This window comes from Sapajus apella, unplaced genomic scaffold (genome assembly GCF_009761245.1).
Source record: "Sapajus apella isolate SASKATOON/1434 unplaced genomic scaffold, GSC_monkey_1.0 scaffold35, whole genome shotgun sequence".
Classification (NCBI taxonomy): domain Eukaryota; kingdom Metazoa; phylum Chordata; class Mammalia; order Primates; family Cebidae; genus Sapajus; species Sapajus apella.
Genome location: NW_022436975.1, coordinates 16,235,077 through 16,307,165, shown reverse-complemented (window position 1 = coordinate 16,307,165; position 72,089 = coordinate 16,235,077). Strand labels below are relative to the sequence as shown.

General features: G+C 39.3%; 1 pseudogene; it reads right to left on the bottom strand.

Moving 5' to 3' along the window:
* Positions 1-41,538: 41,538 nt before the first annotated feature.
* On the bottom strand, positions 41,539-42,122 carry LOC116563395 (annotated as a pseudogene).
* Positions 42,123-72,089: the final 29,967 nt, after the last annotated feature.

Sequence of the window (72,089 nt, the reverse complement as noted above, 5' to 3'; positions counted from 1 at the left end):
TAAAACCTTTCTCACCTATCCCATTGACAAAAATTCAGAAGTTTGATAAGGCAGTCTATTGTTGAATCTGTGGAGAAATTGGCACTCTTACATGCAGTTGATGTAAATGCAAGATGGGAAAAATGTTTGGGGTAGAATTTGTTAGTATTTTGCAATATTATATGTGCCTTTACCCTCTCACTCAGCAATCCCACTTCTAGGAACTTACTATACCATTATACTAGAAAAAATATGAAAAGATCATTCTGAAGGTTATTAGTAGTACTATTGATGATAGGACAGTGTACTACTAATAGGCTTCAGAATGATCTCACATTTTGATCAACAAAGAACTAGTTGAATAAACTATGGTATATGCACAAACTAGAGTCCTATGCAGATGTAAAACACATGAGAAATGTCTTCATATGACATTATGGGGTAATCTTTAGGATATAGATTTTAGGTGAAAAAAGCAAGGTGAAGAAAAGTGTGTGTCTCATGGTGTCGTTCATTTAAGGGCCCAGGAGATGGGAGTGGGGAGGGTCCATATTAGTTTCCCAGGGGTGCCATAAAAACATACCACAAACTGAGTGCTTAAAACAACACAGATTTATGCTTTCACAGTTCTGGAGGGTAAAGGTCTAAAATCAAAGTGTTGGCAGGGCATGCTGTCTCTGGAAGCTCTAGGGAAGTGTCCTAACTTGCTTCTTCCTACGTTTTGGTGGCTGCTAGTTGTCCTTGGCATTCCTTGGCTTGTAGCTGCCTCACTCCAATACCTGCTTCCTTATTCAAGTGACTATCTTCTCGCTGTTTGTGCCTGTGTCTCTGGATCCAAATCTCCCTCATCTTTTTCTTATAAAGACACTTGTCAGTAGATTAGGGTCCACCCTAATCTGGTATGACCTCATCTTAAATTGATTACATCTGTAAAGATCCTGTTTCCAAATAAGGTCACATTTACAGGTACCTTAGGTTGGGACCTGAGCATATCTTTTTGGGGAACATAATTCAAGCTTCCCACTTTGTATTATAGGGTAAACAAATATGTGTATGTGTTTATGGGTATGTGGGGGAGGTGACAAGAATAGAAGCTTATGTTTCTTTGAATAGATATTATTTTCATTTTGGAATCATGTAAATATTCACATAATTATATAAAATCAGATATAAAATTATAGAAGGTAAAAGTAAAATGAAATAAATTAATATCAGAATTTGCGTTTATGGCACACCATTCAGAAAGAAACTATTTCAAGTGACTTTCAAACACTTGACCATATTTCCCTAGTGGCATATACTTTAAAGAAAAAAAAATTGAAAAAAAATTTCCTTTTTGAGACAGAGTTTCACTGCTGTTGCCTAGGCTGGAGTGCAGTGGCACAACTTCAGTTCACTGCAACCTCCACCTCCGGGGCTCAAGTGATCCTACTGCCTTAGCTGGGACTACAGGCCCATACCACCACACTCAGCTAATTTTTGTATTTCTTTGTAGAGATGGGGTTTTGCCTTGTTGACCAGGCTGGTCTTGTACTCCTGAGCTCAAGCGATCTTCCCACCTCAGCCTCTCAAAGTGCTGGGATTATGGGCAAGAGCCACCATGCCCAGATGAAAAAAAGTTTTTAACAACTGCTTTAGTAATCGCATTGTAGGTGATAGTATGGACATTCTTATTTTAAGACTTTTGAATGTGTATCATGTGGATGAAGTAAATGAGTAGTTATTTTTGTGTGTTTGTCAAAAGACGTAACACAAATGGGGTTAAATTAAAAATTTTGTGCTAAGTTTGAATCAGAAGTATAAATTTTCGTTTATGATGTATACTACCTTAAAGCAACACCAAAATCACAACATATTTATAGATTTTCACTAATACATCCTGAAAATAATGGCTGATCCAGTAGCAATCAGCAAACTTGATGTCAAGATCTTGACCTGGTAAGACCATCTATTTCTTGAAGGAACAGGAATTCCTCAGAGACATGGCAAATCTGGGGCAGAAAATGTTCAACATGCTCCTATAGCATCTCATCATACTACAAAGCACAGAACCTATTAAAGACTATCACGATGCAGCTGAAGGACTCAAGAGTCAACTTTAATAGGATCCCCACTGACAAATAAGGTGACAATTTGATAATCAATGAAAACCACAACTACAGTGAACCAAATAATTTCAAATATGCTCAAATCCACAATTTAAAAATGATTCAAAAGTAGAAATACTGTCAGTGATCACTGTTATGGCTTGAATTTGTCCCCCAAAGTTCACATGTTGGAAACAATCCCCAAGAGAACAGTGTTGAAAGGTGGGATCTTTAAGAGGTGTTTAGTTCATGAGAGCTCTTCTTAATGAATGGATTAATGCTGTTATCACAGTCGTGCGTTTGCTACTGCAAGAGTGAATTTGTCATAAAAGCAAGTTTGGCTTTCTCTGCTCTTGCTCTCTTTTGTCCTTCCACCTTCACATGGGATGATGCAGCAAAATGGCCCTGGCAGATGCCAACACCATACTTTAAATTATCCAGTCTCTGGTATTGTGTTACAGCAGCACAAAACGGACTAAGAAAATGAACCAAGTGAAGGCATTTGAGCGTTGTTTGGATATTTAAACACATGTTTAGATGTGGGAATTATATTGTGGTTATATTTTTCAAAAAGAATACATGCTATAAATTTAAGAATAAAATGACATGAAGTTTGAGATTTGCTTCAAAATATTCTGGGTACAATGTACATGAAATGGTACGATCGTTCATGAGTTGATAATTGTTGAATCTGGGTGATGAATATATATGCTGTTATCTTTGAAATGTTTGGAATTTTTTATAATAAAGAACCTTCCCTCCCTCCCTCACTCCTTCCCTTCCCCTCCCCTCTCCTACCCCTCCCTCTCTCCCTCCCTCCCTCTCTCCCTATCTCCCTTCCTTCCTTCCTTCCTTCCTTCCTTCCTTCCTTCCTTCCTTCCTTCCTTCCTTCCCTTTCTTCCTGACTTCCTTTTTTTTTTTTTTTTTTTTTTTTTTTTAAGTGCTATTTAGAGAAGGCTGAACAGGCTGCTAGGACATGAAAGGCCAAATAAATTCTATATTAAGTAAATTTTATAGGCAAATGCTCCAGAAATCATAGGCAATTTAACTAGTAAGAAATAAATGTAATGATGATATTGAAAACAATAACTAACATTTATTGGGTACCTATTATATTCTTGTTGCTTTACATACATCTTACTTGATACTCACAAAAACCTTGGAGTGGAATGCCATTTTATAATTGGGACCACTGAGACTGTTGCTAAACAGATTTGAATTTTGAAAATTGCCTCCTAAGCTTGCCCCTGTAAAACACCTCTGCTGCAGGCTATGGTTTTTCCTTTGACTTCTTCCATCTTTTTATGATTCCCTCTTCTCTCTTAAATCCTTGTCCATTTTGAAAACCCAGATCAAACCTCCTCAGCAAAACATTATCCCACCACCCCAACCTATCAAGATTTCTTCTTCTGAGCTCTTATTTTACTTTAAATTCATGTAAAAGATAATTGTGTGCTGACCTGTATTCACAATATTGTATTGAGTTGTTATTAAAATATTTAATTGCTTAACTTTGCTTGTTCAAATCTAGTGTCTCCAACTAGATTTTTAAACATCTACAGGGCATAAACAGTGTCTTATATTTTGGAACTCTTACAAATGTTGGCATGATTCCTTGTATGATAAATTTGTACTAATTTATGGAAACTGTTTGGAGACTTGATAAGGAATAGCAAACAGAATAGATTCTTTGATGGTAGTGCCAGCAAGGCTATCTGTATTGTAAGGAGAGAATTGGCAAGTTGTATGAAATTGTTTAAATAAAAGTCCACGTTCAGAGGAAATGCTAGTATGCACTCCCTGTGTTGCCTGGTGAAGTGATACCCTAATGTTCCTTGCCTTTCCCTCTCTCTCTTACTTAGTGTTTCTGGATGGAGGAGGAGTGAGTCGAGCAAGGGAAGTCTGCGAAGCGAGTGAGAGAAAAGGAATAGAGCAGGTTCATTTCTCAACTGCAGTTTCAATTTCTCCAACCTGCAGGGAATGCGTGTACTTATCTGCTCTTGGGTATGTAGTAAATTTGGCCCCACTTGTTCTTCCCAGTGTCTGGGAGTGGAGGAGGCAGGGGCTGCCATAGGGAGTCCTGCCACTGCAGCCCTCCAGCACTTGCTGACACAGTGTGTCCTTTTACTTCTGTAGAGCATCCTATTCAGAGCAACACCATTCAGCCCTCCCATCTGAAACAAATTCTCCCAAAGCTTTATTAAGAACAAAGGTGATATTTTATTTCCATCTTCCTGAGTCTGTGAGTCTTTCAATTCTGAACGTGGTTGGGGAAAAGAAGTGTGTTATTTATAAGCCTTTCAAACCTCAAATATGTAAAGAAAGTGTATTTGAAAAATTAACTTTATTTATAGAAGCAAATAACTTGACAAAAATGCAGGGGCTTCTTAAGAACTAGGCCTGAAGCCGGGCACAGTGGCTCACGCCTGTTATCCCAGCAGTTTGGGAGGCTGAGGCGGTTGGATCACTTGAGGTCAGGAATTCAAGACTAGCCTGGCTGACATGATGAAACTCTTTCCCTTCTTAAAGTACAAAAATTAACTGGGAGTGGTGGCATGTACCTGTTATCCCAGCTACTTGGGAGGCTGAGGCAGGAGAATTGCTTGAATTCTGGAGGCAGAGGTTGCAGTGAGCTGAGATCACGCCACTGAACTCCAACCTGGGCAATAGAGCAAGACGCTGCCAAAAAAAAAAAAAAAAAAAAAAAAAGCTATGCTTGGTAACTAAATTTTATTTAAAAGGGAAAAGCAGACATCTCAGCTTAGGTGATGGATTAGGAAGCCTTCAAAGCCCCTATGCACTGTGAAGTGATCTGATTGAGTGAAGGGTGAGGATGGTGATGGATGGAAAGATAGTAGATTGGAGCTGCCAAGGCATGGCATCCTCTCAAGCCATCCTCCACTAGCGGGAGGAGTGAAAAGCAACTGAAGAAGTCATGTAGGAAGTAAAACCATGTAAAAGGAGTTATGGTAATGAAGAAATGAAGAACAGTATTGACGGAATGAAGAAAGGAGGAAGGATATCAAATATTCACTGTCAAAGGGCAATTAAGAATAACCAAGGTGTACAAAAAAAAGAGAAGTGGACCCTGAAATAAGACCTGGAATGTAGATACCTTACCATGTCCTCTTAAGTCAAGGAGGCAAGTAGACTTGTTAAGTTGGGATCACTCTTTACAGTAGTTTGGGATCAAGACTCTTATAATGCAAACAAGAAGAAAATACCTTGGGTCACAGTTGACTTCAGACTCATTTTATCAAAGATGAGGACTTCTGCCCTCTGGACCAGTTGGGAGAGTCAGAATTAAGGTGGAAAAGGCCATACACACACACACACACACACACACACACACACACACACACACACTTTTAACTTGAAGAATACCACTTTTATTTTCCTTGCAGACTAGATTTCTGAGTAAAATATGTTTCAATGAACAATTCCTTGTACTAAAATAAATTTAAATATAACTGCAGCACTCAGTGCTGTAACCTTTATTTTGATATCTGGTTGATCGCTGATATAAAACTTGACTAATGACATGCTAAGGGCAAAGAAGTGATTTTTCTCTTATCTTGTGAAATCTGACATCTTTATCCTTCCAAGATGTGGCATTTCCAGAAGGGCTGATGAGTTCACGTTGAACAATTAGGGCTTGTTATTTAAAGAGTGTTCCACAGACCAATTTCATCATCATCATCTGAGAGCGTGTTAGAGATGGAGAATCTCAGAACCCATGCCAGTGCCATAGAATGACAATCTGTGTTTTAACAAGTACAGGTTGATGAGCACTGATCGAGGTGATCTCTACAGGCATTCCAATTTCTGAAATTTTATGAATTTTTGACATTTAACTATAACATATTCCCTTTCTCCTTCTATAATCAAGTGAGTAATTACAGTTTTGGAAGTCAACTAGGATTTCTTTACTCATGAATCTATCCATTACACACTGTATGCACACATGAACACAGCAGTTATTATATTATTAGAAGTGCTAACCTGATTTACCCTCAGGAAAATGATCAAGCTTAAAACCTGCCTTCATATTTATTTTTACTTAAAAACAAACCTAGTTTGAAAAAAATATACCTGAACCATGAATGAGAGAAACTAGTCAAGACAGGTCAGTATTGCTCCTCAGTGTGTCGGGATGAACATAAAGTTTGTTTTTTATGGAATAGTGTCATGTGGAGGGCAAAAAAAAAACTACACCGGAGGATCCAAGATGGCAGATTAGACACAATGCCAGTGCCCAACACCCAACGAAACAGACACAGAAACCCAGAGATCTCCTAGCTCCAACCGAGGTACCAGGTGCATTTCAACGGGTCTGGTCTGAGGGTGAGCAAAGCCCACTCAGGGCAGACTGAGGTGGGGAGGAGTGCTGCTTCACCCAGAAAGTGCATCTGACCAGCGAGTCGAAGGCTCTACCTCTGGTGCTCCGGTCCAGATACAGTGCTTCCCCCAAAGCCTCAGCAATACACAGAACAGGGGATCTTTGCCAGTCATGTGCCCGGGAATTACAAGTGCGGAGTTGAATAAGAGTCTGTAGACTGAGCTATCACCCCCTACTCCCGCCTGGAGAGAGAGGGAGCTGTAAGCGGGAGCAGCTGGAAGGCCCCTACCCCATGACTGAAGAGAGAGAAAGCTGAAAGGGGGAGACTGCGGGTTGTGGCTGGGTGGGTCCCTAACCTCCCCCACAAATCCCAGAAGGCTGAAGCTCCGACTCTAGTGGGTTACGTAGCCAGTGCCATAGTCTGAGATGAATCCTGAATGATCCAGCCCAGTGGAGGAAGGGCACAACCCACCACTAGAGGGGTGGGACTGAGCTATGTGTTTTAACAAAAAACACAAGAAGCCTACATAGCAACAGGACGACGTTCTTGACAACCCAGCAGCACCTACAGGTCAGTGGAAGAGGCGGGCCTAATCTCCCAGCATAAGCAAAAAAGACACAGGAAGCTTCCCTAGTAACCTGAAGGAGTCCATAGAAACCCAGTAGCATCCCCACAGGCAGACAAGCGACCATATCAAGCAGCTCTCTGACACCACAGCCAGGTAAATCCACAAAGATGGGAAAAAACCAGCGCAAAAAAGGTGAAACCAGCAAAGACCAGAACATCTCTTCTCCTTCAAGGGATCACAATGCCTCAACAACACAGGATCACGACTTGACCAAGAAGGAGTGCAAAAAATTGACAGAAACAGGATTCAGAAGGTGGATAATAACAAACTTTTCAGAGCTAAAGGAATACATTCTAACTTAATGCAAAGAAACCAAAAACCTTGGAAAAAGGTTAGACGAAATGCTAACTAGAATAACCAGCTTAGAGAAGAACATAAACGACTTGATGGAGTTGAAGAACACAGCACGAGAACTACGTGAAGCAAACACAAGTTTTAATAGCCGAATCGATCAAGCAGAAGAAAGGATATCAGAGATTGAAGATCAACTCAATGAAATAAAAAGAGAAGGAAATACAAGAGAAAAAAGAGTGAAAAGAAATGAACAAAACCTCCAAGAAATATGGGATTATGTGAAAAAACCTAATGTACGCTTGATCGGTGTACCTGAATATGACGGGGAGAATCAATCCAAGCTGGAAAACACACTCCAAAATATTATCCAGGGTATTACCCAGGAGAACTTCCCAAGCCTAGCAAGACAGTCCAAATTTCAAATTCAAGAAATATAGAGAATTCCACAAAGATATTCCTCAAGAAGAGCAACCCCAAGGCACATAATTGTCAGATTCACCAGGGTCAAAATGAAGAAAAAATGCTAAGGGCAGCCAGAGAGAAAGGTCAGGTCACCCACAGAGGGAAGCCAATCAGACTTACAGCAGATCTCTCAGCAGAAACTCTATAAGCCAGAAGAGAGAGGGGGCCAATATTCAACATCCTTAAAGAAAAGACCTTTCAACCCAGAATCTCATATCCAGCCAAACTAAGCTTCATAAGTGAAGGAGAAATAAAATCCTTTACGGACAAGCAATTATTGAGAGATTTTTGTCACCACCAGACCTGCTCTATAAGAGCTCCTGAAAGAAACACTAAGCACGGAAAGGAACAAGTACCAGTCACTGCAAAAGCAAACCAGTTGGCAAAGATCAAAAATGCAATGAAGAAAATGAGTCAACTAATGAGAGAGAAAACCAGCCAGTAACAAAATGCAGGATCAAATTCACACATAACAATATTAACATTGAATGTAAATGGCCTAAACGCCCCAATCAAAAGACACAGACTGGCAAACTGGATTAAAAAGTCAGAACCCATCAGTGTGCTGTATTCAAGTAACCCATCTCACGTACAAAGACACACATAGACTCAAAATAAAGGGATGGAAGAAGATTTACCAAGTAAATGGAGAACGAAAAAAAGCAGGGGTTGCAATCCTAGTCTCTGATAAAATGGACTTCAAACCAACAAAAATCAAAAGAGACAAAGACGGACATTACATAATGGTAAAAGGATCAATCCAACAGGAAGAGCTAACTATCCTAAATATATATGCCCCCAACACAGGAGCACCTAGATACATAAAGAAAGTTCTTAACAACCTAAAACGAGATTTAGACTCCCACACAATAATAGTGGGACACTTCAATACTCCACTATCAATATGAGACAGACCAACGAGACAAAAAATTAACAAGGATATCCAGGACTTGAGTACAGAGCAGGACCAAGCGGATCTAATAGACATATACAGAATGCTCCACCCCAAATCCACAGAATATACATTTTTCTCAGCACCACATTGCACTTACTCTAAAATTGACCACATTGTTGGAAGAAAATCACTCCTCAGCAAATGCAAAAGAATAGAAATCATAACAAACAGTCTATCAGACCACAGCACAATCAGACTAGAACTCAGGAGCAAGAAACACACTCAAACCACTGCACAAGAAACACACTGCACAACCACTTGGAAACTGAACAACGTGCTTCTTTATGTTGACTGGATAAACAATGAAATGAAGGCAGAAATAAAGATGCTCTTTGAAACCAACCAGAATGAAGACACAACTTACCAGAATCTCTGGGACACCTTTAAAGCAGTATCGAGAGGGAAATTTATAGCAATAAATGCCCACCAGAGAAGAGAGGAAAGATCTAAAATCGACACCCTATCATCAAAATTAAAGAGCTAGAGGAGTAAGATCAAAAAAACTCAAAAGCTAGCAGAAGACAAGAGATAACTAACATCAGAGCAGAACTTAAGGAGATAGAGACACAAAAAACCCTTCAAAAAATCAATAAATCCAGGAGCTGGTTTTTTGAAAAGATCAACAAAATAGACAAACCGCTAGCCAGATTAATAAAAAAGAAAAGGGAGAAGAATCAAATAGATGCAATAAAAAACAATAAAGGGAATATCACCACTGATCCCACAGAAATACAAGCTACCATCAGAGATTACTACAAACAGCTCTACTGACATAAACCATTAAACCAGGAAGAAATGGATAAATTCCTAGACACTTGTACTCTACCAAAACTAAACCAGGAGGAAGCTGAAGCCCTGAATAGACTAGTAACAAGGGCTGAAGCAGAGGCAGCAATCAATAGCCTACCAACAAAAAAAAGTCCAGGTCCAGACGGGTTCACAGCTGAATTCTACCAGACGTACAAAGAGGAGCTGGTTCCATTCCTTCTGAAACTGTATCAAACAATACAAAAGGAGGGAATCCTCCCTAACTCATTTTATGAGACCAACATCATCCTGATACCAAAACCAGGCAGAGACTCAACTAAAAAAGAAAACTTCAGGCCAATATCCATGATGAACACAGATGCAAAAATCTTCAATAAAATAATGGCAAACAGATTGCAACAGCACATCAAGAAGCTTATCCATCATGACCAAGTAGGCTTCATCCCAGGGTGCAAGGCTGGTTCAACATATGCAAATGCATAAATGTAATCCATCACATAAACGGAACCAAAGACAAAAACCACATGATTATCTCAATAGATGCAGAGAAGGCCTTCGATAAAATTCAACAGCCCTTCATGCTAAAAACTCGATAAACTAGGTATTGATGAAACGTTTCATAAAATGATAAAAGCTATATATGACAAACCTACAGCCAATATCATACTGAATGGGCAAAAGCTGGAAGAATTCCCTTTGAAATCAGGCACTAGGCAAGGATGCCCTCTCTCACCACTCCTATTCAATATAGTATTGGAAGTTCTAGCCAGAGCAATCAGGCAAGAAAAAGAAATAAAGAGTTATTCAATTAGGAAAGGAGGAAGTCAAACTGTCTCTATTTGCAGATGACATGATTGTATACTTAGAAGACCCCATCATCTCAGCCCAAAATCTTCTCAAACTGATAAGCAACTTCAGCAAAGTCTCAGGATACAAAATCAATGTGCAAAAATCACAAGCATTCCTATATACCAATAACAGACAAACAGAGAGCCAAATCAAGAGTGAACACCCATTCACAATTGCTACAAAGAGAATATAATACCTAGGAATACAACTAACAAAGGATGTAAAGGATGTCTTCAAGGAGAACTACAAACCACTGCTCAACAAAATAAGAGAGGACACAAACAGATGGAGAAACATTCCATGCTCATGATTAGGAAGAATCAATATTATGAAAATGGCCATACTGCCCAAAGTAATCTATAGATTCAATGCTATCCCCATCAAGCTACCAATGACCTTCTTCACAGAACTGGAAAAAACCACTTTAAACTTCATATGGAATCACAAGAGACCCCACATAGCTAAGACAATCCTAAGCAAAAAGAACAAAGCCGGAGGCATCACACTGCCAGAATTCAAACTATACTACAAGGCTACAGTAATCAAAACAGCATGGTACTGGTACCAAAACAGAGACATAGACCAATGGAACAGAACAGAGACCCCAGAAGAAACACCACACATCTACAACCATCTGATCTTTGACAAACCCAGAAAAAACAAGCAATGTGGAAAGGACTCCATGTTTAATAAATGGTGTTGGGAAAACTGGCTAGCCATGTGCAGAAAGCAGAAACTGGACCCCTACGTGTCACCTTACACTAAAATTAACTCCAGATGGATCAAAGATTTGAGCATAAAATCTAACACCATAAAAACCCTAGAAGAAAACGTAGGCAAAACCATCCAGGACATAGGCATAGGCAAGGACTTCATGACTAAAACACCAAAAGCAATGGCAATAAAAGCCAGGATAGACAAATGGGATCTAATTAAATTCCAGAGCTTCTGTACAGCAAAAGAAACCATCATTAGAGTGAATTGACAACCAACAGAATGGGAAAAAAATTTTGCAATCTACCCATCTGACAAAGGGCTAATATCCAGAATCTACAAAGAATTAAAACAGATATACAAGAAAAAAACAAACAACCCCATTCAAAAGTGGGCGAAGGATATGAACAGTTGCTTTTCAAAAGAGAACATATATGAGGCCAACAAACATATGAAAAAATGCTCATCATCACTGGTCATTAGATCAAAACCACACTGAGATATCATCTCATGCCAGTTAGAATGGCGATCTTTAAAAAATCGGGAGACAACAGATGCTGGAGAGGATGTGGAGAAATAGAAACACTCTTACACAGTTGGTGGGAGTGTAAGTGAGTTCAACCATTGTGGAAGACAGTATGGCGATTTCTCAGGGATCTAGAAATAGAAATTCCATTTGACCCAGCAATCCCACTATTGGGTATATACCCAAAGAACTATAAATCATTATACTATAAAGACACATGCACACATATGTTCATTGAAGCCCTGTGTACAACAGCAAAGACCTGGAACCAACCAAAATGCCCATCAATGATAGACTGGACAAAGAAAATGTGGTACATATACATCATGGAATACTATGCAGCCATAAAAAACGATGAGTTCATGTCCTTTGTAGGGACTTGGATGAATCTGGAAACCATCATTCTCAGCAAACTGACCCAAGAACAGAAAGCCAACACTGTATGTTCTCACTCATAGGTGGGTGTTGAACAATGAGAACATGTGGACTCAGTGAGATGAGCATCACACACAGGGGACAGCTGGGGGGTGGGTAGGGGAGAGACAATGGGGGGTGGGGAGGGTGGAGAGGGATAACATGGGGAGAAATGCCAGATATAGTAAGCACCTAAAGTAAAATAAATAAATTATTTAAAAAAAACCACACCAAAAAATCCTTAGTTAACTCATTAGCTCTGATTTTACTTTTTCAGTGCAAACAATCCTTTGCCGAAGTCATAATTACTTATAGATGCTGACTATATTTTAAAATCTAAAAATTGCTGTCATTGGAGTTGTGTCCTGAAACTGTGTTTATCTATCTTAGTGCAAATGCTTTCTAGAATCCTGGAAAGCACTTAAAAATTTTTTTTGAGGCACTTAAGCTTAATAGCTAATGGAAGATCATGTATTTAAATAATTTACGCTTCCATCTGGCTTGAAGAACACCAGGTGGAAGTTGCCGATCAGGATGAGTCTGTTACGTGGAAGGAAATGTTTGCTCAAAATAAATGAAAGGCAAACATTTACATGAGCCCCATCTTCTTGTCTGTGTGGGTAGACTCCTGTTTGCTGCTCTAATCATCTTTGGGCCTGGATTCTACCTTGTACATTCACTTTGTACTGATGAGAGTCCAGCGGAGCGCGATTAGCAGTGACTTTCACTGTTTATATCGCCTTTACAATCTTTTGATCATAAGCAATGATTGTCTCCCTTATTCGTCCTTTCTGCATGCCAACCCAAAATCAAAAGGGGCTGCCCCTTTCTGTAGGAGAGAGGAAGCTGAGCGTCCTGGATGTAGCTCTCCTTGTTGCGGGGCCAGCTGGCAGATTCCGTGTTTCCCACTGAGCATCACAGTGTGTTGTCAAAGGCTTGGTTTTGTGAGTTGACTTCTGATAGGCACTTACTGTATCTTACCTGTCAACTCCACAGTGGACTTCCTCATTTACAGCATGTGGCTTGCAAGCACAGACCAAACCCTTCAAGCCAAGAAGAGTCCTATGGAGCACATGGCTCTACTTTCCATCTCTTTTCTGCTCATTGTGCTTGTCAGACACATTCTCCCATGCTTGGGCTTTCTGGGTGTGTATGAGGGTATGTTTGTCTGTGTCTGGTCTGTCATTTTTGGTAGATACAAGAATCAGAACCATTCCTGCTGTTAATTCTACTAAGGCAAAGAAATGGAACTTTGTGTCCTAGTGTGGTAAGGACAAGTAGCTGGCTACAGAGGGGATTGTTCCCAGGGCTATAAACCAACACACCTAACAATTCCTCAGCTTATGTGCGAGAGCATGAGATACTTACCACAAACTGAATCAGTGCTTAGAAATGCAGCTTTTACAGTCCACACATTTCAGGTATTTCAAGATATCACAGTTTCCATACTCTGCTGGGATTAAGCTGAGGTTTATCTACCCAGTCGCTAAGACTCCCCAGGGAAATAGATCACAAAATCTGCAGCGGCTTCAAACTCATCTTTTCCAGAGCCAAATGAAATACAAATTCCAAATGTTTCAAGTTTTATTCTAGGTTTAGAAATTACACTTTTTTCGATTTAGCTCTAAATTTGACAGCATCCTCCCTTACTTTGCTAGAAACAAGCCTGGGCTGGGGTGGGCTGGGCTGGGGTGAGGAAAACCAGGATGTTTCCCGGAAGGACTAATTCCCCCGCCCTGGCCACTGCAAAGGCATCACCAAAAAAAGGGAACCCTGTAGTTTATTGTAAAAATCATGGGTAATGGGAAGGAAAATTGTTCAATGAAAGTTGCTTTGGGGGCATTTTTAGATATTGATGGCCACTGAATTTGTAATAGGCAATAGTCATTTCTGTCACTCCTTTTCCTTGGCTACACATTTGGGTTTGGGCTGAAAGGGAGGCTTGGTGGAAGATGTGGGTTGAAACGTCACTTCACTGCATCTTGTCTCCCTTCCCAATTGGGTGACCTAGATGTCTCACGGGGCGAGGCTGGTCTGCTTAGAACTGTGGGGCTCCCATGTCCTTGACTTCCCAGCTCCCCTCAGATGGTACCACTCTAAGTGGTCCTGCAGGCAGGTGTATTCCTCACCAGAAGCCTGTGGAAGAACCCATTAAGTAAGCTCAGTGAGGATACTGTTTAATAACATTGTCATCATGTCAAGCCAGCAGGGCTCAAAAATCCCTTCATTCATTTCCCCCACTGCTTGTTTTTCTGTTATCTCCAGGACATGCCTCTTGATTTTCTGGTTAGCTCCCAATAAAAAAATGTCCTCTGATTATTTTTAATGACAAATCAATTTTGGTTTAGCAATTACTATGTATAATCCAGAGTAATACATAAAACACCTCTTTTCATCTAATGATAAACTTTTCCCTTCAGCTTGGGCCTGTTGCAAACAGCACCCTTGCAGGCTTGTAGGTGGGTGGGGTGTGTGGTGCTTTTTTTCCCCATGTGCTCCATACAGTGCTTTACCAGAGCTGGGGATGACTGTCACGAGCGGGGAGAAGGGAGGAAGGGAATACCTGTTGGCATGGGTGCACCCTGGACTTGGAAGATTTGTAAAATGACTTTTATAGGTCTGCTTTGATCTGAGTGTCTGTATCCCCCCACCCCCCAATTCATATGTTGAAATCTCAACCTCTAAGGTGATGGTATGTGGAGGTGGCGTCTTTGGGAGGTGATTAGGTCATGAGAATGGAGCCATCATGAATGAGATTAGTGCCCTTAAAAAAGAGACCCCCAAATGCTCCCTCTCTCCTTCCACCATGCAGGGATGCAGAGAGAAGTCCCCATCTGCGAACTAGGAAGTGAGACCTCCCCACATGCCAAATCTGCTAGTGCCTTGATCTTGGACTTCTAGCCTCCAGATTTATGAGAAGTAAGTTTCTGTTGTTTATAAGCTACCCAATTTATAGCATTTTATTATTAGCAGCCTGAGCTGACAAGACACTTTCACAGATTGCATTCTACCTCTTTCTCTCTCCCTCACTCCATACAGAAGACTTGCTGGGTTTTCCCCACGTGGAAATATGTTTCTAGTGGCTGGTCACGTGCATCTCCTTCCTCAGCCCTGGGAATCAGTTCACACTCTGTCGGGGTCACCTTACTCTCCAGGTAGTCATAAGTTACCTGTATGCTTGTTTTCTCATAGGAGGGGACAAATGCCTGGGAACACTTAGGCACCTTTTGCTCAAACAAACTCTGGGATCATGGGCAGACGCTGGCACAGTCATCTTTATTTCATTGTAAGAGTAGCTGGCCAGTTGTCTTCCTCTGTTTGGAAGTCCCAGAGTCGGACACCAGTTCACATTGTTCTCAGCTGTGAACCATGCATGTCAGGCTCTCAGAGGGATCCCATCAAAGTCCTTTCCTCAAAGGGAGGGGCAGATGCTAGGATATTCCCATCCGCCCCTCAACCTGGTGGTTGAGGTCCCAAGGTTGAGGGGCTGAAGGGAATAACCTAGTGTCTGTTCCTCCCTTTGAGTTACAGCACAGAACAACTCTCCAAAAAGTCCTCTTATAACATCCAACTCTTTTTTCAACCTGCTTGATCCTTTGTAAGCTGAGGGTGGGTAGTTAGCAAAGTGTTAAATATTGATTCTTAAGCAAGTCCCATGCATATTTTGACTGGTGGCCTTGCCTCTCACTTTGAAATGTGATATTTATTGTCTAGGTGACTCTGTTGAAATTAAGATCCAAATAGTTTATTTAACATCTGGTTACATTAAATCAAGGTTTGATTGTAAAAAAAACCCAGCTTTTATGTTCATATGGATGTGTGCATATCTATGCATTCTCAGTTGAAAAACTTGAAATTTAAAGTTTCTCTCTGCTTCCTCTTTAATTACATGTGGAATTGAATAGAGAGTGCTCAGAGGAAACAAGATATTTTTCAAAAGTAGAGTTTTTGTTTTGTTTTTTTTTTTTTTGCTTGTTTAACTAGAAAATATTGCAAGCAAACCTTAACATAAATTTAAGATGTAGGCTGGGTGCAGTGTCTCACACTTATAATCCCAGCACTTTGGGAGGCTGACGTGAGTGGATCACTTGAGCTTAGGAGTTTGAGACCAGCCTGGGCAAGGTGATGAGACCCCTATCTCTATAAAAAATACAAAAATTAGCTAGGTGTGGGCTGGGTGTGGTGGTGTGTGCCTAAAGCCCCAGCTATGAGGAGACTGAGGCAAGAGGATTGCTTGAGCCCAGGCAGCAGAGGCTGTAGTGAGCTGAGATTGCGCCACTGCACTCCGGCCTAAGTGAAACCCTGTCTCCAAAAAAAAAAAAAAAAAAAGATATAGATAGAAGAATTATTAAACATTTTTTGACCTTATTCTTTGATAGCATGTTCTTCTTCAGCAGCAAAGTAGACTAGAATTTGAAATGGAAGAAGATTAACAATAAAAGCAAATTTAAACAGCTAACACAGAGCACCCATGTGGTTCCAGAAGTTCCGCTGAGAGCTTTGTGGAGATTGGCCGTGGGACCCTCATAGTAGCTGTGCATGAGGCAGGTGGTGGCATATTCTCATATGATGGAGTTTTAGCAAGTTCCCAGAGTCATATGGATTTTAGGTGATGGAGTTTAGATTTTACTCCAGGAAATCTCACTTCGTAGCTGATTTCTTAAGATTGAAAGGCTAGATAGGAGTGATTAGAATTCTGAAAAGAAACTTTCTGCAAAACAGGAGATTCTAGGATCTTACATGCTATCTAATTTCCTTGATTTTACTGAATTCTAGTGATTTCACAAAATTTATTTATTTTAAATAATCTTGCCCACTGAAAATTGTCGGTTTCTGAGGGCACAAGGGTGTCAGGGCAAAGGGGCAAGTTTGATAAGAACTGTGCCAAATTGGTCTATAAGTTTCCTTTACGCCTTTCAGCAACCTTTAAGAAACTCCCATTTATTGCATTTCTTCCAATGAAAAGTGTCAGGGGCCTTTGTGATTTCTGCTCCTTGACTGGTCTGATTGCTATTTTCTTGGGCGTGGAGAAAAACTTTCTTTACTTAGGTTGATATTTTTAGACCTAGATGATCACTCTGCAACCATATTTTGTTGGTTCCCTAAATAAAGGGAAAGGCCAAGCCTGAAACGGACCACATGCACAACTCAAGTGGATCAAAGCCCAGTGCGCTTATTTTTCCTCACAGTCCCATGAATGGATTAGCTTTGACTTAGCATTGTGTCCTCTCCTGGATGAGGGAAGACACAGATTTTAATCAAGTCATGTCTTTTGCAGTGATTGATTCTTAACTAGAGGGGTTAAGAATAATTCTTACAGTTTTAGCTTTTAGACAGAACTAAGCAAACTACTCTGCCTTTTCCCACCTTCCCCCAGGATTGAACGTACCCTCTTAGTGGTACTGATACCCCTTCTGCCCCACATAGCTCTTTTGACATTCTGGACACTCTTGCTCTAGCACTACTTTGGATTCTTAGGCATTTCCTGAAATGGGAATGGCCTTAAATTAGACTCCAATGGACTTTCTAGGCAATGGTGGCATTTATCCCTTTTTCTGCCTTCAGCCACTTTAAATTTTAAATTTTATTCTCTCAATATTTTATGGATCTTATGACCAGTGGGAATGAAAAGAATCTCTAGAAAATGATGCTATTTACTGTTGTGTTATATGCAATCCAAGTGAAAAAGTATGCCAGATGCAGGACGAGCCCCTCAGTCTGCTGTGGAAGTGCTGCCATCCTGGTCCCTTCCTATGTGGAATGACTATTCATTCATGTGTTCAACAAATATTTGCTGAGCACCTACTATGTCCCTGCCACTGTTCTAAACATTGGGGTATGGTGAACAAAATCCCAGCCTTAATAGGGCTTATGTTTTCATGGGTGGAGACAGCAAATAAGCAAAGTATATTAGTAACATATATAGTATGCTGGAGATAAGTGCTATAAAGAAAAATAAAGCAGTTAGGAAGGGTAGGGATGCTGGAGAAGGAGAAGGTATTTCAATTTCAGGTAGCAGCATTAGGATGCCTTGCTGGGAAGGCAATGAGCAAAGACTTCAAGGAGGGCAGTAAGTGAGCCATACAGAGATTGGGGAAGGTGCTGGAAATGCAGTGTTTAGAAGAGCCACTATATGTGAGGATTACTTTGGTTTGGTTCTCCCTGGCATTATACCTCTGGGATTAGCACAGAACTCAACTGACTTCAGAAAGTCAGGCAGAGGGAGTGGGACTTCATGGAAAACATGATGGGAAGAAAAAGCCTGTCACAGCAGGCTGGCAGTGGGCTTAAATGCCTACCCTCTCTCAACGAGAGGCTACTCTGTTTCAGTTCTCCAGTACAGTCTCCTTTAGTTACCTGTTTATGCAAAATTTTAACAACTGTGAGGTTAGAGGGGCCAGAGTTCACACAGCATTGTATTCCCGTCTGATGTCAATTGCAAGTTTCCCAAGCTCTCAGTTTTAATAATTCACTAGAGGGTCTCATGGAACCCACAGAAAGCTATTATACTCATGGTTATGGTTTACCACAGGGAAGAATACAGATTAAAATCGGCCAAGGGAAGCGACACATGGAGCAGAGTCCAGGATGGTCTACAAGCTGCACTTCCAGTTGCCTTTTCCCCGTGGAGGCATGAACAGCATTACTGACTCCTGGCAATGATGTGTGACAGTACACAGTGTATCACCAACCAGGGAAGCTCACCCCAGCCTAGGTGCTCAGGGTTTTTATTAGACGCTCAATCATACATTGCCTGTGTTGCTGTTTTTTAGTCTCCAGCCCTTCTGGAAGTCAGGCTGATAACTTTAGTCTCTGGATCTTCCAGAGAATGGCAGATCCCATGTAGCTCAACATAAATTGAATTGTTAGACTGTCAGGTGGACTGAAGACCCCTAGCAAACAAAGACACTCTTACATTACATGACCTTCCAAGAGCCTGGAGATCACCTCTCAGCTGCTCAGGGCAAAGGGCAGGCTTCTCTTTTGGATAAATTTAATTCTTCGCTACGCAGTCTATAACATTCAATTATTTTTCTCCAACACACTTTTGCTTATAGCATCACTCATAACTGCTCTTTGTTAATGATGTACATGAAAGGTGAAGAGAGACAGAGGCAGAGCTGGGGGGTTTGTACCTGTACACATGAGGGGCCCACACGTTTTACATGTGCATCTTAAGTGTCTTTACTATTGGATATATACTAGATGGTTTTAAACAACATTCTTCTCATTGTCTTTTGTCCCTTTTTGAGGCAAGGAGAAAACACTGATTCATGGAAAAAAATATGTATATATTCTGCACAAAATCATTGAAGGTAAGTAAACTAATAGCACATAGATTTAAATGTTTACTGGTTTGTGTCAGTGTCTGGTTATACAATGAATAATTCATATCAAACTAGTAGAATGTAACATTTACATAAAATAATACTTTGCAAATTTATGGTAAGTACTAATTACTTGCCTTATTTGCCATGACTATGATATTAAATATTCATAAAAATGTGATTATTTCTTTGATTTGGCAGGCATTTAGATTTCTCTACAGCTTTTCACACTGCTAATTTTAATCCAGTAAATTATCTGGAAGAAAACAGTATGCAGCCTAAAAACTGTTCAAAATTCACTCCAACATTGAGCACATTATGGACGTAATGATCCATTACAACCAAACTTCAAGAAGGGCTCACAAGAAAACTGAGAATTAAACAAAGAAATATGGAGGCTATCATCCTGATTTATCAGATATGTTTATTAGATTTTTTTATTCATACCATGGACAACCTTTAGAAGCACTGTTTTGATATATAACAAATGTAGTTTGAGGTGTTTTGCACCCGCTGGGGACCAGTTTAAGAGAATTTACCAGGACTGTGCCAGTGTTCATTTCCCAGCTTGATGTTCAGTGAGATTATTTGTGAGGCCCATTAATGTGAGAACCTGAACTGTGGGTAAGTGTGCTAGAAATGTGCTCTTTATAGGATCAAGGGCAGGGGAGAGGACCTCCTCCCTTCATTAGCTGCTGGGGAAGTTGGAGATTCTCAAATTCTTTAAAACAAAATTAGAGCTCCATAGCATAAGGCTCATACCAGAGGAGATGGTTCTATAAGACCTGAATATTTTATATCCTGTTAACTTATAATTATTCTGAAAATAATTTGTCTGCTTTTTTGGTTCAATGAGCACAAGATGAAACTCTTTTATGGTATCCAGAATTTCAGAGAGGAAAAGATGGTAACTCTTGCAATCTGAAGGCCTAAGAACATAAGAGGACATGCAAGGTGGCAGGATAAGGAGAAGGCTGTCAGATATGAGCTTGCCCACTCATCAGAAAATAGTTGGAGAGAGTTTGTAGAGAGATAGCAGACATGGCATGTCTCTTGTTTGCATCATGGCTTCTATCAATGAATCCCTACACTACAAAGTGATCATACAGCATAGAGCTCCTTTGAATGCTAGTATTCACTAGTGTTAATTCCGCTAATCCAATATCTGGAGCTAGAGCTAGAAAGCACTCCCAAATGTATTCAGGCCTGTTTATGAAAGGTGTTTGAATCAGGTCAGGGCCATGATACTGAACAAGAAAAACATTCATAACCTTGAAGAGTAATGTCTTTGCAATATAAACCCAAACATCTAAGGTTCATAATTCAAGACTGATAGAAAAGGGCAGGTAGTGTGGTACATACACACAAGAGACAGAATGTGGGGGCCCTTCTTTACAAACCTTAGTGACAACGCAAAATGAAAATTAAGCCTGAAAGTATAAAAATGACACTCAACAGAGCATGCAAACCTGTAACTTAAAAGAGTGCTGTGTTTTATCTCCGGTGGTGAGTGTAATCTGGTAATCAATACTCATTTGGTGGATGTTCCACAATATCTCATGAAGGCAGACAGCTTGGGTTGCTTGTCATATCAGGGAGGAAACATAGCACTGTGGTTAGGTTAGGAGCAGATAGTTGTGGGTGTCACTACTTCACACGGGGCGTGATGTTAGATAAGTTATTCAGCTTCTCTGTGTGTTAGTTTCCTCATCTCTGAACTGGGGAAAGCAATAATATTCATTTCATACCATTGTTGTGAGGATATACTGAGAATATCATATATATTCTCAGTGTCTGGCATATTGTAAATGCTTAATAAATCTTATCTATTTTTATTATGACTATCATGTATAGGAAGCTAAAACATTGAAAAAAATCAGTAGAATATTCATATAAATAATTTCAGATATTTGACTAGTATTTTCCTGAAATGATTGTGCTAACCCAGTCCATGGTTTTGTGATGGTATAAAGCCAGCATGTTCCAGTTAGTGACTGTCACCCTGTGGCCACCCAACTCAATCTTGGGTTTAGGCAGGAATAAGAAAAGAGGTTCAGGATGAACCTCACTTTCAGAATGCCTCTGATGCTTGTTGGTCTGACTATATTCTAGATCAGGAATTCTTAATCTGGAAGCCATGGGTACCTGGAATCTGGGCATATTTTTTCATAGATCCTTTAAGGAATACACTGTGAGCACCTGGGAATGGTATGCAAGATAACATGTACATGCATTTTTTTGGAGAGAGGGTCCATACCTTTGATCAGACTATGAAAGGGCTTATGACTCACTATGGTTTGGAGATAGTTTGTTTGTCTCCACCAAAACTTAGGTGAAAACTTGATTCCTAATATAGTCTTGAGAGGTGGGAAGTGTTCAAGTCAAAGGGCAGATCCATTATGAGTGGCTTAGTGCTATTCTTGGCATAGTGAGTGAATTTTCATTCTCACGAGACTGGATTACTTCTTAGCAGAATATTCCTGTGAGAGTGGGTTGTTGTGAAGCTAGGATGCCACTGGGGTTTTGTCTCTTCACACTTTCCGTCATGTTATGACCCACCATGAAAATCTCTCCAGAAGCTGAGCAGACGCGGAGCCATGCTTCTTACACTTCCCAGCCTGCAGAATCATGAGCTAAAGAAATAACCTCTTTTCCTTATAAATTACTCAGCCTCAGATATTCTGTTATAGCTACAATAAATGGACTAGGACATGAGTCTTCAAATTGTGTGGGCTCCTCTTCATGAGCACTGTCTAGAAACGGAGATGGTTCTGGAGTCCAGGGGAGGCCTGGCCTGTGATTAGGAGAGCCAGAATCATGTCTGCCATTCTTTGGCATTAGAAGGCCAGCTACAGCGTATTAGCTTTTCAGGCAAGCTGCTTCAATTTGTACTCAAGCCGCTGGAATTTATATTCAACTAAATTTATTTTGTTGTTCCTCTAAATGCTGCTATTTAGCTATAGTTACCTCATCCTTCCTGGTATAAATGTTATTTGAAGTCCAAGTGCCAGATTTTACATTTATAACAAATGTTATAATCATGCTATATAATCATGTTAAACTTTTCCCATAAATTTACCATACTGAACTAACTTTGAATTCTGATTCTGTCATTAATATATTTTATGGCACTCTCAATTTCTTTTCAAATATAGATTTGATAAAAATGTATCTAAATATGGAAAATCCTGTGTCCATTTAAAATAATTCTTTTTTGAGAAAAAAAATGTTCAGACTTAATAAACTTTCTCAACATAAAACACTGTAATCATTTTTCTGGCAAAATTGGATGCTGTTGTACAGATCAATTTTATCAGAGTGCCTGGTTACAACGCCAACCTGATAAATCAGGGAAAGTGAGAACAGGTTAAAATATATGATATCTTTTTAGCTAAAGTCTTCTTGTGTCATTGTTTTGAAAATTAGCAATGATACATGAATATGATTTGCCTAAATTGAAGGCTATAAAAAAATAACGCAAAGAACGTTGTAGTAGAGTGTGAAACTATTCTGACCCAATTTTTACTTCCCTAACAAACCCACACAAAGTCCTCAGAAAATCTGCTGCAAGATGGCACAGCATAAAATAACTATGTATAAGTTAACCCCACCCCCATCTCATTCCCCACCTTTGTTGCTGGCCACACTTCTGAAAATGAAAGTAAATGTAAAATGGGTACTTGCTTGCTTTCTCTGAAGGCTATGCACCAACTACTGAATTGCTTTTCCAAGCTCTGACCCAACCTTCTTATGTGCGTGCTTACCAGGTTTGAAAAACAAGAGGCAAAGCTGCCTTGAAATCAACGGTTCACTCTGATGGAACCTCTCCAGTTCCTGGTGCTAATCATAGCACTGGAGCCCGCGCTTTCAGAAAAGCAGAACTCTCATGCTTTAAAAAAAAAAAAAAAAATCCTTCTTACCGAAAAAAAAAAAAAGAAAAAAACCCAAACTGCAACTGCAAAATGTATCTCATTTCTCTTTCCATTAGTCTGCTTCTCTTTTTATTATCTTTATCCTGACAAAGGCTTATGGGTTCTCTATGAGTGTCTTGTCACTGCAAACAGTGGGGCACAGGAAGGAAGTTTTCAAGGAAAGCCAAAGGAAAATGGTAGACACTGGAGGTCAGAGCAGTTCACAGGGGCTGTTAGCAGCTGTGGGCACCATCTGACTGATCCAAGTGCATCCTCCGAGCTTCCTCAACAATATGTGGAGCTTATGGGAGATCTAGGCCCGGCTGCCGAATGTCATTTCCCATAAACTGGCTGAATTGGCATCAGTTCTGTCCTGGGCAAATGTGCCTAGTGGACCAAGTGTGGGCTTCATTTACCCAAAGTCTCTAAAAGAAACACAAATGGGGGAGGAGATGGTTTCCTTTGTTAACATGGAGATAATATTATTTGCTTATGTTAATTTAAAAGGAGGACCCAAAGCATCAGACATCTGGTTTTTAAAAGTCAAATCTGTGCCCTACACATGGAATTTTTCTTTTGATGGTGATATGATTAACAGCATAAACAATGCAAAATTGGAGGAATCAGCTAGATAGAGTTAACATTCCTGGGACTTGCACCTCATCTGAGGACAAATAGGTCCTGGATTGCTTGTGAAATATTCAAGTTTTGTTTTGCAGATGGTGAAGTTGACCAATGCTGCCTTTCCTTCTTGAATTTAACAAGGCCAGATGATGAGAGGTCAGCTCTCTGGAGTCTGGGATCGTTTTCCTGACATTATTGAGAGTGTCATGCTGAGTTGCTCAAAGTGTGTGTGTGTAGAAACAATGAAATGTATGCCTTATGGTGTATGTGTACATGGTGTGGACTTTTAACTGTTGAATTGGAGAGTCCTGCTCTAAAATGTCACTGTGCTGAGCCATCACTTCCTGGCTCCTGGGAAAGAAAATGTAGAGACATTGAAGCAAAGGCAGCCTTAGCTCATTGGTACTCATGAGCACTTTTGAGTTTCAGGAAAGAACTCTGAAGAAAATGGAAAATGGTGTGGGGAAGAGTAACACATGTGTTGCCTAGTGTCATGTTTGTGGGAAATCAGTTCATTTTCTTAGTGAGTCTGGGAAGCAAGCACAGACTCACAGTGCATTAGTCTGCCGGGGCTGCCATAGCAAAGTACCCCAAACTGGCTGGCCTGAAACAACTGAAACTTTCTGTCTCACAGTTCTGGAGGCTATGAGTCTAACATCAAGAGGTTTCTGGGGCCAGGCTCCCTTCAAAGCCTCCAAGGGAGAATCTTTTCTTGCTTCTTCCGGTTTTGGGAGCCTTAGATGCTCCTTGGCTTGTGGCAGCATAACTCTGATTTCTGCCTCTGTCTTGATATGGCTTTCTCTCTGTGTCTCTGTGTCTTTACATGGTTGCTCTTCTCTGTGTCTCTTTCTTCATCTTAAAAGGACATCAGTCGTATTGGATTAAGGGCTCATCCTCCTGCAGTATGACTTCATCTTAATGAATTACATCTTCGATGACTCTATTTCAAAGTAAGGTCATATTATGGAGGTACTGGGGGATTAAGAGTTCAATATATCATTTTGAGGGGACTTTATTCAACCCATAACTCTCAATGTAAAATTAATCAGTGGACTTAAGAGGAGTTGAGGAATGAGTCTAAAGGAATTGAATTCTATTACTCTGCTTATTTCATACTGGATTTCAAGTCAGGTAGGAGTTTGGGATAAGGTAGGGTGGGGCAGGTGGTCAGGGTCACTTTGGCTTGAATGTGTCCCTCCAAAAGCGTGTGTGGAAACGCAATCCCCATTGTAACAGTGTTGTAAGGTGAGAACTAATAAGAAGTGATTAGGTCACATGGGTGGAGTGAAGGGATTCATGCTGTTATTGTGGGAATGGGTTTTTTATAAAAGGATGAGTTTTATCCCTTTTCTTTTTCTTTATTTCTCTTTCTCACCCTCTGTTTGCTCTTCTGCCTTCTGCTACGTATAATGCAGCAAAAGGTCCTCACCGTATGCTAGCACCTTGATCTTGGACTTCCAAGCCTTTATTAGAGCTGTGAATGAATAAAATTTCCATTCATTTTAAATTGCCCAGTCTATGGTATTTTGTTACAGCAACACAAAATGGACTAAGACAAAGGTTTTTCTGTGGGATTTCTCTAGTACCAACTATTGGCAGAAATTCAATATTTAGTGATCTTAGGGGGTATAGAAAGATGCAGTGTTAGAAGTTGCAGGATATGTGTGTGAAGGCCACAATAGTGCAACATTTGTTGGCCTCATAGACTGTCTTTAGGTCTAACGAATTCGAAAAACTCTTTGCAAGCGTGCTCTATCACAGAACAAGAGTACCTTTTGTGACTTGTGTCATCTGTTTTTGGAGGTGACAAAACCTATATTCAGTCAAAAACTAAACACAAAGCATCTGCTCATGGTCAAAATCTATATTTTGAATATAAAAAGTAATATGAGATGCTTACCTATGGTTAAGGAGATTGAACAGGATGGTTTGGGAATAAGGTATTGGATTATTTGAAGGTCCTATTTCATCAAAGTCCCATTTTATGACGATTCTTATATTTTTTTCTTTTTGAGATGGAGTCTTCTGCTCTTGTTGCCCAGTCTGGAGTGCAATGGTGCCATCTTGGCTGACCGCAACCTCTGCCTCTTGGGTTCAAGTAATTCTCCTGCCTCAGCCTCCCAAGTAGCTGGGATTACAGGCATGTGCCACCATGCCTAGCTAATTCTGTATTTTTAGTAGAGATGGAGTTTCTCCATGTTGGTCAGGCTGGTCTCGAACTCCCAACCTCAGGTGATCTGCCCACCTCAGCCTTCCAAAGTGCTGGGATTACAGGCGTGAACCACCGTGCCTGGCTCATTCTTATATCTTAGTGTGGGGTTCTTTGAGAGGTGATATGGTTACTATCAGGCTTGTTCCCAGCTTACTAGTAGCTAGAAAATAAAATCTTACTGCTAATATCTAATATATTGGTTATTTTGCTTTAGCAGCTACATTTCCTAGGTGCCACAGATAAATGAAAAACTCAACCACCAATAAAACAAGACACATTAATTTTCTTTTCTTTTTTCTTTTTTTTTTTTGAGATGGAGTTTCACTCTTGTTACCCAGGCTGGAGTGCAGTGGCGTGATCCTGGCTCACTGCAACCTCCGCCTCCTGGATTCAAGTGATTCTCCTGTCACAGCCTCCTGAGTAGCTAGGATTACAGGCATGCACCACCACACCTGGCTAATTTTGTATTTTAGTAAAGATGGGGTTTCGCCATGTTGGTCAGGCTGATCTTGACCTCCTGACCTCAGGTGATCCATCTGCCTCGGCCTCCCAAAGTGCTGGGATTACAGGCAAGAGCCACCATGCCCAGCTGACACATTAATTTTTAATAAGAAGAAAACAGCAGCAGAATATACCTCACTGACTGTGTTCCAAAGACTGAATCAATCATGTCTTGGACATCCTTCTTTATGCTTCTGGGTCCTCAGAAATGGACCACACAGGTGGATGCTGACGTCACCTGCCCAAGGTCACACAGTGGAAGGCAGAATGTGTCTGAATTCATATCTCCCTCTGACCTTAAGGCCTCTGTAATTATTGCCTGCTTTTTAGGGACTCACGGCAGAGAAGGGAGCAGAGCTTTTCAGGACTGTGCAAATAGTGTGAGCAGAGGCAAAAGATAGTATATTCTGAATTACTTTTTATTGGGTGCTGACTATGTGCCAAGCACTTTAGAAGATAGACATTTTTATTCATTTAGTTCGTTAGTTAATCTAGGCACTTTCATGTGCTATGTTGTCTCATAAAAAAACATGTAAAGTTTTATTCCCATTTTCCAAGTGAAGAAATGAAGCTCAGTAAGGTTAAATGGTTTTCCAAAGGTAACACAAACAGTAGTCTCTGGAGTTGAGCTTTGCACAATTGTAAGAGGTAGGTAGAGAGCATGGCAATCATTTTGAATTATCAGAACAGAAGCACCTTGTTAGCGAGCATGAGAGATAAAATTGGAAGTGTGTGGGCAATTGATGGAGGATTCTGAATGTAAGCCTGAAGATATATCTACTACAGCGACATTACCAAGCAACTGTGGATTTTGAGCAGCTGGGTGAAGTGATGAAAACAATATTGAAGAAGAAGAATCAAACATTTGTGAGAGGAGAAAATAGAGGCAGGGAAACTAGCCAGAAGATTTTTACAGTAATTGAGGCATACGTTGAATTGGGCCTTATGTGTGTGGGGGCTGTGGAAAGGGAACGAAAGGGAGCTTGTTTGTTTGTTTGTTTATACTTTGTCTTATTCCAAAGAAGTCTTTAAGGTAGTTGGCAAGAGTCTATGAAATACAGCAGAATAACACAAAAGAGCGGCATGAGAAAAAAAGCTAAAAACAAGCCTGGGTAATAAAATGGAACCAAGGCCAATGCATTCCTCATGGGGAAGGCATCCCACTCATATATAAAGTAGTTAAATATGGGAGAAATCTATACATTCTAGGGACACAATTCTGCTCATTTGGTTTAATGCAGGGGTGAATTTTCATGTATGTCGAGGGCTACATGCTCTTTAGGCAATCCAAAAACTTGGATAAGCTTTGACAGATATTGCATGGCGATATATTCAAGTAACAGGAGCCACATACTATGGTAACTTGCTTGCTATAGACGAAAACTAGAAATGTGCTCCTTATTCAAAGTTAACCTGGCAAGGATTTATGTAAAATGAACAGCCCAAACACAGTATATGCCTGGATAGACCATCCTAACTCCATTCACAGGGGAATCAAAAGTACTCTTGGGAGGATACATGTTCTCATTAGGAAAACAAAATAATGTATACACAACTGATGATCATGGCCTCCAGTTTCAGCTTCATATAACTTGATGATTTGAGAAAAATTTAAGGCAAGTATAACTAACATTACTGACATAAATATACATAAGAGGCATACAATTGTAGTTTTATGCAAAATTTCTTCCTGATGGCCCTTCAAATAGACTGTGACATGTATATTAGAAATGAGTTAACATTCTCTGTGATATGAAACAGGGATTAATTGAATGGTACTAGACAATGAATCAGCAGCTTTTGGAGAAAGATGGGAAGAGATGAGAAGGAGACTTCTTTGGTCTGTGCATACTAGACATGGTATCAGATATAGTATCACAGATTCTTAGTTGCAAACAATAGAATCCACTCTCATTAGTTAATGCAAAGAAGGAATCTGTTAAAGGAATTTTGACTGGTACTCTCAGTAAGGAATACATTGTTCATTGTGGCTTTCACATATCCATACACATTTTAATACATACATATTCTTATCCTTACTCTATGAGATTTTTTTCCCTGTTCTATTTCTTTTTAAAAATTTACTGGTTGTAGGTGGGCTCGGGGCCCAGCCAGGGGTGCACCCACTCATCTACTCAGAATTTTAAGCCATGTAAGTAAGCTCTCTTCTCGAAAAGGTGCTACTGCAATGCCCTACTGAGCAACTTTTGAGATTGTCACTTCTGTACATAAACCACATTTGTGAGCCTCTTTCTATAAATACATATTATTTAAAAAAATAGCCAGAAAAAAAGGAAAACAAAAATATCCCCAAAGTTGTTTTTTAGATTTGTGGTTTAAACAAAACAAAACAAAACAAAAACACATTGTTTTTCTCAAAACCAGGATTCGCTGAGAGATCAAGGCACGTCGCTGTTTTTTTTTTTTTTTTGGGTTGTTATTTTAAAATATTACGATTTGGCTAATATCGTAATATTTTACGGTAAAAGGCCCGGCAACTGGAGGGTGAACCCAGGGGTGGGCAGGACGCGGGTTGCGGCACTCAGCCTGGTCGCTCACTCAGGGCCTCGCTCTCGCCTCGCCCCGGCTCCTGGACTTTGACGGTCCGGGCTCCCGCGCCTGTCCCCGCTCTGCGCCTGCTGGAAGGAGGATCGGGCTCTCTGGTGGCCGCCCCCGTGTGCCTGGCCAGGGAAAGCCCCGCGGTCTGGGGCCTCCCTCCGTCTGCGCCCACCTTTACAGAATGAACTCTCTCCCGGGGTGTGTCTTTCCTTGTTTCTCTCACCGGAGAGAATTGCAGGTGTTCCAGAGGCCTCCTTGCAGACAAGCGCCCCTGCGCCTCCCGTGGCTCGGCGTGAGGGAGGCCTCCAAGCCCTTCTGGTCCGTAGTGAGTGTGGGCAGCTTCCCAGCTCTTGAGATGCAACCCTGAGTGGGTCGGGGGACACAGGGCCAAGGCAGGCCTTCGGGGGTCCTGATCACCCGCTTCCAAGCAGGGACGAAGGCTGGTGTCATCGGTCCACCCGCCCACGCTGCTGTCACCTGAGGCGAATCTGCCTTTTAGGAGTGGGTTGAGCTGACACAGAAAAAAAATGGCCTTCAGCCCAGGCTGGCAAGTAGCTTCTCCGGGTGCCTCTCCCTTGTCAGCTCTGCACCCCTCTGGGGAGCCTTCCCCACCTTAGCTGTCTCCTGCCCTAGGGAGAGGCGGAGGGGATAATTTGCTTGTATTAAAAAGAAGAAACGGTAGAGGCAGGAGTTTGGGACCAGCCTGGGCTACATAGCAAGACCCCATCATTACAAATGTTTTACATATTAGCTTGGCGTGCTGGTGGCTCCTGTGGTCCCAGCTACTTGGGACGCTGTGGTGGGAGGATCTCTTGAGTCCAGGAGGTTGAGGCTGCAGCGAGCTATGATTGCACCACTGCACTCCAGCCTGGGGGACAGAGCCAGACCCTGTCTCAAAAAAATAAAATAAAAAAAAAAAAAGGAATGTTTATTTTATAAAAGAGTGTCCTAACGGTCTCCGGGCTAGAGAGAACTAAGGAAAAGGAAGAGAGTATTATGCAGGAGCAAGCCTTACATTTCCTTGGTAGGGGAGAGGGGCCGTGACCCTGGAGAAGGCCGGGGTAGGGAAGGTGACGGGGGGTGGGGGGGGTTGTCAGCCAAAACTTGGGGGTGCTCCTCTGCACGCAACAGCCTCACCCGTCATCGCGCCGACACAGTATTCTTATGTTGTTTGAAAATACTATCTATATTATAAAGAAGTGGGCAGGTGCCCCTGCAACCCTGTCCCTAGGGGGAGGCATTCATCCTGTGGTGGGCTGTGGGCAGCCTGTGCAGATGGGACACAGAAGGGCAGGTCGGACTCTCCCCACAAAGGTATCTCTGTGTCTTAACTCTGTGTAAAGACAAAACAAAACCCTGCACCTTCTTTTTTTTTTTTTCCTTACCTGAGATGAAGGATATGCTGTAGTTTTTGCCTAATTTCCCTGGCTCTAGGTTCATAATGAATTAAAGGCTCATGAACACTGTGAAAAAAAAATGTTACTGGTTGTGATTTTCTAAATTGATTTATATCCTACTAAGGGACTGACATTTTTTCCAGACAGAGAAAAGTTGCCACCTTAGTCAGAAGATGGATTCATCACAGCCTGGCTTCCATAGGTTGCTCAATTCCAAATTGAAGGTTCTCGTTGGTGTGTTTGATGTGAAGCCTTAATCATGTGTGGTGCCTGAGCTGCAAAGAATATGCATCTTGCCTTAGTGTGTTTTATGTTGTTATAATAGAATACTTGAAACTGGTTAATTTATATATACTCTTATCAGGGTCACTGTTGACTGCTGTATTTGTCATAATGAATTGTCAGTTCTCATTTTATTTAGTCTTTCTGCAACATGTGATGCAGTGGATTGCTCCCTTCTTGAAATACTTTTTTCACCTGACCTCCAGGATACTCTCTTGTTAACTTCACTTTGGCTTATGGTTCTGGAGACTGGGAAGTTCTAGATTGGACAGCTGTATCTGGTTGTAACATGGTGAAATGCATCACAGAGTGAAGGGGGTGCTCTGAGAACCAAACTGGCTTTTTTTTTTTTTTTTTGTTAACAGACTCACTCTCTTGATAATCTAATTAAGCCATAAATCGCCTCTTAAAGACCATACCACTTAATACTGTTACATTGGAAATTAAGTTTTAGTATAAATTTTAAATGAGACAAACATTCAAACCATAGCATATCTTCTACCTTCTAAATTTGAGAAGGCGAGTCTCACATGGTAGAATTTCTCAAATATAAGTAGTTTGTTCTAGAGATGCTGGACAGCTAGACAAGTGCCAAATGCTCATTGCATCTGGCTAAATGGTGGTTTTCATTACATTGAGTAGAGAAAATCAATCGCGATGTCAAATGCCTGGTATTATTTTTTCTAAAATTGTGGTAAAACATATATAACATAAAATTTACCATCTTAAATGTATAGTTTTGTGGCATGAAGGAGTTTCACATTGTTGAGCAACCATCGCCGCCGTTTGTCTCCAGAGCTTTTTCATCTTTCCAAACTGAAATCCTGTGCCCAGTAGTCAACTCTTTATTTCTCAGTCACAACCACTGCCAGCTTCTATTCTACTGCTTGTCTCTATGAATTGGACTTCTCTAGGTACCTCATATATGTGAATCATACAGTATTTGTCTTTTGAGTGTTTGTCATTCTTAGTGATGATTATAAAACGGAGTATGCAGAGGAGTAGATTCAGAGCACCAGGGATTGAGTCTCAAGGATCCCCAGTGAAAAGGCCTCAATGGACAGTAGATTACAGGCAAGGCACAGTAGTTGCTCTCAATGGTTTTGAAAAGAGAGAATTCTTTCCAGAAACAGTGTCACAATCTCATCTACTAGTGCTTAGCAGGTCATATTTCACATTTGGACAGAGCCGGTGTATAGATATCCTGTTACCATCTATACAAGAGACCTTCAGATTGTGTTTGTGTTTCAAGTTGACAAAGGCCTTGATTACCTTGAGCACTCTCATGTGAAGATCTTTATTTAGGCCCAGATTGCAGACAATTATCCCAAAGCTCAAATTGCTAATCATAGCTTGCAATGGGGAAATGATCAAGGATTACAGACACATTTTCATTCTCTTAGACATGGGCCTTACAGCCTTAAAATTGCTCTTAACAAATGTGCTCCTGGCAAAACTGTCAATCATGGTAATAATGGGATGACTGGAAACTGAAAGAATATAGATATGACCTTTGTGGTTGTAATTATCATTATTGCTGTGCACAAGACTTAGAAGACAGACAAGTGACTTAACTAGGGCATAGTTGTTCATGATAAGTTATTAATAATTTGGTGTTTGTGTTTATGATAATTTGATTTGGTGTAGGTAGTGTTAGGGGGATGTCCTAGTTAAATAGGGGTATTAACATTTTATATTATTCAGAATTTGTTGAATGCTTGTAAATAGGTTAGGTTCCATTCCTTATTAAGTCAGTTGTTCAATAGGAGAGACATAGTTTTATTGCTTGAATGATGATACCTAAATGTGGTTATCATTTTTTTCCCCTTAGGGCTAAATGCTGATTGCTTTAAAGGATAAAGGAAGAGAAAGAAAGGTAAATATTTATAAAACGTGTGCCAAAATAGGCCAAAAATAATCTCAGCACTCAATTGAGGTTGAGAATTTTGAGATGTATGGTTGTCTTTGAATGTTGCTAGTTAAATGTGGCTATAGGGAAACACACAATTCTACTTGAATGGTCTCACTTCAGATTCATGACAAAAAAGCTCAAGTGGGTCCTCAGTGCTACCCTGTCATCCTACTCTGTTTCCCTGGTGCATGCACTCTCTTGCTCTCCTATGTGATGACTTCATACCTACCTCCCCTCTCCACTCAGATGTCTAACGTCACATCCCCCTTCATTACTCTCAGCTGATAACCTTCTATCCTACACGTACTGAGAAAGTAGGAGCAATCTGAAGACAACTTCCACACACTCCTGCTCCCATATCTACCCACCCAGTTGCATTTGTACCCACATCCTCTTCTTTCTGGCCTATATTAATAATAAAAGAGCTGTCCATGCTTTTTTATAACCCCATCTTCTCTTGCCTACCCAAAGACAAGAATTCTATAGTATGACTCTTCCCTCTCACAGTATTAATTACCTCCTCCCATTTCTGGATAATTCCCACCATCATATAAATGTGCTATTATAGTCCTCATCTGGAAAACAACACCCTTTCTTGATGGTACGTTTACTCTGAACATGACCCTGTATTTCTGTTTTCCTTTCAAACTAAACTAATTAAATATTGGTTATACTTCCTGTTCTCTCACTACCTCTTGAATTCTCTCTAAGAATATACTATCCTTTGCCTCTACTCATACAACATATGCCTGGATAGACTAACTTGTAAGGCCTCTAAGTCAGACTTTTGTCTTTGGCACTCTGGCAAAATGCTCTTATGAGGGTCACTGTTAACTGCTGTATTGTCAGAATGAGTTGTCAGTTCTTATATTATTTAGTCTTTCTGCAACATATGATGCAGTGGATTGCTCTCTTCTTGAAAGACTTTTTTCACCTGACCTCAGGGATACTCTCTTGCTAACTTTTTACCTCCATAAAGGCTCCCCTCACTCTCTCTGCTGGTTTTTCCTCAACTATTTTACCTCATTTCTTAGTCTTGCTTTCTTTCCCATCTATACTTACTCCCTAGGTCAGCAATTTTCAAACTCTTTGGTCTTAGACCTCTTTATGCTCTTTAGCATTATTTTATTTTTAGTATTTTTTGAGACAGGGTCTCACTCTGTTATCCAAGCTGGGGTGCAGTGGTGCAATCTTAGTTTACTGCAAACCTCAAACTCCTGGGCACAAGCAATCCTCTCACCTTAGCCTCCTGAGTAGGTGGGACTACAGCTGTGCCATCATGCCTGGCTAGTTTTTTAATTTTTGTAGAGGTGGGGGTCTTGCTTTGCAGATCAGGCTGGTTTCAAATTCCTGGCCTCAAGCAATCCTCCACCTTGGCCTCCCAAAGTGTGGGGATTATAGGTGTGAACCACCATTCCCAGCCTTAAGGATTATTAAGGAATCCAAAGAACATTTGCTTATATGAGTTATATCTATTGATAATAATAGTATTAAAAATTAAGACTGAGAAAGTTAAAAATATTTATTTTGTTTAAAAATAACAAAGCCATTACCTATTAACATAAAACATTTTTACAAAGAATAATTATATTTTCAAAACAAAAAATGTGGTAAGAAGAGTAGAGTGGTATAGTTATATATTTTTGCAGATCTCCTTAGCATCTGAGTTAATAGAAGACAGTTGGACTGTCATATCTGCCACTGCATTCTAGATGTTGCCATAACACATCTTACATAGTCCCTGGAAAACTCCACTGTACAATTGTGAAAGAGGCATTAGAAAGGCAAATGTTAAAAGGATCTAGAGGATTTGCGGAAGTCTCAAACCACATTTTGAGACTTCCGTGATCTCACCTAGGTGATCTCACCTGTGCCCTTAAATGCTACCTGTATGTTGGTGACTCCTAAAGTTAATATCTCAGCCCAGATGTCATATCTGACGTCCAGACCACTGTGTATAATTCTCTATGTAGCATCTTAACATGTCCCAACCTGAACTCAATCTGCCTCCAGAAACTTGATCATCCCATAGTTTCCCTGTGTCAATAAACGGCTTCCATTTGTTTGAGCCAAAAAAGATTATGTCATTCTTCTCTCTTTTATATTCCATACAAAATCAATTAGCAAATCCTATCAGCTCTTTCTTAGAAATTTTTCCCAAATCCAACTTCTCAGGATGTCTGTTACCATTCATCCTACTCCAAGCCACCAAATTTCTTGCCAAGATTATTATAGTCAACCCCTAACTACCTCCCTGCTTCTGCATTTCACCCTTACCTTCCTTGCCCTGTCTTTTCTCCACAGAAAGCCCAAGGGATCTTTCTGAAATTTGAGTCAGCTCCTTCCAATGGCTTTCCATCTAAATCAAAGTCAGATGTAAAGCCTTTACCATGGCTTGAAAGACTTCATTTCCTACCACTCTTTCTCTGCTCTTCACCTCCTGGATTAGGAAGAGCCTCTTTGCTCGTCCTCAAACACAGCAAATATTCTCCTGCCTCAAGGTCTTTAAACTCAGTTCTCTTTGCCAAGAATGCTTTCCGCTACACATACACATGGCTCAGCCCCTTATCTCCTTCAGATTACTGATCAGAAATCACCTCATAAGAGCGATTGGCACCAACACCCCTGTATACCCCTGTGACCACTCTATTTCCTTCCACTGTTTTATTATGCCTTTGATCACTTATCACCACTTGGTACATTATCTACTTATTTGTTTATTGGCTCTCTCTCTTCCCAGGAGAATGTGAGATTGAGGGCAGGGACTTTGTGTTTTGTTTACTTCTGTGTCTCCAGTGCCTGATTTATTGTTGGTACTTGTGCATCAAGGGCAAATGGCCAAGCAGCACATGCACCAGGCCTGCTGGAATAGTGTTTATGGGGAAAACTCATAGAGATAGGAGCAATAACAGGCCCCCTGTTGCTCATTGCATTACAGGACATTTGCACAGAGATCTAGCAAGTACAGATGTTAGGCTCCAGGAGAGGGCCCCTGACCCTTAGGCTATGGCCCTTTTAAGCTGCATGATTACATAAGCATCATCCTCTTTCCTGGATACAAAGGCATCATAAGGTAGCAGAACTTTGGCTCTAGTTCTGTCCTGATAGCTTGGTTTTGTTTTTGGGGTAACATCAGCCCTTTCCCTGCTCAGATGAGAGACTGTGATTCTTGCTGTGACAATACATAAATTCACCTAATAAGGCATCAAGGCTGAGAATGCAGGAATCCTACTCTTGGCATCATGAGGGGCTGTGGTCCAAGCCTTGTATGTGACCAGGAACCATTGTCTTAAGCACTGGACCATGGCCAGTAGCCATTAAACTTTGTAGAAAGCCAACTTTTTTTTTCTGGTCAGCTAGCCTTCAGGATAAGAAAATCATTACTTGTCAGCATCTCACAGGTATTTATTGAATGGATGAATACAGCCATGTGTGCATGTACATGTGTGTGTGCTATAAGCATTCCCCAACTTTTGGCCATACTTCATGACTGATTACATAAAATAAGAAGGAGCAATGTTCAAGAAAGGGAGATTTCTGGGGTTCATAATAAGGGTCTCTTGTAGCCCCATTTAATATGCTGGAAGGGGCTAGGGTATAAAATTAACCTTGTAGGCAAATATAGCAAAAGTTTTTTATGCCAATGTAAAGGACTAGTTTCTCTAATATAAAAACTATTGATATCCTCAAATTATAATTGCCCAAAGTATGAATAACGAAAGGAATACTTGCCACAGAGAAAAAATAAAATGTCATTTATCTTTGCTTAAAAAATAACATTCTAAATAATATTATAGAATTAACATAATAGTTGAAATAAAATTTTATTTTTAGTATGTCATGATTTAAATAATTTGGAGGACTAACTAGATCTAGAAATCTAATTATAATTTGTCATTTTTTTCTCTACAGGAAAGCATTTTTGAGTACTATAATCCTTACATTAATATTAACTTGTTTACAATTCAGACATTGGTTCTTTAGGTAATCTATATTTTCTCCAGTGAATTATCTTTTTCATTATTGTTCACGTTTAAAAGTTGTCATGGAGATGCAATGGAGTAACAAATCCAAAGAGAAGGAAGATAAAAACATATACATTACAATGTTATCTTAATATTTTCATCTTGTTGGTTAATTTTATGTCAACTTGTCTGGGTTGAGAGATGCCCAAATAGACAGTTGGTAAAACATTATTTCCAGGCGTGTCTGTGAGGGTGTTTTTATAAGAGATTAGCATTTAAATAATTAGAATGGGTAAAGAAGATCCACCCCCACCAATGTGACCAGACATCATCCAAGGCATTGAGGGCCTGAATAGAACAAAACATAGAAGAAGCGTGAATTTTCTTTCTCTTCTTGAGCTGGTACATTCATTTTATCCTGCTCTTGGACACTGGAACTTCTGATTCTTGGACCTTTGAACTCCAAATGTGCCCCCTGCTCCTGTCACCCAGAAGTGGGATTTACACCATTGACTCTCCTGGATCTCAGGTCTTCAGGCTTGGACTGAATTGTACTACCAGCTTTCCTGAGTTCTATGGCTTTCAGATGGTATATCGTGGGACTTCTTTGCCTCCATAATTGCATTAGTCAATTTCCATAATAAACCTCTTTCTAATATATATATTTATATATATACACACACAAACACATATATATTATAATATATGTATGTATGTGTATTTGTATATATATATCTATCTCCTATTGGTTCTCTTTATCTGAAGGACCCTAATACACCATCATAAGAAGCCTTATCACTTTCTCATCAACCCCTTTGCACCCCAGTAATTTCACTTGTTTCCTTTGCACCCCTGTAATTTCTCTTGTTTCACTGGGTAAACTGATCACTCAGAGCTGTCGACTACTCCTTAATTATCAAGGTCAATGATTTGCCTTTAGACCTCATCTTTTCCAGCTTCCCATAGCATTCCATAGGCCACCTCCTCTTTTCTTCAGACTCTCACATCCTGTTGTCTCTAACAAAGCACTGTTTTGATTCTCTTTCCAATCACTTTCCATTCTCTTTGTTTGCTTCCCTTGTCAACTAACAAAGGAGTTTCCCAAAATTCAAAATATGAGCCTCTCACTTGACCCTTTCCCTGTTTTGCGTTCCATAAGCACCATCACTAACATCGAACATGCAAATCTCTTTCTTTCTTTAGGCTTCATTTTTATTCTGTGCTCCAGAATCTGTCATTCTGAAATGTTCAAAGACTGTTAAACATCTTTCATTTGTACTCTGTGTCCAAAATTAATTATTAATTCTCCCATTCCTAAACCTTTCAAGCTGAATTTCCTTTCTTTGTAGAGTGAAACGTAGGTAATCATTTTTGGCTTATTCACTTCCTATACTGATTCTACAGTTACTTGCCAAGAATTGTGGATTTTATATTCCAAATATTTTGTAAACCAAAGTCCTAGTGCTTCCTCAATTACATTTCTAGTTGGAAGTCTTTTACAATAGGGCTATTGAGGTCTGCTGGCCTCTTGTTTTTTCCATGTCTTATGTTAATTCTTTACCCAGGTGTTCATGGTATGTTACAATACGAGACCCAATCTACCTTTCCAAGCTGTTTCTCCTCCCTTTCTTGCTTATTCCCTGCACCACCCTAACTGGAAAGCTGCTTAATCATCTCTACTTTCATGTGATTTTTTTCACTCTCTCCTCTCTGAAACCGTAATTGCTCTTCCTGTTCCTCCTCAGATGCCATCTTTTGCATGGTCTTTCTTTTTCTTCTCAGTCGGATGTGATTTCTTGTGCCTTGAAGCCCCAAAGCACTTTATATGTATTCTTTTCATGGAGCTTTCTTTTTCCATGTTCTCTTTGAGTTACGTGTATATTTACCTTTTTTATTTCACTATATGTGTTAATGTAAGTGTTGTTTACTGAATCCCTATTAGGTGCAAGGTACTGGACTTGGCCTGGGCATTCTACTATGAATAAGACAGACATAGTTCCTGTCTTCCTATAACTTAGCATTTTAGCTGTAATGTTAATCTCTGAAATCGTCCCCTATAGTACGATTTCTCAACCTCAGCACTATTGACATTGGGGCTGAGTAGTTCCTTGTTGCTGCAGGGAGGAGTCCTGCGCGTTGTAGAATGCTTAGTAGAGTCACTGGCCCCTACCCACTAGATGCCAATAGCGCCTTCTTCCCAACTGTGAAAACAAAATGTGTTTTCAGACATTGTCAAATGACCCCTGAAAGAAAAGCCACCCCTCCTTGAGACCCACTGCTCTACAGTGTCTATCACAATTCTTTTTATATAGAATCTCAATGAATGTTGGCTGAATTAAGTCAAAATAATACTTTTTGTCTTCCCTCTAGGCACAGTGTTAGGCACTGTAATGGCAAGGACCATAAACTAAGGATGGATTTGAGAGATATTTTTGGGTTTCTCTTCTACTTACTAAGGTTTTGAACTGTAGCTTGTACAGTGCCTCATTCAGAGACATGAGGAATAAATAAATGAACACACACAAGGCATTATGATATTATGTGGGACAAAATGCAAAGTAATCATTCAAAACGTGTTCACAGTAAGTAACTTGGGAAGTGAAGTTCCTTTTTTGCCATCTTACATTGAGAACCTTGCAGACTGAGAGACACATGTATGTAGCACCAGATCAGCACCACACATTAATTGGGCACAGATTAAACATATAAACTTGAATGAGTTTTGGAGAAAAATGAGCAGAGATAGTAACATGATTTAGATCTGTGTCCTGGCTCAAATCTCATGTTGAATAGTAATCTCCAATGTTGAAGGTGGGGGCCTGGTGGGAGGTGATTGGATCATGGGGGTGGATTTTCCCCTCGGTGCTGTGTCACAATAGTGAGTGAGTTTTTATGAGATCTGGTTGTTTAAAAGTCTGTAGCACCTGCCCCCTCTCCTTTCTCCTGCTCTGGCCATATGAGGTGCTTGCTCTCCCTTTGTCTTCCATCATCATTGAAAGTTTCCTAAGGCCTTCCCATCAGCTGAGCAGATGCCTACATCATGCTTCCTGTACAGCCTTTGGAACCATGAGCTAACGAAACCTCTTTTCTTTATAAATTATCCAGTCTCAGGTTTTTTTTTTTTTATGGAAATGTGAGAATGGAACTAATACAGATAATTATGGCTTATTTGGAAAATATTTTTTGGAGGAAGTGAGTTTTTAGTAGATTTCAGACATTAAGTATTACACAAAAATGGAAAGGAGCACATGCAATCCTGAGTGCTTAGGTAGCTTTCTGAAAAGCTTCAGGAGAGTAGAGGTGCTCAGTAACAGCATCATTGTCTACCCTAAGCTCTGTGTTGGCTTCGTTGTTAATTATCCAGTCACCAAATAACCCAACTATGGATTTGTCATTTACAAGTAAGGTACTTTGCTCACTGTGCCCATATGTCTTTAGATGAGCAAAATTGGCACTGAGAGTATTTCACTAAGCTAATACTTGGAGAAATTTGTGGAAAATTGAACAAATAGAAATGTCATATTCTATATAGAATACACAGGTTTACAAAGTACTTTTACTTGTATAATCTTTTTTATTTCTCACAATAGCTCTGTAAGAAACACATTTTCATTTAAGACAAAATTTCCTTTGAATTTTTATTTAGAAAAAATATATATAGGTATTTATTTATTTGGCATGCATTTGTCTATACACATTGCTGTTTTCCTAAATGGAATCTCCATTATTTGGCTAATGCAAATCATTTTTACTTTAGCACTAAGTTTTAGAATGAGATTAGGACAAAATAATGAAGACCCAAAGTTTAACCAACTTTAGTACCAATTACTATTTAACTTTTGTTAAGTCATTTTTCTTTATCCTATGCAATTATCTCTTCCTTTGAATGCTTAGAATTGGTCATACATACGTAAGAATTTAGTAAATTGAAAAGCACATTTTTGTTTCTTTGCTTTCACTGGGTTGAGAATCTAATAAAACCTATTCTATTAGGGAGGGCCCAGATGTCTGCTATGTGGCCCTCAGTCTTCCAAAGACATGTTTTAGAATAAATGACTTAGAAAAGATTGGCTCTAGAAGTGGAAACTATACTTCTAAATGTCAATGTAAAATGCTTCTAAGATGAATAGATTTCATTACTGGGCTAATTTTGATGTCATCTTCGAGTTTGCCATTTTAGCTATATCTCACTAGATTTATTTAAAAGATGTTATAGAAACATCATGAAACTTTATGAAAATTATTTATGGGAGAATAGCTTTCATAAGAACTTTGTATTTGGCCAGATTTCTCAGAGTATGTATTTCTACTGTTTTCCATCTTATATATCATATCTACATTGTCCTGTTTGCATAGTATATGTTAAAAAGAACTAATAGTTTACAAAAATATTTAAAAGTCTTCTAGGGCCAATCACATTGTTTTCTTATAGTTTTGATTCAGTAATATGTATTTATGATCCATATATTTAGAATGCTTACATAAATTCACATCAACATTTTGGACAAAATAATACAAACAATAGTTCTGTTTGTGTATGAAGCAGAAAGTAGGCTGCCGAAGTAGGCATGCTGAAAGTTGACATGTTTGTACTTGACTTTTCTGCCCTGAAACAGAGCCTTGAAATCCTGGATAACACAAAAAATCATACAATTTGCTTTGGATGTTTGATTATGGGAATATTGTTTCTGTACACTGAGAGAGTGACGCTTTCTTTTTTTTTGTTATTTAGTTTTTATTTCATAATCATAAACTTTGCAATCCATGTTGGCATGGAAGGGGACAAGGAAAACATGGAACCCAAAGGGAACTGCAGCAAGGGCACAGAAATTCTAGGCTACTGGGAGCAAATGGGGTGGAGTTGTGCTTTCCCGAGCTACAGAAGGGATGGTCTGGTGGTTAAGATAAAACACAAGTTAAACTTAGTAGAGTTGTTCACACTCAGCAATGGTGACCTTCTTGCTGGTCTTGCCATTCCTGGACCCAAAGCACTCCATGACCTCCACAATATTCATGCCTTCTTTCACCTTGCCAAAGACCACATGCTTGTATCCAACCATTCAGTCTTGGCAGTGTGAAAAACTGGGAATTGTTTGTGTTGGATCCAGCATTTGCCATGGACAAAATGCCAGGACATGTATGGCTCAGGATGAAGTTCTCATCATCAAATTTGTTCCCATAGATGGACTTGCCACCAGTGCCATTGTGGCGTGTGAAGTTACCACCCTGACACATACATCCTGGAATAATTCTGTGAAAGCAGGAAACTTCATAACCAAATCCTCTCTGTCCAGTGCTCAGAGCACGAAAAGTTTCTGCTGTCTTTGAAAACTTGTCTGCAAACAGCTCAAAGCAGGTGCGGCCCAAGGGCTCGTCGTCGATGGTGATGTGGAAGAATACAGTGGGGTTGACCATGGCTGACAGTATGGGGCTCCTGGTGGCAGCAGCGGTGTCTGCAAAGCCAAGAGTGACATTTTCAATTGTGTTTTGGGTTTGTAAATGTAGAAACAATGTCCGTTACATGGTGTGCTTGTTGTTATTTAGTAGTAGAGCCAATTAAATAGGTTTTGTTTTTCGTCTGGAGATAGTACGATAACCAGGGCTAGACAAAATTTTGACTTGAAAAAGAAACACCTGATGAGAAGGAAGAGGGCGCCATGGCTCAGGAACAAGTCCCTTCCTGTGCACGAGTCTATTTTTAGTGAGTGGATGGCATCCTTGGGGGTTGCAAAAGAAACAATGGAAGGAAGGGAGTAAGAGTAGGGGAGGAGCAGAAGGGAGTACTGAATTGAATTCCCATTCATATCTCCACAGTCGAATTCCCAAACAGTGGAGGACAATTGCCCTGATATAATTAAAACTTTGGAATTAAAAATATTTGTTTAAAATGTTGTAAACCAGTGGTTCTCAACTGGGAGCAATTTTGCCTAAGTCTGAAGGCATTTTTCGTTGTCACAATGAGGGGAGGTGCTGCTGGCACCTAGAGGTTAGAGGCAAGGGATGCTGCTAGACATCCAGTGACACACAGGACACTTCCCTCTACAAAGAACTATCCAGGCCAAAATGTCAGTAGTGCCCTCTTGAAATTAGCCATAGGTCATATTTTTAGCAGGCACTATGGGTATGACTATTGCTCTGTTCAATGCACATTGACATAAGAAGTGATTACAGTAGATCATTTTTCTCTTGTCATGTTTTTCTCCCCTGTCTTCTTCCTGTAATGAGAGGCAGCCTGTGAGGGGAAAAGGCATCCACAAGCTTTGGAGCTGCTGGCTCTGTCATGTGATGATCAACAGGAACCTATTTCATGGGTAGGTGTGAAGATTAAATGTGATTATAGATATTAGGGGTACAGAGTAAGCACAAGTATTAGATATCATTTCACCAGTAGAGGAACATTGGAAAAGTTAGCCTCCATTTTTCATGGAATAAAATGAAGACAGTGATAGCTTGTAGAGTTACAGTAAATATTAAATATTAAGTGCTTAGCCAATTGTCTGGCACAAATAGGCCCTCAATGCATAGTAGTTGCTATTGCTATTTATCTTGACTATTCACTTCCAAAAATATATCTATGACCATGGTCAAAGGAAGATATCACTGCAAGCAGTGTAGGGAATAAGAGAACATATAAAGTCAGTGAAACTGTGTAGCTTTGAATAACTTGGACTTCAGTTTCCCAATTGAGCCAGTCTGTAGTTCTTATAAGTGTTGTGCGAAATAGTAAATATGAAGCACAAATGCAGCATTTGGGAAATGTTAGTTTCCCTTTCTGCCAAGCCAAAGGGCCTTCATTTGTAGTTTCTGAACTAGAATATTGACTTAGCCTAGCATCCCTTGAAAGCAGAGCCTGAGATAAAAGGCTTGTGTGTGAATTTCTTGAAATGTGACTCCAGGGAGCAGAAGTGAGGAAGAGGGAAAAAGGGGGAGCTGGAAGAGAAGGTCTTAGGGAGACGTCACTGTCCAGATGACGGCTTGGATTTTCCAGGAGGCTTAGGAAAGGAGTCTCAGAAATGTCTTCCCAGGGAAAAAACAAGGAGCGAGCAGTCCTCCATCAGCCCTTGTTCCCACTGACCAAGAGTGAGCCTAGTAGTTCTGGGTACACATGTGTGAATGCCAAGTGGGTTCTCTTGGTCATGTCATGATGTGGCATCAGGCAAGTCCCATTTAGGAAGGAAGAATTCCATGCTATATGCCTGAGGCAAGGCTCTGTCATATCACATCTGAGCGAAGCTGATCAAAGCTGGGTAAAACTGCTCCCCTGGCAGAGGCTGGAGTAAGAGATGCAGCCAGGTGGGTTTGAAGTGCTGCCCAAGAGGTGTCCAATACAAGGATTTTCAGGTTATCCCCCTGTTATATGTTGTCAAATTCATATGGAAAAAGTTCTGTGAAAATCCTCTGAAGCAATGCACACCATGCAAACAATTATTATTGGAATTAGTAAAAAACAACCGCGAAATATACTTTAGGCAACACAGTTAATATGACAGAGTGCTATTTGTTTCATGTTTCATCTCATGATAATAGTTTAAAAACATTACTTACATTGATGCTCAAGCTTCATATAACTGCCTGATTTGAGTTTTATAATGCATTTTAACTTACAAGTTAATATCATAAATTGTATTTTCATTTGAGGCAATTCCTTGCTCTGTCAGTTTTTTTTTTCTTTCAAGAGACAAAATCTTGCTATATAGCCCAGGCTGGAGTGTAGTGGTGTGATCATAGCTCACTGCAGCCTTGACCTCCTGGGCTCAAGTAGTACTCCCACCTCTGCCTCCTGAGGAGCTGGGACTACAGGTATGTGCCACCACATTCAGCTTTTCTTTTTTTTTTTTTTAATTATTTCTCATACATACAGGGTCTTGCTATGTTGCCCAGGCTGGTCTTGATCTTCTGGCTTCAAGCAATCCTTCCACCTTGGCCTCCCAGAGTGCTGGGATTATAGGTGTGAGACACTGTGTCTGACATTTGTCAGTTGTGAAACAGTTTTTAAGTCAAAGCAATACCATTTTGACTTGTGATGAACACATTCTCTGTTGTTTTAAGGTGCAGTCTTCAATCTACTCCAATCTTGCCTGTGCCCCCATCACTCAATTGAAAATGATAGCTTTTACAAAAGTAATCAATGTCTTCCATGTTACTAAATGCAATGAATGCATCCCAGCCGTCATCTTATCTGGCTTTTTACAACCAGAGAATATTGCTTCTTTTTCCTTCTTGTCTTGGCCATACCTTTTAATTTTCTTTTGCAAGCCAGTACTTCTACACTTAGCCATTAAATGTTGGAATTCCTCAAGATTCAGGCCCTTTTATTTACTTTTATTCCACTTCCTTTTCTAATGATGGATATGCAAATGTATATCCAACTATACACCAGTGGTTCATAAGGATTTTCAATCACTCTTTACTCAGTCTCCACTTAGATATCTCAATGGCACATTCAGATTCAACACATCCAAAACCAAAGTAGTGATATTCTCTACTCGCCAAACCTGGTCCTCTCTGATTGTTTCCTCCCTTTGGAAAATGGCATCACCACATATCTTGCCCTGGCTAAAGATCTGGTGTTATCCTCGACTGCTTCTTTACTTTTATACTTCAATTCATTATCAGATAAGATCAATTTTATTCCCTAATTCTCTTTTATATTTGTGCAATTCTCTTTACCCTGGTTCCAGCTATTACCAACTTTCTCATGTACCTCTCTCCATGTCTACTTCAACCTTCCTCTAATATGTGATGTATTTGCATCCTTTCTGGGCCCCTTCCTGTTCATTCTCCACACTGCTGCCAGAACAACCTTTTCCTTTTTTATAATTTCAACTTTTATTGTAGATTCATGTGCAGGTTTGTTACATGGGCATAATGTGTGACATTGAGGTTTGGACTATGAATGATCCTGTCACCCACATAGTGAGTATAGTACCCAAGGGTTAGTTTTTCAACTCTTGCTCCCTTCCCTCCTCCTGCCCAGTAGTCCCCAGTGTCCATTGTTCCCATCTTTGTGTCCATGAGTACCCAGTGCTTAGCTCCTACCTATTGATGAGAACATGCAGTATTTGATTTTTTGTTCCTGCATTAATTCACTTAGGATAATGGCATCCAGGTGCATCCACGCTACTGCAAAGGACACGATTTTATTCTTTTTTAAAAGCTGTGTAGTATTTTATGATGCATTTGTAAATTTTCTTTATCCAGTCCCCTGTTGTACATGTTCTTTATCTGGCCCATAGGTTGATTCCATGTCTTTGCTCTTGTGAATACTGCTGCGATGCATGTGTCTTTTTGGTAGAATGATTTTTTTTCTTTTGGATACATTCCCAGTAATGGAATTGTTGGGTTGAATGGTAGTTCTGTTTTAAGTTCTTTGAGGAATCTCCAAATTGCTCTTTAGTGGTGCTAAACTAATTTTACATTTCCACCAATAGTGTAAAAGTGTTCTTTTTTCTCTGCAGCCTTGCAAGAATCTGTTTGTTTTTTTTTTTTCTTTTTCATAATAGGAGTTCTGACTGGTGTGAGATGGTATCTCATTGTGGTTTTGATTTGCATTTCTCTGAAGATTAGTGATATTGAGGCTTTTTCCATGTTTGTGGGCTGGTGGGCCGTCTGTATGTCTTCTTTTGAGAAGAGTCTCTTCATGACTTTTGCCCACTTTTTAATAGGTTTACTTGTTTTTGCTTGTTGAATTGAGTTTTTTATAGTTGCCGAATATCAAACCTTTGTCAGATGCATAGTTGGAAATATTTTCTTCCATTCTGTAGGTTGTCTGTTTACTCTGTTGATATTTTACTTTTATGCGCAGAAGCTCTTTCATTTAACTAGGTCCTAATTGTCAATTTTTGTTTTTGTTGCATTTTTTTTTTTTTTTTTGAGACAAGGTCTTGCTTTGTCACTCAGGCTGGAATGCAGTGGTGTAATCATAGCTCACTGCAACCTTGACCTCCTGGGCTCAGGCAACCCTCCTACCTCAGCCTCCCAAGGAGCTGGGACAACAATCATGCACTACCACACCAGCTAATTAAAAAAAAATTGTGTAGAGATGTGGTCTCACTATGTTGCCCAGGCTGGTATCAAACTCTTGGACTCAAAAGACCCTCTTGCTTTGGCCTCCCAAAGTGCTGGGATTACAGACATGAGCCACCATACCCAGCCTGCAATTGCTTTTGAAGACTTAGTCATGAATTCTTTCCCAAGGCTGATGTGTTTCCTAGGTTTTCTTCTATTATAGTTTGAGGTCTTATATTTAAATCTTCAATCCATCTTGAGTTAATTTTTATCTATGATCAAAGATAGGGGTCCAGTTCCATTCTTCTGCATATGGCTAGCCAGCTATCCCAGCACCATTTATTGAATAAGAGTCCTTTCCCCATTGCTTGTATTTGTTGACTTTGTTGAAGCTTGGTTGGCTGTAGGTGTAGGGCTTTATTTCTGGGTTGTCTACTTGGCTCCATTGGTCTATGTGTTGGCTTTTTTACAAGTATCATTGCTGTTTTGGTTACTGTAGCCCTATAGCATAGTTTGAAGTAGGGAAATGTTACACCTCTGGCTTTGTTCTTTTTGCTTAATATTGCTTTGGCTATTTGGGCTTTTTTTGGTTTCATATGAACTTTAGAATAGTTTCTTTTCCTAGTTCTGTGAAAAATGATATTGGTAGTTATAATGATATTGGTAGATAGAAATAGCATTGAATTTGTGGATTGCTTTGGGTGATACGGCCATTTTAATGATATTAACTCTTTCAGTCCTTGAGCATGGAATGTTTTTCCATTTGTGTCATCTTTGATTTCTTTCATCAGTGTTTTATAGTTCTCCTTGTAGAGGTCTTCACCTCCTTAGTTAGATGTATTTCTAGGTATTTTATTTTTTGCGTGGCTACTATAAATGGGATTGCATTCTTAATTTGACTCTTGGCTTGAATGTTATTGGTGTATAGAAATGCTACTTATTTCTGTACATTGCTTTTGTATCCTATAACTTTATTGGAGTCTTTTATGAGTTCCAGGAGCTGTTTGGCAGAGTCTTTAGGGTTTCCTAGGTGTAGATTAATATTGTGCATGAAGAGAGATAGTTTGACTTCTTCTTTTCCTATTTGCATGCCTTTTATTTCTTTCTCTTGCCTGATTCCTCTGGCAAGGACTTCTAGTTCAGTGTTGAATAAGAATGATGACAGTGGCATCCTTGTTTTGTTCCAGTTCTCAATGGGAATGCTTCCAACTTTTGCTCATTTGGTATGATGTTGGCTGCGGGTTTGTCATAGATGGCTTCTATTACTTTGAGGTATGTTCCTTCAGTACCTAGCTTATTGAAGGTTTTATCATGAAGAGATGTTGAATTTAATCAAAGGCTTGTTTTGATGATCTATCAAGATGATTATATGGTTTTTGTTTTTAATTCTGTTTATGTGATGAATCACATTTATTTTTTTGTGTATGTTGAACCAACCTTGGATGCTAGGAATGAAGCCTACTTGATTGTAGTGAATTAACTTTTTCATGTGCCACTGGATTCTGTTTGCTCGTATCTTACTGAGGATTTTTGCATCTATGCTCATCAGGGACATTGGCCTGTAGTTTTCTTTGTTTGTTGTGTCTTGGCCAGGTTTTGGTACAGGGTGATGCTGGCTTGGTAGAATGAGTTAGGAATGTGTACTTTCTCCTTGATGTTTTTGAATAATTTCTGTAGAATTGGTACCAGCTCTTCTTTGCACATGTGGTAGAATTTGGCTATGAATCTGTCTTGTCTGGGGCTGGTTTTGGTTGATAGATTTTTATTATTGATTTAATTTTGGAACTTGATATTGGTCTGTTCAGGGTTTCAATTTCTTCCTGATTCCATCTTGAGAGGTTGCATGCATCCAGGAATTTATTCATTTCCTCTAGATTTTCTAGTTTGTGGGTATAGAGAAGTTCATAATCTCAGAAATATCTGAGAGTCTTCCGTATTTCCGTAGGGTTGGTTATAATGCCACCTTTGTTGCTTCTGATTGTGCATATTTGGAACTTTTACTTTTTTTTTCTTTGTTAATCTAACTAGTGGTCTATCAATCCAGTTTATCCTTTTAAATAATCAACTTTCGGTTTTATTGATCTTAAGTGTGGATTTTGGGATCTCAATTTCACTCAGTTCTGCTTTGATTTTAGTTATTTCTTTGCTTTTGCTAGCTTTGGGGTTTGTTCTTGTTTTCCTAGTTCATGAAGGTGTGATGTTAAATTGTTGATTGGAGATCTTTTTAACTTTTTGAATTAGGTATTTAGTGCTATAAATTTTCCTCTTGACACTGCTCCTGCAGCATCCCAGAGATTTTGGTTTTTTGTCTCTGTTTTCATTTACTTCAAAGAATTTTTTATTTCTGTGTTAATTTCATTTTTGTTTTTGCTGAGACAGGGTCTCACTCTGTCACCCAGGCTGGAGTGCAGTGGCACAATCATGGCACACTCACTGCAGCCTTGATTTCTCAAGTTGAAGCAAGCCTCCTATCTCTTAGCTCTCTATGGAACTGGGAATACAGGCATGCACCAACATGCTTGGCTAATTTTTGTATTTTTTTTGTAGAGATAGGATTTTGCCATATTGCCCAGCTGATCTCAAACTCCTGAGCTCAAGTGATCTATTTGCCTTGGCCTCCCAAAGTGCTGGGATTACAGGCATGAGCCACCATACCCTGTCAATTGGGTTATTTACCCAAAAGTCATTCAGGACCCAGATGTTTAATTTCTATGTAATTGTGTGGTTTTGGGAGATCTTTGTGGCATTAATTTCTATTTTTATTCTACTGTGGCCTGAGAGGATGGTTGGTAATGATTTAAGTTTTTTTGAATTATTGAGAATTGCTTTATGGCCAAACATGTGTTCGATCTTGGAGTATGTTCTGGTGGCAAATAAGAAGAGTGTGTATTCTCTGGTTGATGGGTGGATGTTCTATAGGTATCTATTAGGTTCAATTGTTAAGTGTCAAATTTAAATCCAGTGTCAAATTTAGGTCCAGTGTTTATTTAGGAAAGTTAAGTCTTCTTGTTGAATTGAACTGTTTATCATTATGCAATGTCCTTCTTTGCAATCTCTTGAAGACAGTAGATGGATGAGTCTTTTTCTTTTTTAATCAAACTTGCATTTTTATGCCTTTTAAGTGGTAGATTTAGACTGTTTACATGCAAGTTTAATATTGATATGTGAGATTTTAATCCTATCATGAAGTTTTTTAGATAGTTGCTTTGTAGTTTCTGTTTCGTGGTTGCTTTATGGGGTCTGTGGGCTTGTACTTGAATGTGTTGTTTTTGTGATAGCAAGTATCATTCTTTTGTTTCCTTGTTTAGAACTCCCATAGAAATCTCTTGTAAGGCTATTCTAATGGTAATAAATTTCTAATGGTAATAAAAATAAGCACTTGCTTATCTGGAAAATATTTTATTTCTCTATCTCTTATGAAGCTTAATTTGGTGGGATGTGAAATTCTTGGTTGGAATTTCTTTTCTTTAACAATGCTGAAAATAAACGCTTAATCTCTCCTGGCTTGTAAGGTTTCTGCTGAGAAGTCCACCATTAGCTTGATACAGTCCTCTTTATTTGGAATCTGACCTTTTTCTCTAGCTACCTTTAAGTTTTTTTTTGGCTTTGACCTTAGACAGTCCGGTGAATATAAGCCTTGGTGATGTTCATTTTCTATAGTGTCTCACAGATGTTGTCTGGATTTCTTATATCTGGATATCTACCTTCCTTGCAAGATTAGGGATTTTAAAAAAAATTTTCCCTCAACTATTATTTTCCAGGTTGTTACATTTTTCCTCTTCTCTCTCAGAAATGCCAACAATTCATTGGTTTAGTTGTTTTACATAATCTTGTAATTCACAAAGGCTTTGTTTATTTTTTAAATTATTTTTTCTTTTTTTGTCTGTTTGAGTTTATTTAAAAGAATGGTCTTCAAGCTCTGAATTTTTTTCTTCTGCTTAGTCCAGTCTATTGATAAAGCTTTCAATTGCATTTTGAAATTATTTTTTTGTTCTTTCTACCTGTGCATGTCAAGGAATGTATTTTGAAATTCTTTAGCTTTTAAATTCCAGATCTGATTGATTTTTAAGATGTTTATCTCTTTCTTCATTTCCTAAATTATTTTAGAAGTTTCTTTTTATTGATTTTCAACCTTGTCTTGTATCTCATTAAGCTTCCTTGCAGTCTATGCTTTGAATTCTTTATCTACCATTTCTGATTTTCCATTTTGGTTAGGGACTATTGCTGGAGAGCTAGTGTGATCCTTTGGTGGTGTCACTACAATCAGATTTTTCATGGTGCCAGCATTTTGCACTGATTTCTTCTCATCTGGAGATGTTGGCACTTGTAACTTTTTGTAATTATTTTTGTGCGGGTAGGATTTTTCTTTCATTCTTTCCTTATAAAATTGCTGTGTTTTTTTCTTTTCCCTTTTCTTTCCTCACTCTCTAAGGGGTGTGATTATAGAGAATGTTAGGTAGGGTTTTTAGGCTTTGCTTCTATACCCCTATGCACTTCTTTTGGCAGGTTTTAAAAAATATTGGGCTCTGTGGTTCAAATTGCAAGCCAGTAGATGACATGTATGGGTAAGATTCATCTGTGGCCAATGTAGCCAGGTGTATATTTGACCCTCGTTAACTGGGAAAAACTCTCTGTTGCCTCAGACAATGCACTGATCTGTAGAGTGCATAGTGGTCTGAGCTCCCTGCTAAGCTCAGTGGAGGCAGGAGGCAAGATGGGTGTGGCCAGACCAGGCAGGCCCACCTATAGTTTCCCTGATGGCAGGCATAAGCACCAGTGCTGAGGAAGAATCTAGTGGGTGGCCACCAAGTGCCCAGATGTATGCTTAGGCATGGTATTTGGAAACCTCCTTGGCTCCAAGTCCTCTGCATGGGTAGGGGTGGCAGCCTAAACTCCTAATCCAGGAGAGTGGGTGCTCTAGGTGCCTGAAGATCAGCCTGGACATGGAATATAGAGGCCCCACTGTACCACAATCTCTGCACAGGAATGGTGGGACAGCTCAGATTGGTAATCCTGGTGAATAGGTGCTCTGACTGCCTGGAGATCTGCTTGGGCAGGAGGTGGAGGGGGTCTCACTTCACCAAAATTCTTGCATGAGAGGGTTGGGCTGGCTCAGGCTGCTGATTCAGGTGAGTAGGTGATTTGAATGCTTGGCTATTTTCCCTTGCATGGAATAAAGAGTCCTGCTTTGCCAGAATCTCTGCATAGAAAGGGTAGGTTGGCTTACACTGCTGTTCCAGGCAAGTAGGAGCTCTGAATGCCTGGAGATCTGCCTGGCTGTGAAGCAGAGTAGGCCTGGCTGCTCCAGAACTCTGGATAGGTAGGGTGGGGCAGCTCAGGCTGCCAATGTAGGTGAGCAGATGTTATGAATGTCTGGAATTCTGACTGGGGGTGAAGTAGAGAGGATCTGTTGCACCACAATATTAGGGGAGCAGGCTGGGGCATCCAGCAATGGCACATGTAGACCAGTTTCAGGTCACCAAACTGGCCCTGGCTGCAAGTCTCACCACCCAGGAGAAACTGCAGCTGTAGTAGCTCTCCTCCTGCTCCAGGCCTGTGATAGAGCACAATTCCAGTGCCTACTACTGAAGTGCTTTCCACAGTTCTGGCTATGGAGGCCCCTACCTAACTCCATCACAACCACTCCAACCTCTGGCCTGAGACAAAAAATGCCTGCCCAGGCATGCTGCTGGGTTGCCAAAGAATGGCTGACTTTGTATGTACCTGGAATAAAAATGGTGTCTTGCTTTTGGTCCCGGGTCTCAGAAAATTCCTGCAGCTTTTCCTGGTGTCTTTCCGTCTCGGTGCCTCCAACCTTCTCTCCAAGTTAGCTCCAAGGCTTGAGAGAAGCAAAGGGTTTTCCTTTGGCCTGGGTTGTTCTCCAGTGAAAAGATGAATCACAAAGAAAGGCTCTCAGCCTCTCTTGCCTACTAGGGATTACCTCACTTTTATCATCTGGACGCCATTACAGGAGCTGCTTGCCTGCGTTCTCCTCCCCAGGAACTGGGGTTTCCGTCATGATTCTGGTGGATTCCTGTTTTCCTTATTGAATTAAAGCTCAGAGAGTTAATCTTTATGCACTGTCTTGCTATTTCCAAGTGGCTGAGGCATGTTAAAAGCCAACCCACCATCTTGAAAGAAACAAGACAAGAACAATCTTCAAAACAGTAATCTGATAATGTCACTGGTCTGCTTTGTGGGGTACACTTAGATGTTGTTAAGGAATGCCTGAATATGTTTCCTTGTCAATCTATCTGACCTTTGATCCATAACTTGCTAAACATATGATTTTGTGATGTTATTGTTTCACTAATAGCACTAATTAAGTAAACCAATAGTCTCATTCGTATAAAAACCAAATTTATTAAGATGGAATTTACGTATAATACAATCAAATTTTAAGTTATAGTTTGATGAGACTGAACAAATGACTACACATTTGTAGCTACAACCCTAATCAATACTTAGGACATTTCCGACATAGCAGAAGTCCCCCGCTGTTCCTCGCAGTCGTTGCCCTCTTAGCAACACTTTAGGTAAACACTCTTCTGATTTCTACCATCACACAGAATTATACAAGATGCAGTCTTTAGTGTCTGATTTTTTTCTCTCCATATTCATCTATGAAATGCATCCACATTGTTTGAGTGTATTACCGGATTTACTTTTTATTTCTAAGTAGTATTCCTTTGTATAAAGACACTTAAATATGTTCATTTTTTCATCTGTTGATAGATATTTGGGTTTCCAAATTTGGCTTTTATGAGTCAATATGCTATGGGTATCTTTATCTAAGTAATTCTGTGGATATATATTTTTATTTTTCTTGGATAATTACCTAGTACGATAAGTTCTCACTTAATATTGTTGATAGGTTCAACCTATAACAAAGCTATTTTTTCATTAATGTTATAAGCACATGATGTTAACTTGCTGTACATTGTTTTGTTTAAAGTCACAGTTTCCAAGAATCTGTCATTGATATTAAGTGAGCACTTATTATAAATGATTTGCTGGGACATATATAAATGTATGTTTAATGTCATAGCAGATTGCCAAACTGTTTTATAAAGTGGTTATACCAATTTGACATTTCCACTAAAAGGTATGAAAGTTCCAGTTACTCTACATCTTGTCAATACTTGGTATTTTCAATTTTTGATGAAATCTAATTATCTGTTTTTCTTTCTTTTATGGTTGTCACTTTTTGTCCCCTATCTAAGAAATCTTTGCTTACCCCAGGTCAAAAAGATACTGTTTTTTTTTGTTTGTTTGTTTTTTGTTTTTTAAAAGCTAAGTTTTAGAGTTTCAGTTCTATCTTTAGGTCTATGATTCATTTTGGATTAATTTATATGATCATGTGAGATAAGAATTGAGATGAATTTTTAAAAAATTTTCTCACATGGATGGTTCTAACACCATTTGTTAGAAAAGAACACCTGATCATTTTTTCAATTGAATCATATTGGGTGTCTACAAAAATCAACTGGCCATGTATGTGTGAATCTATTGGTAGACCCTGTATTGTTTTATCAGTTAACCTATATTTATACCAATACCACATTGTCTTGATTACTATAAATTTATAGTAAGCATTGAAATCAGGTACTTTAAGTTTTTTAAAACTGTTCTTATTTTTTGAAATTATTTTGGCTACTCTTGGTAATTTTCATTTCCATGATATTTAAAATGAACTCTCCAATTAAAAAAAAAAAGTCTTCTCAGATTTTATTTGGATTGTGTTGAATCTATGAAATAGTATAGGGAGGAATTATATTTTAATAATATTACCTCTTCCAATTATGAAATATTATATGTTTCAATTTAATTAGCTTTTATCATATTTTTTGGGTGACAGTTTTGTCTTTAAAAAATTTTTAAAATAACAAATTCCCTCTAAGCATTGCTTTTGTTATATCCTACAAATTTTGATACATTGTGTTTTCATTATCATTCAATTGAAAATATTTTCTAATTCCCCTTGTCATTTTTCTTTGGATCCTGTGCTGTTTTGAAGTATATTGTTTGATTTCCATTTTGAGGGGGAAGACTTTTTAGATTCCTATTTTTATAATTTTAAAATTTAACTTTGTTTTTTTCAAGAACATATTCTGTGGTATTTCAACATTTTGAAATTTATTAAGACATTTTAGGGTTCAGCATATATTCTATTTAATAAATATTCCATGTGCACTTGGAAAGAAAGTGAATTCTGAACTTCTTGGGTATTGCTGGGTATTAGGTCAAATTGATTGACAGTATTGTTCAGATTTGTGAATTTATTATTGGTTTAGTTATTCTAATAATTACGGAGAGAGTAATGATAAAATATTTAATCATGATTGTGCATTTGTCTTTTTTCTTTTAGTTTTTTGTAAATATTTGCTCTATATATTTTAGTTTTGTAAATATTTGCTTGTACATTTAGGATTATAACGTCTTTCTGAAGAATTGACCCTTTTTCTAAATTCTGAAATACTGCTACTTGTCTGTGAATATACTTATTGTTTCAAAGTCCACTTTGACATTAATCTAGCCACATCAGCTTGTTGTTTGCATTGTCACTTTCTGTGTTTTAGAACTCTCTGCCTATTTGAATACTTAATACCAAAGTATGTTCCTTGCGTATGGCCTATAGTTAGGTATTGTTGTTTAGCCAACCTGAGTCATTTCCTCCTAATTGGAGAGTTTAATCCATTTACATTGAATATATTTATTGATATACTTCATGTCTGCTCTCTTGCTATGTGTTTTCTATTTGTCCCATCTTCTTCTGGTTCCTCTGTTTCTTTTTTCCTCTCTTTTCTTGGGTCATCATGTGTTTTTTAGCATTCAGTTTTATTTTTATATTGTGTATTGGCATTTTAGCTACTTTATTTTGATTTAATTTATTATTATTTATTAAAAAGTTTTCTTGGCCTTATTAAGGTATAATTTATAAATAAAAATTATATATATTTATGGTCTACAATATGATTTTTTGATACATATACATTGTAAAATGATTATATCAAGTTAATTAATATATCTATCACCTCATATCACCTCACTTTTTTGGTGGTGAGAACATTTAAGAACTAATCTCTTTGTAATTTTCAAGAATCCCAACACATTATTACTAAATATAGCCACTGTGCTGTACAACAGATCTCCAGAATGAATTCATCCTAGCTAATTGAAACTTCATACCCTTTAACCAACATCTCCTATTCTGTGCTCCTCCCTGTCTCAGATCCTGGCAACCACCATTCTACTTTCTCCTTTAAGAGTTCAACTTTTTAGGATTCTATATATAAGTAAGATCATGCAATATTTGTCTTTCTGGGCCTGCCTTTTTTCACTCATCATAATGTCCCCCAGGTTCATCTATGTTGTGGCAAATGACGGGATTTCCTTCTTTTCTAAGGGTGAATAGTATTCCATTATGTGTGTGTGTGTGTGTGTGTGTGTGTGTGTGTGTGTATGTGTGTGTACATATATAGATACCACATTTTCTTTATTCATTCATCTGTCAGGGAAAATTGATTCCATATCTTGGCTATTGTGAATAATGCTATGATGAATATGGGAGTGCAGTTATCTCTTCAACATATTGATTTCATTCACTTTGGATGTACACCCAGAAGCAAGATTTCCGGATCATATGGTAGTTTTATTTTTAATTTTTTTGAGGAACCTCCATGCTGTTTCCATAATGGCTATACTATTTTTAGCTAAGTTATCAATTGATTGATTGGCAGCTGCTCTAGGAATTGCAGTATGCATACTTCACTTACTGCAGTTTACTTAGAATTAGTAGTGAATCACTTCATGTAAAATGTGAGAACCTTTAACATTATAAATCCTCTTGTGCCTCCTTTATCTTTTGTGCTGTTGTTGCTATATATTTTGCTTTTCATCTGTTTTAAGTCCACATGCCATTATGTTATTATTTTGTTTTATACAGTATGTTACCCTTTAAGAAAATTTTACAAAGAAAAAAAGTAGGTCTTTATGTTTACTCACATACGTAATATATCTTATGCATTCATATAGATCCAAGTTTCCATCTGGTATCATTTTTCTTGAACCTGAAGATTAAAATTGTTTTATATGTTTGTTTGTTTTGCTACTTTTCTAGAGCTTCCTATAATGAAGGCCTACTGCTAAAACATTTTTTCTGGCTTTTTTTTTTTTTTATCAGAAAATGTCTTTATTTTATTCAAATTTTTGAAGACTTTTCACTGGACATAGAATTCTAAATTGATCATTGTTTTATTTGGGCATTTTAAAGATATTCTTCCATTGCTGCTGGCCTCCGTTGATTTTGTTAAGTTAGACATTATTACCATTGCTGTCACCTCATATGTGATATGTTATTTTTCTCTTTATCTTTGTTTTTAAGCAGTTTGATTTTGACATGATTAGCACTGGTTTTCTTTGTATTTTTCTCGCTTGAGGTTAACTGAACTTGGATCTTTGGTTAATTTTTTTGATCAAATTACAAAACCTAGTGGCTTAAAACAATAACACTTATTATCTCAGAATTTCTGCACATTGGGAGTCTGAGGGTGGCTTAGCTTTAGTCCTCTGGCTTTGGTTTCTCATAAGGCAGCACAAATCTCAAGTCTCACCTGGGAAGGATCTGCTTCCTAGCTCACTTGTGTGGTTGTCCGTGGGATTCAGTCCCTGGTACATTGTTGGACTAAGGCTTCAACTCCTTATGGCTGTTGGCCAGAGACTTGCTTGGTTCCTTGCTCTATGGGTTTCTCCACAGAGTATCTCACAACCTAGAAGCATGCTTCATCACAGTAAGCAAGGAAGGGGACAAGAGAGAGTTCAGTAAGAGAGAATGCAAACAAGATGGAAGTCATAGTATTTTGTCACATAGTCACAGAAGTGACATCTCATCTGCAGTAGGCAGAATAATTCTATCCCCCCTTTCTTTTCCCACTCAAGATAACCACATCCTGATCCCCAGGACCTGTGAATATGTTATGTTACATGGCAAGGGGGATTAAAGTTTGCAGATGGAATTAAGGTTGCCTATCAGCTGACTTTAAAATAAAGAGATAATGCTGGATTATCTGGATCAGCCCAATGTAACCACAAGGGTCCTTTAAATGCAAATGAGGGAAGCGGAAGAGTCAGTGTCAGATTGATTATATGTAAGAAGACTTGACTGGCAAAATTGCTGGCTTTGAAAATGGAAGGAGGCCGTGAACCAAGTAATGGAGGCAGCCTCTAGAAACTGGAAGAGGCAAGGACACAGACTGTCCCCAGAGCTATAGATTAGTAACTCTGTTTTAAGATATTTACTAAATCTCTCCCTATGAAAATAACTCTAATCTTAGCTTATACGATTTGGAAAAATAAACTCAGAACCATTGGAATAAAATTAGTCTCAGTGGTTTTAGAATTTACTTAAATGCGACAAGAGCTGTTCACTGGTAAAAGGGTAAACAATTTTTTTTTCAAACTTCTGCTTGAAATGAGTGTGCATATGTGATTTGATCAGGAAACATTTGGAAATTTGGACTAAGGGAATCCATTGTTTTCCAAGTACGTTTAATTGAAATTGTCTTAAAGTAGTTCAACTATAGCATCAAACATAGTAATGAGTGATTAACTTCTTTGTTGTAGTCATTATTTTGTTTAGGAAAAAAGATGATCTTTCAGTACTGGAGCTAAGGGAAATATAGTAAAGTGAAAAGAAACACTAAGGCAGCAGAGATTGAGCATAGAATGGAAAAACTTTATGGCAAAGTAGGAAACCTTTTCTAGCACAAAGTCTAGGCTCTGAGTGATGGGGTTCAAGGGAAGAGAAGTGTGGTAAGTTCTTCACAACAGCCATGAACAGTCTTTATCCCACAGTAGAAGGGAAAATTATCTTTATCCCACAGTAGAAGGGAAAATTATCTGAGTGTTTTGATTGACATGCTATCTGGGCTGGCAGGTTAGGTAAGACCCAGGCTGACTGGAGGTGGTGTGCTGTACATGTGGGAACTGCCTTGGGATTCTAGTGTCCAGTGGCTTCTTCTGTAGATATGAGCTGCCCATTAGGAACAGTCCATTAGGGGCAGCCCATTAGGAGATTATGATGCCAATTAGGTCTGCATCAATATCAGCTGGTTAGTAGGCCGGGTCAGGGTCTGTCAGATAAAGAATGAGTCTGCCACATGTGTGTTTTCATGCAACATGCAGATTTATTTTTCTTTCTTGAACCACTTTATTATCTTGACTGAGAAATAGGTAATTTTGAAAGACAGAACATGCTGAAGAATGTCAGCTAGTATTTTACAAGTTACATCAATGTTAACTAGACAGTGTTAAGGTGAGGGCATATCTATTAGAGTAGGGGAAGTTAAATTCCTGGCTAAATGTTAGTATTCTAGAGTCAGGCCTGTGTAATTGGATGGTATGACAGTAGAAGGCAGTGGGGTAGTCTTGTGCTTTAAGCTGGCACAGAAGACTGCAAGCAACTTTAGACCACCAGGTGATCTAAGTACTCTCCCTCATACAGAGGGGAGTGAGCAGTGCCTTTCCAGGCACAGCCAGACCAAACCTAGACCAAGCTAAGAAAGAGAATCAGTGAATAAGGGAGAAAATATGCTGAGATTTGATAGAAAGAAGAAGGAGTAAGAGCAATAGCGACAGTTTTGTTCCCTATCTCCCAGATGAAGACAAAAAGTGAGACATGGAAGAGGGAAAAGGCAGGCTTAATTCCAGCTCAGAAGGTTATTCTCACAGAAAGCAGTGCTGTCAGCACTTGCACCTCTAGGTAGAGTGAGGGTGCAACTAACATCTTTTGATTTCAGAGTCCCTGGAAGACATTTGTGCCTTCATCAGTGACACTGGAATGGCCCTGTCTAAATGCAAAAGCAGGGGGTCAAGGAACAATGTTTCATTAAGTGTTAATTGAACCTGCAAATTGAAAACCCTTAATAATGCTAGCCTTTAGGGAGAGAGTTAATCTGAGATAACAAAATGCCAGTGATTCATATAAGTTGGAAGCTGTGAGTTCATTTATTTGATGAATAATTATTGAGTACTAGCTATATACCAGGCACAGAAAATCCAGAGTGAACAAATTTAAAAAGCAGAAGAAACTGATGAAAATGGGGCTGGCTGAGATAGCTGACTAGAAGCAGCTAATGTGCACCACTCTCACGGAGAGAAATAGAAGGGGTGAGTAAATACAGCACCTTCAACTTGAAGCAACTTGAAGCATTCAGGTACACACATTAGGATTCATCAAGAAAACAACTCAACCCATGGAGATCAGAGAAAAGCAGGGCAGGAGAACAGTTCACCTGGGAATGACATGGAGCCAGGGGAGCCTCCCCAACCCAGGGAAGCGGTGGGTGAGTGACTGAACAACCTTGGAACCCATGTTTCTCCCATAGATCTTTGCAATCCTTGGGTCAGTAGATCCCCTTCTAGACCCACTCCACCAAGGCTTGCAGTCTGACCTGCAGAGCTACGTGGAGTTTTAGCAGGACAGCTGCCCATGTATACATAGAGCCCCGGAAACTTTAGATGTCAGGCTTCCTGGCAAAAGCAGCTGCAGCTCTAGAAAAGTGGGAGATTAGATCCCTGTGCATACCCCTAGGAAAGAGGCTGAATCTAGTAGGCTGAGCAGCTACAGTTTGCAGGCCCCACTTCCATGGTACCTCACTAGGTAAAAGACCTGCTGGCTTTGAACTCCAGTCAACCACCAGTAGCAGTATTATACCTCCCTGAGATGGAGCTTCCAGAGGGAGGGGCAGGACACTGTCTTTGCTGTTTTACAGGTTTAGCTGTTGTTGCCTTTGGTGCAGCTGCCTTACAAAAAAGTGGCAAACTGGTTTTTAAATGCAGTTCCCTGACCCCACTTCTCTTCACTAAGTGGAATCTCCTGATTGGGGTCACTAGTCACCTTGCTGGTGTTTTTCAGCTGGTAACGGTTCCAAGCCTCCCTTGGATGGAGTTCCCAAGTGGGAGGGATGGGCTGCCATCTTTCCTGTTTCACAGCCTTAGCCATTGTTGCCTTCAGGCTTTAGGGAGTCCAAGGTAACTAAGGAATGGAACAGTCCCCCAGCACAGCACAGCAGCTTACGGAGAAACAGCCAGACTGCTTTTTCACTCAGGTCCTGGATCCCGTTTCTCTTCACTGCATGGAATCTCCAGGCTAATGTCTGAAACCACCCCTGCTGGTGTCTTTGGGCTGGCAGCAGGTTCATACTCCTCTGGGTTGAAACTCCAGAGGGTGAGGCAGGCTGCAGTTTTTGCTGTTTTGCAGGCTTCATTGTCGATCCTGTCAGGTGCTGGAAAATCCAAGGTGACTAGGGACTGGAGTGGACCCCCAGCATACTGCAGCAACCCTATGGCAAATTGACCAGTCTTCTGTTATGTAGATCCCTGATCCCTCATCTCACTGAGTAGGTCCTCCTGGCCTGGGTCTCCAGCCACCCACCTCATATATTTGGCAGAATTTGGCTGTGAATCCGTCTAGTCCTGGGCTTTTTTTGGTTGGTAGGCTATTTATTACTGATTCAATTTCAGAGCTTATTATTGCTCTGTTCAGGGAACCAATTTCTCCCTGATTCAGTCTTGGGAGGGTGTATGTGTCAGGAATTTATCCATCTCTTCTAGGTTTTCTAGTTTGTGTACATGGAGGTGTTTGTAGTGGTCTCTGGTGGTTATATTTCTGTGAGGTCAGTGGTAACATACAGTTTTGCCATTCCTAATTGTGTTTATTTGTATTTTCTCTCTTTCTTCTTTACCTGTCTAGCTAGTGGCCTATCTTATTAATTTTTTCACAAACTCAACATTTGGATTTGTTGATCTTTTGAATGGTTGTTCATATCTCTATCTCCTTCAGTTCAGCTCTGATTTTACTATTTCCTGTCTTCCGCTAGCTTTGGGGTTGGTTTGCTCTTGCTTCTCTAGTTCTTTTAGTTTTGATGTTAGGTTGTTAATTTGAGATATTTTTGACTTTTTGATGTGGGTGTTTAGTGATATGAATTTCCCTCTTAATACTGTCTTAGCTGTGTCCCAGAGATTCTGGTATGTTGTATTTTTATTCTTACTAGTTTCAAAGAATTTCTTGATTTCTGCCTTAATTTCATTATTTATCTAAAAGTCATTCAGGAAAAGCTTGTTTAAATCCTATGTAATTGCACAATTTTGAGTGTTATTTTAGTCTTGAGTTCTATTTTTATTGCACTGTGGTCTGAGAGAGTGTTTGGTATGATTTCAATTCTTTTTTATTTGCTGAGGATTGTTTTATGCTCAATTGTATGGTTCATTTTAGAGTATTGCCATGTGGCAATGAGGACGTATATTCTGTTGTTGTGGGGAGGAGAGTTCTGTAGAGCTCTATTAAATCCACTTGGCCCAATATTGAGTTCAGGTCCTAAATGTCTTTTTAATTTTCTGCCTCAATGATCTAATACTGTCAGCAGGGTGTTAAAGTCTCCCACTGTTATTGTGTGAGAACTAAGTCTATATGTAGCACAACTTTATGAACTTGGATGCTCTTGTGTTGGGTGTATATATATTTAGAATAGTTAGATCTTCTTGTAGAATTGAACACTTTACCCAGTATGTAATGCTCTTCTTTGTCTTTTTTGATCTTGGTTGCCTTAAAGTATGTTTTGTTTGAAATTAGAGTTATAACCCCTGCTTTTTTTTTTTCTGATTTCCATTTGCTTGGTAGGTTCTCCTCCACCTCTTTATTTTGAGCTTATGGGTGTCATTGCATGTGAAATGGGTCTCTTAAAGACAGCATATCATTGGGTCTTGCTTTTTTATCCAGCTTGCCATTATGTGCCTTTTAAATGGGGGCATTTAGCCCTTTTATATTCAAGGTTAGTATTAATATGTGTGGATTTGATCCTGTCGTTGTGGTGTAGCTCATTATTATGCCAGCATGTTTTTGCAGTTGCTTCATAGTGTCAGTGGGCTGTGTACTTAGGTGTGCTTTTGTAACTTTTAGTAATGGTCTTTCCTTTTCATATTTAGTGTTCCTTTTATGATCTCTTGTAATGTGAGTCTGGTGGTAACAAACTCAGCATTTGCTTCTCTGAAAAGTGTCTTATTTCTCCATCAATGAGAAGCTTAATTTGGATGGATATGAGATTCTTGGTTGAAGATTTTTTTTTTTTTTTTAAGAATGTTAAATAAAAGTGCCAAATTTCTTCTGGCTTGTAGGGTTTCTGCTGAGAGGTCTGCTATTAGCCTGATGGGGTTTGCATTGTAGTTGACCTGCCTTTTTTGCTAGCTGCCTTTAACATTCTTTCATTTGACCTTAAAAAATCTGATGAGTATGTGTCTCTGGGATAATCATTTGGAGAATCTTACAAGAGTTCTCTATATTTCCTGAATTTGATTGTTGGTCTCTCTGGTGAGGTTGAGGAGGTTTTCATAGACGATATCCTGAAATATGCTTTTCAAGTTGTTTGCTTTCTCCCTATCCCCTTCAGGGATGCTAATGATTCATACATCATCTTTACATCATCACATATTTCTCAGAGGTTTTGTTTGTTCATCTTCATTCTTTTTTCTTTATTTTTGTCTACCTGTCTTATATTAGAGAGCCAGTTTTCAAGTTCTGAGATTTTTTTCCTCAGCTTGGGCTATTCAGTTGTTAATACTTATGACTGCATTGCAAAATTCTTGTAGTGTGCTTTTCAGCTCTATCAGATTAGTTAGCTTCTTTTTTATATTGGCTCTTTTGTCTGTCAGCTTCTATATTATTTTATTGTGATTCTTAGTTTCCTTGAATTGGGATTTGCTCTTCTCCTGAATCTTGTTAATCAAGAGTCAAATCAGGAACACAATCCCATTCACAACTGCCATAAAAATAATAAAATATCAGGCTGGGTGCGGTGGCTCATGCCTATAAACCCAGCAATTTGGGAGGCCAAGATGGGCCGATCACTTGAGGTTGGGAGTTTGAGACCAGCCTGGCCAACATAGTGAAACACTGTCTTTACTAAAAATACAAAAATTAGCCAGGTGTGGTGGTATGTGCTTGTACTCCCAGCTACTCAGGAGGCTGAGGCAGGAGAATTGCTTGAACCTAGGTGGCAGAGGTTGCAGTGAGCTGAGATCATGATACTGCGCTCCAGCCTGGGTGACACAGAGTGAAACTCTGTCTCAGAAAAAAAAAAAAAGAATAAAATACCTAAGAATACAGGTAACCAGGGAGGTGAAAGATCTGTACAATGAGAATTACAAAACACTGCTCTAAGAAATCAGAGATGACACAAACAGGAAAACATTCCATGCTCATGGATAGGAAGAATCAACATCATTAAAATGGCCATACTGTCCAAAGCAATTTACCAATTCAATGCTATTTCTACCAAAATACCAATGTCATTCTCCAAAGAACTAGAAAAAAACAATTTTAAAATTCATATGAAACAAAAAAAGAGCCCAAATAGCCAAGGCAATCCTAAGCAAAAAGAACAAAACTGGAGGCATCATGTTACCTGACTTCAAACTATACTATAGGGCCACAGTTTAAATGTCATGGCACTGATACAAAAGCAGACATATTTGTTCTAATGGAACAGAACAGAGAGCCCAGAAATAAGGCCACAGACCCACACCCATGTGATCTTCAATAAAGCTGATAAACACATGCAATGGGAAAAGAACCCCATATTCAATAAATGGTGTTGGATAACTGCGTAGCCATATGCAGACTGAAACTTGACCCCTTCCTTACACCATATACAAAAATCAACTCAAAATGAATTAAAGACTTAAATGTAAAACCCAAAATTATGAAAACCCTGGAAGACAACCTAGGCAATACCATTCTGTACATAGGGGTGTTTAAAGATTTCATGATGAAGATGCCAAAAGCAATTGAAACAAAAGCAAAAACCTATAAATGGGATCTAATTACACTTAAGAGCTTCTGCACAGCAGAAGAAACTATAAACAGAGTAAATAGACCACCTACAGAACAGAAGAAAATATTCACGAACTATGACTCTGACAAAGATCTAATATCCAGCATCTACAGGAACTTCAGCAAATTTACAAGAAAAAACAAATGATCTTATTAAAAAGTGGGCAAAGGACATGAACAGACACTTCTCAAAAGAAGATATTTATGTGGCCCACAAGCATATGGAAAAACAGCTCAACATCACTGATCATTAGAGAATGCAAATCAAAACCACAATGATATATTATCTCACCCCAGTCAGAATGGTTATTATTGAAAAGTCCAAAAATAACAGATTCTAGCAAGGTTGTGAAGAAAAGGGAATACTTACATGCTATTGGTGGGAGTGTGAATTAGTTCAACCGTTGTGGAAAGCAGTGTGGCAATTCCTCAAAGAACTAAAAACAGAAGTAGCATTCAACCCAGCAATCCCATTACTGGTATACACCCAAAGGAATATAAACTTTTACCATAAAGGCACATGCAACATGAATGTTCATTGCAGTGCTGTTCACAATGGCAAAGACAAAAATCAACATAAATGCCTATCAATGACAGATTGGATGAAGAAAATGTAGTACATATACACGATGGAATACTATGCAGCCAGAAAAAAGAAAAAGATCATGCATTTTGCAGGAACATGGATGGAGCTGGAGGCCATTATCCTTAGTAAATTAATGCAGGAACAGAAAACCAAATACTGCATCTTCTCACTTAAAGTGCGAGCTAAATCATGGGAACACATGGGCAAAAAGAGAACAACAGATACTGGGGCCTACCTACTTGAGGGCCAGTAGTGGGCAGAGGGAGAGGATCAGAAAAAACAGCTATTGAGTACTGGACTTAGTACCTGGGTGATGAAATTATCTGTACAACAAACTCCCATGACACAAGTTTTCCTACATAACATTCTTGCACATGTACCCCTGAACCTAAAATAAAAGTAAAAAAAAAATATATGAAAGTTGAAATAAAACCCCTGCGTACCATCATGGCACCTACATTTGAGTGTCTTAGTAGAGAAGTTTCTTATAAAGTACTGACCTTCGTCTCTCCAATATCCAAATAAATAATTGAGATTGCTCAAAGCCAAATTTCATGCTTGCAGCTGTCATTGTATAAATCTGCCAAGTCCTCCAAAGAAGGTGACTGTGTTTCATCTCTGTGATGATAGTGTGGATATCCTGGATCTGGCTCCAAGATATACTCCTGCAAGACTTGATCACATTAATTGCTGGTCTTTGAAGCAGAAGTTGCACTATTGTGGCCCAATAAGTTTAAGAGCCCTGCCACTCAAATTAAGTTCCTGGACATTGTCTGATCCTCTGAGAGTAGTCAGATTCTTGATGCAGTCAAATAATAGGCTCTCTTAAAAACTTCCTCAACACTCAACATGACCCCCTTCCTATTGCATCTCTTTGCATCTTGGTACTAGCATTTATCACATCTCTTGCTGTTCTTCTGGCCAGTTTATGAGATCACCTATAAATCTATCACCTTCACATGAGGGTTCCCACAATATCATGCCTCAGAGCTGTTGTAACTGGCCATAAAACAACCCTTCCTCAAGTGCCATCCAGTACCAACTTCTGAGTGTAAGCCCTGGCCACTGAGGAACACAGCTCCTAGAGCTTATGGATGAAGCATGATACTCACTGGCTGCCCTTGGTGTTCTCATCCAGATGCCTGTCTCTCATGGCCTCCTGTTGTATGCCTTTGGATTATCAACTTCTGTTGGCCTATTCGCCATTATTAGAGTCTTGGACCATTGCAAGTTCTAAGCCACTGGGGCTCAGAACTCAAGTGCCTGTCATGCCCTGGGTTAAGGAAGTCCCCTCGCCTTATAGCATGGCATGGCTACTGAAAAAAATAAACCCCTCCCTGCCATTAGAGGAATCTGCTGAAATGAAAACAGTGCCCTCAGGACAGAGCTAAATTGGTAAAGGAGGGCTTTCTAAGCTGCAGGAGGAAGTAGCCTCCCTTGGATTCACTTGGTCGGAGTATTTAAAATCCACTCTTTTATTGACATTCTTCAAGAATACAACAGGTTATTAATGGTAGTCACCGTGTTTTAAGCATCCTATGCTTTCTTAAAACAATGCAGTATTATATTTTACATTTAAATCTGTAATTTGTTATGAGTTAACTTTTCTATAATATGTGATGTTTAGGTCAAGATTCTTTTTTTTTTTCTTCTGGGTGTCCGATTGTTTATGAATGATGGACAGCACCACTGGCAACTCCACTGCTGCCACCCCTTGCCAGGTGGGAATACCCTTGGGTTTAACTGTCTGAGACAGAAAGGTAGTGGTGTACTTCACTGATAGTGCTGGACAAATCACAACATCCTTACCCTGTGGGTAGAGGTTGCCTTCTTCAGCCTGCCTCCTGCTCCTGCTGCTGCAGCCAGTCTCTGTGCCATAGCACCTGCTGCCCTCTACTCTAACTGTGGGTAATTGTAGGAGTTTGATATCTTGGATTCTTTCTTTCTCCTGGAATATGTAATATGTCTAACCTCAAATTCAGCTTCACGTCACATACAAAGGTCTTCTGCCAAATAGTGGGTCAAAACCACAAGAGTATAACACAACCCTGAGCCATCTAGAAGCATACTGGGTCAACAAACACTGCTTGCTAACTAATTCCTGCCCCTTCCTCTGAGGCCTTGCTCTCTGCCTAAAGGGCCACATACCCCTATCCTCTGTGCCCTCCTAAATATATGGGGGAGTTGCTATTTGTTGGGTCCAATGACGCCATTCTAACACTTAACCTTAGGTCTCCCTTAGCACAGTGACTTCTGTCTGGAACCCTACAACTAAAAGGAGATGTCTGAAACCTCCGAAAACATCATCCAGACAGTCCTCCCTTTTCCTCACATGCCACCAGGCTTTTACCACCTATTGGGTTTATATCATCTCATGGAAATTTCAGCCCAGATGCCAAAATCCCTGAACTGCTACACCTGCCATAAAAGCCCCCTGCTGCACAGGCCTATACCAGAGGTATTGCATAGCCCACAAGTCACCTGGTCCTTTGTTAGATGCGGACACATGTCCCACCCTAACCCTCTAATCCTGTTCCATGCTGCCACAGAGCAGCCCAATTTTATGCACCCAAGATCTACATGCATTGCATATTGAGATAAGACAGGGAAGTGATATTTATTACATCTTCCTTTTCTGCCCTTACAAGTTAGTAATTTAGCTCATGCCCACTTCACATCAGGGCATAAATTATCTGTGGCTAAGGAACTGTCTGTTTGTAGCCTTCCTATACAATGAGAGTGGTCTCTTATGGTCCAAAGAAGGGCAGCATCTATACTGTATACTCTGCTTCCTCCCCTGTATCGCTTCACCCCCTGTAAGTTGCACACTAGGTGTTTCAGGCCTACTTACAAGTTTCCATAAACCACCCTCAAATCCAACCTTCCACTGAATAAAGTTCCCTTCCTGATCTGCTTGTTCATGGGGGCCACTCCCATACTGGGCACCTCATAGCACTGGGCACCATTACCATCAACCAGCAAATGGTGCTGGTTCTATCCTTACCCACGCACAAAGCATTACAAGCCCTACACCTCTTAACTAAGAGACAAGACTTTCTAGCCCAAATGGCATTAGACAATCACCTAGCTTTAGACTGTTTATTAGCTGCCCAAGGGGGAGTATATTCTTTGCAGGGAACTTCTCATGGATCAATACTGGGCAAGTGTAACAGCTCCTAAAGAAAATAAAAACTGACCTTACAGAAATGCATAATGTCACACCAGTATTCAAAACTATGCATACCAATAGTCCTGGAAGCTGCAGATCTGTTCTTTGTGGAGCCAATGACTCTGCACAGGATTTCAAATCCTAGTAGTCTCGTTATCACCATTGTGACCCTCTCCCTACTGGTCAGGTGCCTACTTCGCTTCCTAGGAAGGCAATTTTCCCACTCCCTAGAACCCTCAGTCATTACCAGGGTTTAAAATTAATTTCTAATTGACAAATACAAATTGTGTATATTTATTATATACAATATGCTTCAAAATGTTTACACATTGTGGAATGATTAAATCGAACTAGTGAATGTATGCATTGCCTCATATACTTACCATTTTTTTGTGATCAGAACACTTAATATCCACTCTTTTATGGCATTTTTCAAGAATACAACAGGTTATTAATGGTAGTCACCATGTTGTAAGCATCCTATGTTTTCTTAAAAAAAATTTACAGTATTATATTTTACATTTAAATCTGTCATTTGTTATGAGTTAACTTTTCTATAATATGTGATGTTTAGGTCAAGATTCTTTCTTTTTTTTTCTTCTGGATGTCTGATTGCACCAGGATCATTTGTTGAAAACACTATTCTTTCCTTATTGAACTGCTTTAGCATCTTTGTCAAAAATCAGTTGACAGCACTCATTTTGGGTTATTTGTAGGTTCTCTGTTCTGTTCCATTGATCTGTGTATATCTTGTCAGTGCCACATAGTCTTGATTACTGTAGCTATGTGATACATATTGAGAGCAGGGAAAGTTTTTCTTTTCAGCTTATTCTTCTTTATTAAAATTGTCTTAGCGATTTTATGTCCTTTGTCTTTCTGTATATATTTTAGAATAATTTTGTGTACTGCAATAAAGTATCTTGGTTAAACTGTTACAGGAATTATAATAAACCTACATAAAAATTTGGGGAGAATTGACACCCTTACTATGTTGAATCCTCCAATATATGGACGCAGTACATCTCTCCATTTATTTAGATCTTTTTTGACTTTATTTAGATCTTTTTTGATCTCCCATCAGTATTTTGTACTTTTCTGCATACAAGTTGTGTGCATGTTTTGTTAGATTTACACCTCAGTAATTAAATTTTTTTGTAAATGGTACTGTATTTTTCATTATTTTTTCACATTTATTGCTGGTAAGCAGAGATATAATTTATTTTTGTATGTTGATCTTGTATCTTGTAAATTTGCTGTACTTATTAGTTCTAGGTGCTTTTTGTTGATTTCCTGTGATTTTCCTACTTAGACAATCACATCATGTGCAAATATGGATGTCTTCTTTTTTTTTTTCCTTTTTAATCTGCAGGGCTTTTCTCTCCTTTTCTTCCTTCATTTCATTGGCAAAAATCCCAGAACAATGTTGAATAAAAGAGGTGAGAGAAGACACCTCTGCCTTATTTCCAATTTTGGGAGAAACACTGTCATTCGCCACTAAGTATATTGTTGATTATGGTTGTTTTATAGATGCTTTTTTATTGACTTGAGGAAGTTCTCTATTTCTATTTTTTTCCAGAAGTTTTCAATTATAAATGGGCATTGAAAGGTGTCAAATGTTTTTACTTCATTATTTGATATGATTATGAGAATTATTTCTTTGGCCTATTATATGGTAGATTTTATTTACTGCTTTTCAAATATCGAATCAGCTTTATGTCCTTGGAATAAACTCAGTTTAGTCATATGATGTTTTCTATGTTGCTGAATTCTATTTGCTAACATTAGTTAAGGATTTTTGCCTGTACGTGAAGCATATTTGTCTCCAGATATGTGTTTGTACTGGCTTCATCTGGTTTGGATATCAAGGTAATGCTAGTTTTAAACAATGAATTGAGAAGTTGTGATGGTTAATTATATGTGTCCACTTAGCTCGGCTATGGAACCCAGTACCAGGTTAGATGTTACTGTGAAGGTATTTTTAAAGACCTGATTAACATTTAAATCAGCAGACTTTGAATAAAGTAGATTATCATCCATAACATGCCTGAGCCTCATCCAATCGGTTGATGGCCTTAAGATGAAATACTGAGGTCCTTAGAAGAAGGGATTCTGCCTCCAGAATGCCTAGGACACAATAACACAACATCAGCTTTCCCCTAGCCTGAATGCCTTATAGGTTTCAGCCTTGCCAACTTCCCAATCATGTCAACCATCTCCTTAAAATACCCCACCCTCAACACACACACTCCCTGTTGGTTCTGTTTTCCTGGAGAACCTTAACTGATACAAAAGTGGTCACTCCTCTTTTATTTTTTCGGAATAGATTTTGTGGAATTAGTGTTACTTTTTTTTTTTTTTTTTTTTTTTGAGATGGAGTCTTGTTCTGTTGCTTGGGCTGAAGTGCGCGGTGTGAACACGGCTTACTGCAGCCTCACCAACCAGGCTCAGGTGGTCCTCTCATCTCAGCCCTGCAAGTAGCTCTGGCTACAGGCACATGAGACTGCACCCAGATAATTTTTAACTTTTTTGTAGAGACAGGGTCTTCCTGTGTTGCCCAGGTTGGTCTCAAAGTCTTGGGCTCAAGAAATCCTTTCACCCTTGGCCTCCCAAAATTTTGGGATTATAGGTGTGAGCCATTGTGGCTGACCCTGGTGTTAATTATTTAAATGCTTGGTAGAATTCTCCAGTGAAACTCTCTGGGCCTGGAGATCATTTATTTGTGAGTTTTTAAATCAATAATTCAACTTTTAAAATTGTTATTAGGCTATTGAAATAATTTTATATTGAATGAGTTGTTTTTCCTCTTCAAAAAATTTGCTTTTCAATTTCATTGATATCTACTCTTATTTTTATTTCCTTCCTCCTGCTTGCTTGGAGTTTATTTTGCCCTTCTTTTTCTAAGTTCCTGAGGTAGGAATTTAGATTATTTACTCAATCTTCTAAATGTATGCATTTAGTGATAGAAGTTTCTCTATCATCACTGCTTTAACTGAATCCCCAAAATTTTTGATATGTTGTATTTTCATTTTCTTTCAACTCGATGCATTTAAAAAAATTTCCCCAGAGACTTTTTTGATCCATAGATTATGTACAAGTTCATCGTTTAGTTTCCAAATATGTGAAGATTTTCCTGCTATGTTCTGTTACTGATTGGTAGTTTGAGTCCATTGTGGTGGAAGAACATACTCTTTATGATTTAAATTCTTTTAAAGTTGTTGAGGTTTGTTTTGTGAAGCAGCATATTATTTATCTCAATATATGTTCTGTGGGAACTTGAAATGAATATGTATTCTATCGTTATTGGGTTGCGTATTCTATAAATGTCAATTAGATCTTGTTGACTGATGGTGTTGAGTTCTGTAACCTTGAGGCTTTTCTCTCTTCTATCTATTGCTGAGAGAGGGGTGTTGAATAGCCTCCATAGTGGATTTGTCTAGTTCTCCTTTCAATTATATCAGTTTGCTTCACATATTTTGCACCTCTGTGGTGTGGTAATATGTATTTAGGAATGCTATGTCTTTTTGAATTGGGGATAAATGGGTGAGGTTGCCTCATTACTGCCAAATGGGGGTGAAAACTTGGACTTGCATGTGGTCTCCACTGTTGATGGGAGGAGGTTCTTGTTACTACCCAGCAGGGATGAAAATTTTCGTTTCTCGTTTGACTTTCCTTTGACACCATCATAGAGGGGAGGTTGGAGAGTCTTGTTACAACCTGAATATTTTGGTAGTC